The sequence below is a fragment of the Euprymna scolopes genome, chromosome 29, assembly GCF_053919585.1.
Source record: "Euprymna scolopes isolate OS-2025 chromosome 29, ASM5391958v1, whole genome shotgun sequence".
In the NCBI taxonomy this organism is placed as follows: domain Eukaryota; kingdom Metazoa; phylum Mollusca; class Cephalopoda; order Sepiida; family Sepiolidae; genus Euprymna; species Euprymna scolopes.
Window position 1 is genome coordinate 21,085,482 of NC_136510.1, and position 72,089 is coordinate 21,157,570.

The 72,089-nt window shown below is 31.6% G+C and overlaps 3 non-coding genes across 3 annotated transcripts; all 3 read left to right on the forward strand.

Annotated features, from left to right (window-relative positions):
• Positions 1-37,497: 37,497 nt before the first annotated feature.
• Positions 37,498-37,569, forward strand: Trnap-cgg (transfer RNA proline (anticodon CGG)). The gene has a single exon. It is a non-coding gene; the product is annotated as a tRNA-Pro (tRNA).
• Positions 37,570-41,193: 3,624 nt separating this feature from the next.
• Trnap-cgg (transfer RNA proline (anticodon CGG)) lies at positions 41,194-41,265 on the forward strand. Its single transcript has one exon. It is a non-coding gene; the product is annotated as a tRNA-Pro (tRNA).
• Positions 41,266-48,173: 6,908 nt separating this feature from the next.
• On the forward strand, positions 48,174-48,245 carry Trnap-cgg (transfer RNA proline (anticodon CGG)). The gene has a single exon. It is a non-coding gene; the product is annotated as a tRNA-Pro (tRNA).
• The last annotated feature ends 23,844 nt before the right edge of the window (positions 48,246-72,089 follow it).

The window sequence follows — 72,089 nt, forward strand, 5'->3', positions numbered from 1 at the left end:
TATGTTTTTAATTCTTTTTCATATATATATATATATATATATATATATATATATATATATATATATATATATATATATATATATATATAAAGTACTTAAAATGCAGAGAAAAGTTGTAGGTTAATCGCTCAATAGATTATACATTATTAGAGTTCAAAATATAATAATTTAATGAATGTTTCGGTTCTTTTAATAAAAAAGAAATTTATACAGTAACAAAGAACACAGCTGCTTCTTTATAATGAATCTAAGATGCTTTCAAAGCCACGTTTTTTTCCCAACAAATATAACCAAACAAAGCCATATATGCTAAGCTAAACTGCACAAACCGTGATGCCCTGTATCACAATCAATGTCACTGATTTCTGTCAAAAAAAAATCCCTAAACTGTAAAATGTCTGTTTCTGATATTTTTGAAGATTTATAAAGTGTATTATTAGAATTGTTTGGACTACTTTTCTAATCTTGAGTGTTTTTTTTTTTGTTTTTTTTTTTTCACTGTATTTCACCCGATGTAATCTCCGACCTTCTTCAGTGTCCTCTTGACAATGGCTCACAGTGGTGAATGATGGACCGAATATTTTTGCCCTTTTCCCCAACGAGCCATATTGATGCCTCCGTTCAGTGTCGAAAGATAAGGGATACGGGCAGTTGCGCATGTAATTGTTATGCAAGGGTTGCGCATTCTCCAGCCACACCTTTCCTGAATCGGCACTGTTTGAGTCTAGTGGCAAGGAGAAGTCCAGGACGACTGGAAACAATGCAGAGATAAGCGGAGAGCACATGCAGCACCTGGAAGTCCATAATGGGCACTCATTTAGTACTGACCTGGTTCAACGTTGCTTAACTTTGGAGATCAAGCGGGAACCGGTGTGTCAACGTGATTATTCCATAGCAAGAATTCAACATGCGTGGTGTGTTTATAAAATAAAGAAAGAGCGTCGGGTCGTTTTTTTTTTTGTTTTTTTTTTTTGTTTTTTTTTTTTTGTTTTTTTTTCGTATTAATTCAGGTCCAAACAATTCAAATAATATATACGAGGCGCCTTCAATAAGTTTCCAGACCTTTTTCGTATGCGATCTTATATTATAATACACACATGAAACTCTAGTTACTTTCGAAGTAATCTCCTCCGGCTGCAATGCAATTATTGTACCGTTTCAACAATTTCTCCAAGACACCATGGAAGTACTCTTGTGTTAGCATGTCAATGATACTCATCACAGCTTCTTTCATCTCCTCAATTGTCTCATAACGATAGCTGCTAAGGTTTTTCCTTGAGCTTAGGGAGTGGCCAAAAGTCACAGGGAGAAAGGTCTGGACTATAGGGAGGGTGAGGAACTGTTTTGATGCCTATTTTGGTCAAATAGTCTGTGACAAAGATGCGAATTGGTGCAAAATTTCCGCACTTTCAGTTCCTCGCGAGTAATGAACTAGTGCATTCGCGCAAATCTTCCACATCCTCGTGACTAATTGTGTGTACAGTTCCCACACTGACATCAAACTGCGCACTTATTGTCTCTATAGACACGCGACGGTCCTTATTCATGAAATTCTTTATTTGGCCAATCAGCTCTAGTGTTCTGACTTCCTTACTCTTTCCACACCTCTCATGATCCCTCACAGACTCCCTTCCATCCTTGACTCTCTTATGCCACTCAAAAGCCGATGCTCGATTCATGCAAGATGGTCCAAAAGCAGTCTGAAGCATTCCATACGTTTCTGTGGCATTTTTTCAAAGTTTAAAACAGAATTTTACTGCATATCGTTCTTCTAAAGTGTCCTCACGTTCAGATTTTATTAATGAAATTCACCAGTTGTAATAATAAGACTTTAGTAGGATGTATTTCAATGCTTGTTGTAACTGTTAATTTGAAGCTGAAATTATAAAAATTGGTCAGTCATCTCATAAGATGTTTAGCAGTAGTCTACCGCAATTTTAATGCCTGTACAAAAAAAAATCTGGAAACTTACTTAAGGCACCTCGTTTTAGCAATCATCATCTATTTATATGCCTTAGCATATGTCTAATAGGAGTTGTGTGCGTCCGTCGGTCGGTCACCCTAAAGGTTTAAATAGTACTTTAAGATACGTTCATGTCTATAAGAAACCACTTGTGTTTCCTTGTCCGTCACGCATTTTTTTTTTAATAGCATTCCCACCGGTTTATAATTTGATTACTAATGTTGTAAATGGAGTTGGAGGAAATAACTCTCTCCATGTTACAAGTACTCTTACTGTTACCAGTGTCACCAAATGTCATAAATTGTTATCTACACTACTTATAATAAACATAATTCAACACTCAAAAAGAAAATTCTCAAAGCTTTAAGCTGTCGTCCTTTAACATCGATCAGTAAATCTGCGGTAAAAATGGTCAAGATGATATTTTAAATCGTATTCCCAAATGGGGCCACACATCTGTATAAGCCACGAAAGTCTGCATGTTCGTCGCGCGTTTTCATCGCTAACCACGTAGATTGAATGAGCAGAATCCGCGTATTTCAGGAATTAACAATAATAACAATAATAATAAAGAATCAACTTCTGTCTATACGTAACGTCTTTCCATTTTCTATTATGACTTGTGCTTTGCGTGCAGCGCGAATTAAGCTCCTTGCGTTCGGGGTCTGGGGGATGGAGCAAGTGGAGGGGCATGTGAGAACAGAAGCCCCTTTAAGCACTTTTCCCTTATTCTGATCCCCATAATATCTTATCTTTCTAAGCCCCGCCCCTCACATTCGCTCCAAACCTTGCCGGAGCAATAAGCACCAAGGAGTCTGACAACAGGAAATCGTAAGGTTGCATCTAATTGAAAAGCCCACCGGGCCCTTGTCTGCCACATTCGGTAGAGAATTGGCTATTAGGAAAGAAATCCAACTTCCGCATCGGATAAAAATGGGAAGTCGAGTCGAGTTAGGTGTTTGCAAGGGGAGGCTGTTGGCGACTTTGAAAGCCTGGTCGATATTTCGCTTCGGAATGTAAATGAAGATAATTAAATGAACCACTGCAAGCAAATGTGGTTGGGGTTAGGGTTAGGGTTAGGGTTCTGGGGGCGGGGAGGTCGCAGGAATTTTCGGTCACGGTTACATTTTCTTCAAGGCGGATCCGGATCCGAATCTCGAGAAGTGTGGACCGGACAAAACCGATTGTCTTGCCCCTTGGCATGTTTACAAAAGAACGGCGAGCATTCCAAGACTGATAGATGAAAATCGGAAACAGAAAATAGGATATCGTCGTGAATTTGATTGAAGGTAAAATATTTCGATGTAGGAAATTGCCGGACTGTATGATAGATAAATATATATAAAAAATACAGTTATATATATGTAAATACACACACACACACACACTTATATATATACAAATTTTCATTAAAAAAATCGACCCAGTTGTTTTCGAGTCCGTAGGGAACACAACAAAGTTCCTTTTATATATATATATATATATATATATATATATATATATATATATATGTGTATATATATATATATATATATATATATATATATATATATATATATATATATAAGGAACTTTGTGTGTCTGTGTATGTGTGTTTGTTCCCTATTAGCACGAGAACGGGTGGATATATATATATTGAATGATGATTAACGAATAAGCCTAATGAATCCTAGCGTGGATGAAACGTGGAATATTCTGTGTAGCGTAATTGCCATATATATTTTATAACTTACTATATATACATACACACCCGTATAGTAAGTTATGAAAATATATATGGCAATTAAGCTACGCAAAATATTCCGCGTTTCATTCTCGTATATGTATATATATATATATATATATATATATATATATATATATATATATACTATTTATTACTATATATATATATATATATATATATATATATATATATATATATATATATATATATATATATATATATACTATTTATTAAAAGGAACTTACTGTGTGTGTTTGTTCCCTATTGGCTCGAGAAAGGCTAGGTCGATTTTTATGAAATTTCACAGGAAAATGCTTTATGTGCCTGGCAGTGTTCTTAGGAAGGCTTTGTGTCGAAATATCTTCGATAAGTATCGATAATTGATAATCGAAATATACCGATGGAAGATGGAACAGACAATTTAGACTAAAGTTAACACATTACACATCTGGATATCTTAAGTGCATTTTATTACAATACAAGCTGAAAGGCCCAGCATAGAAAATCAATAGTATTTTCTTTGATATGACAGGGGCGCGTTAGAAATGAATGTTTCTGTTAGATCACAACGTAAGCAGAATACATGTATTTTAAACTTTAATGCAAGCCATTATATATAATAAATGATTTCATAAACTCAACAGTAGGTTCTTTTCAGTGCAATGTAGATTACAATGTATTCTTAACTTTGTCACTGCAGGAGGCATGTGAAGCTTTCTCCAGGTGCATCGAGATGAGACCCCAATTAGAGAAGGTAATCGATCGATTTGATTGAAAAATGTGTTATTTTATCGATTTCGATGACAATAAAATGATGGTAGTGTGAAACATTCGTTAATCATCATTCAAATCCGAACAACGTTAGGTCATTCTGCTAGTATATATATATATATATATATATATATATATATATATATATAGAGAGAGAGAGAGAGAGAGAGAGAGAGTCATCGACATACAGTACTGTTTCGTTGTATCACAACTCATCAGTGCCGCTAGACTAGCACATCTCCCAAGCCGAGGATTGATCCTATAACCATCACGTTGACAGTCGGCAGTTCTACTCATCGACCCAGGGGAGCGGTGCCCACAAAAAAACCTCGTCAAATTTCTATTTTAAACAAACATTCGACCACCACTTTTATAGTGCTCAAACCGCTTATTAACAAGCAAACAGTAAGCCTCGCTTTTTTCAACCAATTAAGTAGAATCATTATATCGTTATTTCCTAGGTGTAAATTCACTGAAACTACTACGTTTATCAAAAGGCGATCAATGTCAAACAGACTGTAATTGTACTGTATTTATCTCTACAAATATTATTGACTACATATGTGCATGCATGTTCTCATTGCAACTCCTTTAGAGAAGCAGCGTCTTTAAGCTAGAGCCAGAAGAAATATTTTTCCCTGAAGACACCGCTTCGCTAAATGATTTACAGTAAATCATATATGCGCATATGTCGTCAATAATGTTTGTATAAATAAATGCAATATATATATCTATATCTATCTCTCTCTCTCTCTCTCTATATATATATATATATATATATATATATATATATATATATATTAATAATTATTTTCTACTTACTGACAATATGTGCAATATATATACATATATACGCTGACGAGAAGTAACGACCTCGAAACACGCGTGTACGTAGATTACTGTTTTAAAAATAAAAAATAAATAAATATATATATATATGTATATATTAATAATTATTTTTATACTTACTGACATTAGTGTTTCACGCTTTCTTTCGCAATTATCAATGTAAAAACTTATAATTACTAGTGTCTGTGAGATTTGAACCCAGCTAAAAAAGTCTCCTTTGATTCTATTTGCTTGGACCATCCCTCTAGACCAGCATCAATTTCCACGAAAGTTAAGGAAAATTAAACACTTATAAACGCCAAATGCGTATACAACAGTTAAGTAATCAAAATTGTTCTAACGAGTGCAGTGAAACTATAATTTATTGTAGTCATAAATTGCCAAGAAAAATAAGTGAAAAAAATGTTGAATATATATATATATATATATATATATATATATATATATATATATATATATATATATATATATAACAAACCGCGTATAATATTTCATCTTGCATGAAAATTCAGTCAAGATGATCTGAAAAGCGAAAATAGTCTTTTAGAGAGAATGGAGTCCAAAATTAAATCCAGTTTAATTATGCATATAGTCCGGTTGGAAAGTTTTCAAAGCAGCCGAAATAATGGAAATTGTTTTATTTTTTTGTTTTTTGTTTTTCGGACAGTGCAGTAGCCCAAAGGGAAGCCGATCTCAAGTGAAAGGGGTCGAAAAAAAATCCCTTCGGATTACCTTGAAAAATTTTATTACAAGCTGAAATATTATGCGCGGTTTGTTTATATATATATATATATATATATATATATTCATATCCAACATTTTTTTTCACTTTTTTTTTTTTGGCATTTTATGACTATAATAAATTGGAGTTTCATTTAATGCCTTAACTAGCAAATTCTAGCATTGCTACAAATATAATTTGCTGATTTCTTTCTGTCCTCTGACGAGAAGAATAGCAAAAATAGCATTCTTTGAAACTCTGCGGAATAAGAACTTTGTAAATTGTTTTTTGGAGTATTCAGTTGAACAATAAATTTTTATAGTAAAGTTCAACTTACAGTTTGACTTACCTAGTAGACACAACCCTTGTACGTCTTCGATCTCTGTACAAAGGTTTTTCAGGACAACCTGCCATGTGGACACATCACCTTACAAATAAACGCTGACAAAATCTTCATAAATGCATAGCATTTAAAGCCGAAATAAGATTCATCGACACATCTATACACTGGTTCATACTTGGATTGCTACACTTTCTTCTGAGTGATGTCACCTCAAGTAACAACACTAAGCTGGTTACTCCACCAGAGTAGATGAATTTTTGTACTGGAATCCGGTAAGATCAAGAGATCACAAGAAAGATATACAATAACACAGTCAACTGGTCAACTGGAAAGCGGAAATTTAATGTCTTTTGCTTCTTAGACCGTTATTGTTTTAGTATATCTATATATATTGTTTTAGTATATCTATATATCGTCATTGGTAGGCATACTGTTTCGTTGTATCACGGCTTTTTAATATGGTGAAACAGAGAAGTGTTTCAAGCTGAGATCAAAACCGAGCCCTTTGTTTTTTTTTATTTTCGGCAGTCGGATATTGTAATCGTTAGGCTATCAACTGGAGCCATCACTAAGAGAAATATTAACGTTTATATAAGCCGTATATACTGCCGAATAATGCTCTATTCGTGTTTGTTTTTTGTTTGTTTTTTTTCATTTTGTTTTTGTTTTTTATTTTTGTTTTGTTTTGTTTTTTTTACCAAGAGCTTTGCATTATATCTAACGCTAGCTGCAGATTTTTTTTTCTTAGTACAGAACTCAACGTATGATCCAGCGGGGATTTTTTTTCTCACGGCACCAAAATCAACAGCGTGTATTCCATTTCTGAGATGTCCTTTTTTCCTGTTGACGTCGGTATGTTGCAATTCTAGGAGGACCATCCTCCTGGATTTTATCATCTCTCTTTAAGAAGGGTTCATTTTATGCTAATCACCCGATGCGCCTCTACCGGAGAATACTGCCGAGACTAACAAAGCAATTTTTTGTGCGTTGGCTCTTGAATCCCACTTTTCAACCTTTGTGTCATACGTCACAGCTGTGGAAGGGGACAAAAATACTCTGAACTCGATGTACGAAGAGATCGGGGACATATCAGTTTTTCCTTGTTGTCTATTTCTCTGATATTAACCAACATCATTTCTATTTTCTTCGTATTATTTTATTCAGTTCGTCTTTCATTGGAAACAAGAAAATAAAAATAAAAAAATGCTTATAAAAGATGGCCAACTTCTCAGTTTTCAAACAGCACCGAGATTGGGCGTCGAAATGCGAGAAACTCAATGTAAGACGCCATCAAAGCGTAAACTAACAATGACAAATAACCTTCTTTATTTAATGTTTTTTGCCGCTCGTTTGCGGCGCAGTATTCCCTTTATCAATTCCTTCGCATGTACAATGATTTTGATGACAACAAAATAAGATAAGAGTCCGGCGGAAATAATAATTAATCAATTGGAGCTTGACTGCGTAAGTAATAAGAAGGGATTGTATTGCTGCTCCTATGTGTTGTAGGTGACAGTAACGACTTAGAAAAGTGTCAAGAAAAGCGTTAACGATTAATATACATGTACTTAAATTGGAAAATTAAAAAAATAGATAAAAACATGAATATTATAAATGGGTCACCAGTTAGTAAGTGTTCACTCCACAAGGAAAATATATATGGCAATTAAGCTACACAGAATATTCCGCGTTTCATCCACACTAGGATTCGTCTGGCTTATGCGAAAAAGTTGTTGTAGTCTCGCGTTTTTATATACGGGTATTCTATTGAATTTTTTGTTAGCCAATCAGCTTCCTAGTTTCCACCGCACCTTTCCTAATCAGCCAATGGCCAGGCACTTACAGAACAAAGGTCCAGTTGACCTTATATTGAACCCTTTCTTTGTGTGTGCTTTTTTAGGAGGGGATGTAGATATCTAGTGAGTTGATCTATTTTAAACCTATATGTAGTTAAATGTGTTAATTTTTTTTGTGATTATGTTAGTTTATATATATATATATACACATATATATATATATATATATATATATATATATATATATATATATATATGCCTGAGGATGATAGAAGTACTTCTGTCGAAAGCTCTCGCGATTATGGATCCAACTTATACAATTTCGAGAAGAACACAAAAAGGACTATTCGGAGATTGGAGAAGATAAAAAGGAAAATTGTAAAACAGAATAACTCCGTGCTATTCAATAATATTTGTCTAAATGAGAAGATGCTGCCTAAATATATATATATATATATATATATATATATATATATATATATATATATATATATATATATATATATATATATAATGCTCCTTATCTTGAGTTGAGCATATTGAGAAGTGATACACGAATTACCATTAGCGCATGAAGCGATGCTTTTTGTGTAAACAAATCGAGCTTAGGTATTTCGGACGATGTCAAAACATCGTTAATTCACGACTCACGCAGCAGCCGCCGATTAGCGTAATGGTTAGGAGCCTTGACAGGCGGTCAGGTTTCGATCCTGGTTTGAGGTAGTTGCCTGTCTAGCCGCAATGATGAGCTCTGAAACAGCGAAACAGTATTTTATGTGGATGACTATATATATGTGTGTGTGTGTGTGCGTGTGTGCGTGTGTGTGTGTGTGTGTGTGTGTACGACATAATGTGGTCAAATTAACCCTAAGGTCCACTTTCTATTCTCCATATTTTTACTTGGATCAAACCGTAGTATCTGTTTTGATGCTACACTTCATCTCTTTGCCTCCAATCAGTGAAGCAGAAATAGTTTAGAAAGCAGACTTAATAGTTTAGAAAACAGATTTAATAATTTAGAAAGCAGAAATAATAGTTCGGAAAGCAGACTTAATTGTGTAGTAAAAGACTTAATAGTTCAGAAAACAGATTTAATAGTTTAGTTAATTTTTCAGAAAGCATGCTTAATTCTGTAGAAAACAGACTTAATGTTTTAGAAAATAGACTTAATAGTTCAGAGAATACACTTAATAGTTCAGAAAACAGACTTAATAGTTTAGAAAACAGACTTAATATTTCAGAAAACAGACTTAATAGTTCAGAAAGCAGACTTAACAGTTCAGAAAATGCACTTAGTTAAGAAAATAGACTTAATATTTCAGAAAGCAGACTTAATAGTTTAGAAAATGGACGTAATAGTTCCGAAAACAAACTTAATAGTTTAGAAAACATAGTTAATATTTTAGAAAACAAACATAATAGTTTAGAAAAAAGACTTAATAGGTTAGAAAATCGACTTAATAGTTTGGAAAACAGATTAATATTTTAGAAAACAGACTTAATAGTTTAGACATTAGACTTAATAGTTTAGAAAATAGACTTAATAGTTTAGAAAATAGATTTAATAGTTTAGAAAACATATTTTTTTGTGTTAAAAATACTTTCTTTTAAATACTACTAAAGATTGTTTTACATTTCACCAGTTTTAAAATTTTAATAATTTTAAAATTTTAATAACAAAATTTTAATAATTTAAAATTTTTAATAATTACAAAATTTTAATAAATTCAAAATTTGAAAAAAAATAACTGTTAAAATGGATCTATGAAATAGTAAATTTTTTTTAAATGAGGATTGGTTATTCTTATTATTTGGATTCATCGGACTACTGTTCTCAACGTTTCTGTTAATGTAACCTCCGACCTTCTTCAGGTGTATATGTCGAACTTGAGAATGTTTCTGTCCAACTCTGGAATTTGGACAGAATTTCGAACACACCCCTTTATTTACTTCATGGTTGTAGTGTGTTCTTGTTCCGTCAGCCATGGCGGGATAAAGGTCCTAAGTAATTGACAATTCTATTTTTCAGTCGCCCACAATGAGGATTGAACCTTCAATCTTCAGGAGAATATCACTTTTCACAATTGATTTTTTTCAAGTACTCTAACCACTGTGCCACGGGTCCTTGCGAACAGAAACATTCCCGAGTTCAGCAAGACACACCTGAAAAAGGTCGAAGGTTACATCGACCGAAACGTTGTGAAAATCATACTCAAAATGAGAACAGTTGTCCGATGAATCCAAATAATACGAAATAGTAAATGTTTTGAAAGTTTTTACATGATGATTAATAAGGTCTATTGTTCAGATTATTCAAACTACTGTTTATATCTTCAGTGTTATTCATACAGTGTTTCGGCCGATTTAACTCCGACCTTCTTCAGGTGCATCTTATCGGACTCGGAAATCTGTACGGTATTTTGAACGGAACCATTTATTTAATCCACAAGGGGTAGCTTACACTTGTTCCGTCAACCATAACCTGTAAGCAATTAAAGTTACTGGAACTCGATCGATGTTGAATAAATGATTATCATTTAGCATAAAATGATCACTATTTCCGAACCATTCTAGCGTTTCATGAGAATTATTTCATCTTATTGTTTGCTAATGATAACTATAATACAGTAACTTACTTTGGGGGTTAGGTATGCATGTGATTTTGAGACCTTCCCACTCAGAATTAGGGGGCAATGATAAAATATTTAATTAACTGCTCAAAACCGTTAGAATGGTCCGAAAATTCGGGATCATTTTTTTTAAACTAGCAGGGAGACTCGACGTTGCGCGGGATTAAATATTTTATTATCATCGAAATCAGTAAAATTGATCATTTTTTAATTAAATCGATTAATTGTCTGCTCTCGTTGAGGACCCATCTCAGTGCACCGGGAGGAAGCTTCACATGCCTCCCCGCAGAGATTTAGCCCATTGTAGTTTACATTATAGTTTACATTGCACTGTAGAGAACCTCCTGTTGATTTTATAAAATTATTTTTACATAATGACTCCAATTAAGCTTTAAAATGCAAAAGACAAATATCATGGTTCAATTGTGATCTAAACAGACGCATTCATTTCGAACGCGCCCCTGTCATATCAAATAACCTACTGTTGATTTTATACGTCGGGCCTTTCTACTTGTGCGATGATAATGGCTTGATTTGTGTTTAAAATGCAAGAGTCAAGTATCATGATTGTGCGAGAAACAGAAACATTCATTTCAAACACGCCCCTACTAGAAACTACTGTTGATTTTATCTGTCACGCCTTTCTGCTTGCGTGGTAATAAAACTTCCTAAATGTGCTGAAAACAGCGAATTGATGGAAACCACTAGACCAACGAGTAAAACGAACTGGAGCAAAGGAAGTAGGGAATAGATCAGACAATTGTGAAGAACGTAGTATTTATAGAAAAGACTGTGACTAGTAACATTACGCTCCAGACAAAGCATCAAGCAACTTGATGTAAGGAGCTAGCAAGAACGAAAGATGATTATCGAAAAGACAGGAGATCGCTATTGGCCTCAGTTTTGAAAAGACCAACGCTCTATCAGGATGAAAACAATCAGTAAGAAGGGATTTCCATAAGATTACAGTTTTGGGAATTAAGCGTCTGGAACGGGAAGCTGTATTACAAATTAGTATCAAAGCAACGAATCGATGGAGACTACTAGACCAACGAGTCGAACGAGCTGGAACAAAAGCAGCTGTGAAAAAATTAGACAATTCGGAGGGAAGCAGGCAGACGGAACAGAGTTCCACAGGCGTGCAGTTCTAAGAAAGAAGCTTTGTTCATGGAATCCGCGTTTTGATTTAGGCACAGATATAGAGTGGGGGAAATTTTTCACAGTGGGTTCAGCTAGACGGGTGTTTTTCGTGAAAGATTGGCGAGGGGGGGCCAGAGATTGGAGTTCAGACGAGCATCTGCCATGGAAATAACAATAAAACAAGGACAGGCTCGCAACGTCTCTTCTGTGGGAGAGAGGTTGCAGGATAGAGAAAAGGGCATCCCCCACTAAGCCACAAAGTCTATTTTGTACTCTGTCAAGGCAGGATAGACTGTTTTTAGCAGCTCCTGCCCAGATATGGCAACAGTATTCCATCCTTGGACGTACTCGGCTTTTATATAGATAGAGAATTGCATCAGTAGTGAGATATCTTCTGGAGCGGTAGAAGGATCCCACCATCTTTCCAGCGACCTTGGCAACAGACTTGATGTACGTGTTCCATTTCAGATCAGGAGTAAAGGTCAAACCCAGAAGCTTGTCAAAACACGGGGCCTCACCCAGACGAGAGCCATCCATCACAATTGATGCCAGCTGGGGATCAGAGCGTTGATGATGTAAGGATAGGAGTTTGGTTTTGGATGCATTAAAGGTAACCAGCCACGTCTTCCCCCACTGAACCACGCGCTCAAGATCAGAGGAGAGAGAATCAGAGAGAACTTTGTCATTTACAGCCTTTTATGTGTTGCCGTAGATGGTCGTGTCATCAGCATAGATGTCAACGAATGATTTAAGTATGTGTTTAGGGAGGTCATTGATGTAGGTCAGGAAGAGAGTTGGGCCCAGGATTGACCCCTGAGGGACTCCAGCATTTATATTGCAGGCCTCCGATTTTTGTCCATCTATCACTACTCTTATGAGCCTATCGGAGAGAAATGATTTAATGATTGAGAAAACATTTCCAGTTATACCGTAGCTGGAAATCTTGTGAAGTAAACCCTTATGCCATACCTTGTCGAAGACCTTTGATATGTCAAGAGCAATTGCCCTAGAAAGGAAGTCTTTGTCAAGGGATTCACTAATCCTGTGGGATATAACCGTCAGCACATCTGCGGTAGATCTTGCAGAGCGGAAACCATATTGTGTGTCACTAAGAAGGTTATTCCTGCTGAGGTGGTTGACTATTTCTCTATTTAATATGGATTCCAACAACTTACTCATAACATACAGGAGATTTATAGGTCTGTATTGAGAGGGAGATGACTTATCACCTGAATTCTTAAGTACAGGGCAAACTGATGAGGTCTTCCAGGGAGTCGGAAAGCACTTCTCCTTAAGGCAGCGCTTAAATAGTTTCGTAAGTATGGAAGTAAGTTCTGGTTGAAGCTTTTTTAACACTATAATTGGGATGCCATCAGAGCCAGTTGCTTTACTGGAATCTAGGTTCTTGATTAGCTTGGCGACCTCATGCACGGATATTTGTATGTTACCTAACTTGTTCTGTGTTATAGGAGGAAATATGGGGAGTTAATGGCCTTCGTCGCATAGGGTAGAATTAGCTGCAAAGTTCTTTGCAAATAGTTTGGCCTTGTCTGACGCTGACGAGATGACCTCTGCTCCATTGATAATGGTTGGGATAGAACGCACACTTCTGGTCAGGATCCTATTTGTTATTTGCCAAAACTGGTGGGATCCAAGCCGCTGAACAGCTACCTTGGATTTAACAGACTGGGCATATAGCTCGTTTGCATTTCTAAAGAAAGCATGCAATAATAGTATTTATAGAAAATACTTAGGCTAGTAACATCACGCTCCAGACAAAGCGTGAAGCCACTTGATGTAAAGAGCTAATATAAACCGAAGATGATTATCGAAAAGTCGGGAAATGCTTATTGGTCTTAGTCTTAGATTGCAAAGAAGCGTGTATATGAGGATCTGTGTGTGTGCGTGTCTATGTGTATACGTGTGTATTTTGCGTGCTCGCGTGTGTGCGTGTGTGTGTGGTTTTCTGCGTATATGTGCGCGTGTGTATGTGTATGTGTCTATGTGTGTATTCCTGTGCGTGTTTGTGTGTGCGCGTGTGGATGTGCGTGTGTGCGTGTGGCTTTGTATTTGCATGTGTGTGTATGTGTGTGTGCGTGTGTGTATGTGTGGCTTTTTGTGGGCATGTGTGTATGTGTGTGTGAATGCGTGTGTGCGCGTGTGTTTGTATGCGTGTCTTTGTGTGTGTGTGTGTGTGTGCGCGTGTGTATGTGTGTATGCGTGGCTTTGTGTGTGTGTGTGTGTGTGTGTGTGTGTGTGTGTGTGTGTGTGTGTGTGTGTGTGTGTGTGTGTGTGTGTGTGTGTTTTAGGAACATGCGAGAAGTTCTGGATATGATCAACTTCCGTAGAGCAGTTATAAAACAAACATGATAAACGGCGAACACTTAGTAGAAGATGGGTGATTAAAAAAACGGGGTTAAAGTTCAGGATTTTCTCCTGTAGATATTGGGATCACCTGACACTAATAGCGTTGCACCTATGTACCCGACATATGCATTTTAGAAATCCACTTCCACCCGTCCGATGATTTATCCTCTGATGCTCCTTAATAATTCTCCTTCTCAAATGCGACATAAAATAGCACGGTTGGAGGGCGTGGCTGTTTTAGATGTGCCGGATAGGAAGGAGAGAGGTGTAACCGTTTGTGGTCTGTGAACCTTTCTGAGACGGATAACATCCGTCATATCAGCGACGCACGATCTCACATTCGGCCATTTTGTTTTGTCATCTTGATATTCGACTTTAAATTATCGCCATAAATTTACTATATTTTTTATATTATTTTTTTTTTAACTTGTACTTTTCGCGCTTCAACCCCCGACCTTTCTGCTAATGAGTCACACCTTATCAAGGTCCGAAACAACTCGAGGATAAGGGTTAATGAGTGTCATGTGTACAGTGAGATGACAGCGTAGGGATGGATAAAAGTCGTGGGAACTGTGTTTTTTAGTTAAAAGCACGGCTTAATATCCATTTTATAAGTGTTATGAAATAATTTTTAAGTTATTCTCTATAACAATTCCAATCAAATTAAATATATACAGGGTGAACCAAATATAGAAAATGTTTGTCGAAACGTAAGAGGCAGATTCAAAGCTGTATAAATCAAGAAGAAAAACAGTTTAATCACTTGCGGTGATAAATAACATTTAATTTGCATTAATATGATTGTCTTATTACATGCAGTTGTACAAACAGATACGTGACTTCTAAATAATTTTTTTTTACTGTCCATCTACTTTTGGCTCACTCTATATACATATATATATGTATATATATATATATATATATATATATATATATATTAATTATTAATTATTAATTAATAATTACTACGTGCATAAAAACAAGTTATGCACTTACTTTTTTGCACATAGTAATTATTATTTTAATATTATAAATATAATATTAATAATTAATATTTAAATAAAATAATTAAAAAAAAAAAGTAAATACGCCCTAAAATGTGGGCGGAGAAAATTGTAAACAAAGGGCAAATAACTGCTTTCTTATAATAAAAAAAAAACGCTCAGAGTGCGAAATAAAAAGAAAGAAATTAATCGCTAATAAAAAAATAAATAAAACTTCAACAATCTTATATATATATATATATATATATATATATATATATATATATATATATATATATATATATATGTATATATATATATATATATATATATATATATATATATATATATATATATATATATATATAGTAATTTATAATTTTTGTTATTGTTGTTTTTTTTAAGCGATACATACGGTTAATATTGGCTCCGCCTCCTCGGAGCTCATTTTTTTATTTAGAAAGTTGCCCTTTTTAATTTGGACGTATATAACATTTTTATTTATTTAGTATTTTTAAAACAGTAATCTACGTACACGCGTGTTTCAAGGTCATTACCTCTCGTCAGCGTAGTTAATTTATAAAATATATATGGCAATTAAGCTACACTGAATATTCGGCGTTTCATCCACTATAGGATTTGTCAGGCTTATGCGCATAAGCCTGACGAATCCTATAGTGAATGAAACGCCGAATATTCAGTGTAGCTGAATCGCCATATATATTTTGTAAATTACTAACTAGCGCTACCTACGTATTGAGCACTTTTGGAGTAAATAATTAAAGTTTACGCATAAATCTATACTTTCGTATATTAATTTTATGTGAGTAAATGAAGTAGTTATATATATATATGTATATATATATATATATATGTGTGTGTGTGTGTATGTGTGTGTGTGTGTGTGTGTGTGTGTGTGTGTGTGTGTGTGTGTGTGTGTGTGCGTGTGTGCGTGTGTTTGCAGGGGAGGTTGTACGTGTGTGATAATATTTTGCTATTATACTTTAACGATATTTTTATCTCCCCTGAGTCTTGGGGAGTTGTCTACGCATCAGTTTACATAAAACATTAGGAAATTATATATTCATAAACGATAAATTCGCACGTAATTTTATGCAGGCTCGTCCTAGTGTAATGGTTAACTGATCCTACTGCAGTATCGATGGTCGGAGGTTCGAGTCATGTCATAAAAATTATCCACGCTGATGAATATTAGTGACAGCGAAGTAAGTGTCCGTGAATAACTATATATATATATATATATATATATATATATATAACTACTTCATTTACTCACATAAAATTAATATATAAAAGTATAGATTTATGCGTAAACTTTAAGTATTTACTTCAAAAGTGCTCAATACGTAGGTAGAGCTAGTTAGTAATTTATAAAATATATATGGCGATTAAGCTACACTGAATATTCGGCGTTTCATCCACTCTAGGGTTCCTCAGGTTTATGCCTGAAGAATCCTAGAGTGGATGAAACGCCGAATATTCAGTGTAGCTTAATCGCCATATATATTTTATATATATATATATATATATATATATATATATATATATATATATTGATTATTTTTCTACTATAATAATTAAATACCTACAGACACTAGTGTTTCATCCTTTCGGGAATCTTCAGTGCAGGGTGTCACGATTAACACCAGTCGAACGATTCGAACTCGGCAACACGAGACATCTCTGACTCGATTAGCAAAGACCATATCAATTCAACTACCATTAACCGCTTGAAATAACGTTGAATTTGAACATTTTAATTTTAAATGTTCTTTACGTCAGTCACACAGTGATCTAATCGTTATACGATGATCTATGCGTTGGGCACTCACAGCTCGCACGCATTGCTGGATTAAAAAAAAAGATAACTACAAGCCATACTCGCAGTAATATGCACACGTCCTGAAGATATCTTCTTCGAAAGACAAAAAGCAACACCGCGGCCAACTGCGAACAATACATGGAATTTATATCAATTTTTGATTCACACACTGAAAAATTGAAAAAATTAAAAACGGTCGAATCGAAGAGAAGCTCTCTGTTGTCTTCAACAACGCGTATATATATATATATATATATATATATATATATATATATATATATATATATATATATAGTCATCCACATACAGTACTGTTTCGCTGTTTCACAGCTCATCAGTGCGGCTAGACAGGCAACTATCTCAAGTCATATATATATATATATATATATAGGGAATAAAACGTAGAAAATTCTATGTAGCTTACTTGCTATAATTCCGACCTTTTTACCCACTAATTTGCGGTTTATTAGCTTAAAAATCAATCGGGATTATTTCGCTGAATAATACGACATAATATCTGGAAATATCATGCTGTAATTCGTTAACACCGAAAAAAAATGTGTATGATTAATTTGCATACTTATGCCTACTATTATATGAAATGTGTGTGAGTTCCTTATAGGTTCTGAAACGGATGAGTCTATCTTTTGCAAATTTTACACAAGGGTAGTTTATATGTCTGGCAGTGTGTTTAGATATGTTTTGTACAGAAATTCATCCGATCCTAAAATAGTCTTTCTTTCTCATATTGATAAAATATAGCAATTTTTACACGGGAATATTTTACGTTACTTATATATATATATATATATATATATATATATATATATATATATATATATATATATATATATAAGTATTTCCCTGTAACAATTCTTATTTTTTTATCTATAAGCGAAAAGACTATATTTAAGATCGTCAGACCCAAATATCAGCTGGTGTGATTTTGTAAGCAAACACAGACGGAATTTTATGAACGACATTTTATTATTATTATTATTATTATTATTATTATTATTATTATTATTATTATTATTATCATTATCATTATTATTATTATTATTATTATTATTATTATTATTATTATTATTATTTGTTGCGAATTAGCCGACCGGGCAAATTATTCCTTGTAATATAAAATAATCAATAGAGGATTGATTCTATAATAATACATACGCAATCTGCATAAATTAAAATATCATGTTTAAGCGTATTGTACGACCGGGCAAGACCCGGCTGCCAGCTAGTATATATATATATATATATATATATATATATATATATATATATATATATATATATAGAGAGAGAGAGAGAGAGAGAGAGAGAGAGAGAGAGAGAGAGAGAGAGAGAATAATGGAAATAATATTCCCACGAGATAGAGAAATAAAAAGGAACAAACCGAGTTATATGTTCATCAACATGTCGAGACTTTTTCTGGATGAATAAAATTTGCAAAACAAAAAAGAAACATATATATATATATATATATATATATATATATATATATATATATATATATATATATATAGCCTTCTTTAAAAAATAATTTTTAAAAAAAGCTGAAAACCTATGAAAACAGAAATAGTATCGTTAAACCGAGCACTCCGGAATTTATATTTATATATGTATATATTTATGTATTTATATTTATGGTCTCCAGAATTTATTTTTTCTGCATAGTAACCACCCATTCTCAATGCATTTTTGTCAGGAATTCAATGATGTATGCTTGTGGCGTGCCTCCATGACATCGGTTGCTTTTTTTAAGTTTCCCACCGTCAATATCTGCTACAGAGAGATGAAACTTTCGGGTCATGACTGCATAAGTACAGTCATGATAACAATGCAATTTGAAATCCACACTGAAACGATAGGGGCAGAATAAAATATAGGAGGCATTACTTTTCGAAGACCTCTCGTATTAAGCCCATTCCAAGTATTACCTTCTCCTTCATAAGGTTAAAGGGGTGGCGGGATAATAGTAAACAAAAATGCGTCCAGGCGTTGCACCTTTAGCGGGTACATGTAAATCTTTTTCCAGATGTGATAAGATCTGAATAATTATTTCCAATCTCTAACCCCAACCCAAACACCAACCCAGTCTCAAACCGGCTATTTCGATCCATCCGATACGTAATCAATACCATGAAAAATCAGACCCTCTCATAAAAAAGACGAAGCCAAATACCTTTATTTCTTCGGAGAAATGATTGATAGCTGTTTTAAACGACCCCAATGATAACAAAAATATATCTCCGGTGTACTTTACGCTAAGCGAATTTTTATTGACTAATATATGAAGTTTACCAGACAGTATTGCAGTGTTATCGTTTACGAATGGCAGTTCGAGAGTAACGTTTCAGACGTTATATATACAGGGTGTCCAAATAAAATGTATACACTCTTTAAATGACCATACAACCAACATCTATATATATAAAGTAATAGCGTTCGTGTTCGTCTATGTGTACAATTCCCCATGATCAAATAAATATAAAGTGTCTATAGTGTGTGTACACCTCTCCTGGTCAAGAAATATTAATGCCCATTGTAGGATACTTCTGTCAAAGGAGACATTTTTATGTGTAACTTCTAGATATAGCATTCTTCACATCACATATACATCGACTGAGTTATGCTTATTAGCATATCACATTAAATCATTTTAAATAATTTCCTCGATTATATTACTTATTCGACATAATAGCCTCGTTAATACTGTACTATTTAAAAATATAATTTAAAATGTAATTTAGTTTATTTTCATTTCAATTTATATTTTATTTAACTTAAATTTACTTATTATTATCGTAAATCTGAAAACTATTAATTTTCAAACCAGAAAATCAAGGGGAATAACTGTGATAGTTTAATTCTTTGAGCACGTTATTAAATATTTTCTATAATAGATTTGTTTCCATTTCGAAATATTCTTCTAAGTTGAATTATTATTTTAATTTTTAATTCGGAGGTAATTTTTTTTCACTTGTTCTTAATTTTTAAGTAACCTTTTGGTACTCATGCAGAGAGATTCCACCCGGCTTTCTCCGGAACATGACGCCAACAGCCGGAGTAAACCGAGCGTCGCTGAGGAAATTAAGCCGAGCGTCGCCGATGAAAGCATAACAAGAAAAGAAAACGTACCTTAAATTTTAAATTTTATTAACTGTAAAGAAAAATTTTATAATAATATTTTTGTTTTGTTTTTGCTATATATATATATTTGGTACTCATGTAGAGAGTGATCCGTACTGAAATAATACTGTTATTATTTAAAAAGTAATTCTTAACATGGGGAGGGGAGGGTGTTTTGTACCTATTCTGTACTTTAACCTTACAATTTAATAAAAAAAAACATATCATAAAACTTTAATTAAACGTGGACATACGATTTTTAAAAAATAGCGCGGACCACTCTCTGCATTAGCACCATATATTTTTTAGATAAATAATGTTAAAGATTTTTTGGTCCTCCAAAAACTTTTATAGGTTTTCGGTGTGTGTGTGGTTTTTTTTTGGGGGGGGGTTACAAGGTGCTCACCACTTATCAAGGTCCGGAAGCCACTCGGGGATAAGGGTTATTGCGTAAATGTTGAGATTTTATAAAGTGTCTCCTTAGGGGGGACGGTTCATCAGGAATTTGTTTATGTTGGACTTGAAGACATCCAAGTTGTAGTCAGGTGGGAAACAGGCAGACGGAACAGAAAGAATCTTTGTTCATGGAATCTACGTTATGGTTTTGGCACAGATAAAGAGTGGGGGAAATTTTTGACAGCGGTTTCAGCTAGACGAGTGTATTTCGTGAAAGATCGGCGGGGGTTGACAAGGGATTGGAGCTCAGATGAGCACCTGCCATGGAAGTAACGATAAAACAAAGGCTCGCAACGTCTCTCCTGTGGTACTGAAAACGAATATCACATTTAAATTTGGGGCATGATATGAAGAAATTACTTTTAAAAAACTGGGGATCACTGTTCTATATAAATTTGACGTAAAATGAGCACCCATTTTCTGGCCACCTAATAATTTCTTCATATTATAAAAAAAATTAACTGTGATTTTCGTTTTTAGCACCCCCGAAAACCGGCGCTGTTTATTTTTATTTTTTTTTTTTTTTTACTAAGAGATTCGCTTCACAGACCCCTAATGTAAACAGAATTTTTGTGAAATATTTAACTGCTGAAACACCTGTCCACAACTATAAAAGTTGTATAATGAAAAAAAAAGTATGTTTTTGTAAACTTACTGACAGCATAATTAGCGTCCTAAAGTATGAGATGAAAAAATGAACAATTCTTAGTAGAAAAAAAAACAGCACCGGTTTTCGGAGATGCTGAAAACGAATATCAGTTAAATTTGATTTGATATGAATAAATTACTACGTGACCAGAAGGTGGGTGCTCATTTTACGTTAAATTTATATAGGAAAGTGATCCCCCACTTTTTGAAAAAAATTTCTTCATATCATGAAAACTACTAATCTGCCCCAAATTTAAATGTGATATTCGTTTTCAGCACCACCGAAACCCTTTAAAATGTTTTTGGGGAGTTGGAAAGAAACTTGACATTGACCGATTTTTTTGTTCGAGAAATGGTTCAAAGAAAAGTCAAATAAATACTTTTTTTTTGTAAAATTGAAAAAAAGATTATGTTTTTTTGGGTGTTATTTCTTATTTTTTCTCAAGGAAAAAACCTAAAAACTAGAAAAATTGAAACAAAACTTATTTTTTATTTTTTTTTTCATATCAAAACAGATATTGTTGTTGTTTCCTCAGACCGTTGTTTTATTAATGGTGTGTGTGCGTAAATCGTATTCCGCATTCGCGCTGGAGGTCTTTCTGTGTTGCTCGCTCAAACACCCACAACGGCAATTGTAGGCCTAGACTTGCCCCCCCCAAAAAAAGTACCTGTCCGGATGATGTATACGTTCGGCATGTGGAAGCCTGACACCTCCAGTCATAGCCACCGCTTACCTTTCCTTGTCCACATGATGCACACGTTTTCGTCCGTGAGTCGATGACTCCAGTTGGTGTTTCTAGCTGCTCACTTAAGGCTGTAAAATTCATGATTTTTGTGTGCTTTTTTCTGACGGTAAATTACGAAATGGTGTGCTTTTTTTTAATAATTTATTTTCTGTTCTTCCTCTTCCAAATTGTCGTCTGCTGCTTTGAATTTTCAACTCGCGCGAACGCGCGTCACATTAAAAACCATCGCGCTACATTGTCATTGGTTCAGCTTTATGTTTCATCAGACGGATTAATTTTCTCGGCGATGCTCGGCTTAATCCGGCTGTTGACGTCATGTTCCGGAGAAAGCCGGGCGTAGGCTGAGTTACGTCTGGATCACTCTCTGCATGAGTATAAACCTTTTTTATTTGTTATTGTTGAGTTATCTGGGGGGTTTTTTCACTGTATTTAGTAGTTTTACGCCGATATAATTCATCGTTCTGTTTATAATTGTTTATTTTTGATAAAATAATTACAACCATTGAACTATAAGTGGTTTGTTTGCCATACTTATAGGTAAATGTGCATTGAACAGATAGCATAATACTTAAAGTTAAATTAAAATTTTGATATTTCTTTAAATTTAAACGCGAAAAAAAAACAATTGGGACGCTGAAAACGTACACAGTAAACAATACATTGTAAAATGCTCTTATGGTTGTCAACGAATTAATATAGATTTATTTGCAAGAAAATTGCGTTAAAATAACTTAAACGCAATACGGAAATAAACGATGTAAAAAAATGCAGGAAGTATTAACAATTTTTTATTTGGATAATTTAAACGCGAAAAAAAATACAATTGGGACGCTGAAAACGGACACAGTAAAACAATACGTTGTCAACGGGTTAAAGTTGATTTATTTGTAAGAAAATTGTGACAGTATAGTTGTAATACAGAATAGTTGCAAAACATCTCCACCCTTCCCATGTTAAATAATAATTTCTAAATAATAGCGATAATATTTTAGTGCGCAGGTAAAATTTTGAAAATGTAGCCATTTATGCTTATTTGTTTACGCTAACTTTTTTACCATACATGATATCACGTGCATCGCTATGGTATAATTATTATCATAAATCGGTATTTTTTTTGGTTTACCGACGCGTCGGCATTCACTTTTGAATTGTCGACTTTTCTAGGTTTTTGGGGGACGCTAAGAACGAATATTGCATTTCTTTCTTGCACAAACGAGTAGTTATTCATATTTGAAGATATTTAGTATCCAACGTAATTACTACAGTTTGGCAAGCAAGATGCCCGCCTGTGCATTTACTAAAAAACACCAAAAAGAGGCAAACGAGCAAAAAAAAAAAAAGAAATTACCCCAGGCCTCCTTTCACTTTCCCATGATTGGACAAATAATTATTTTTATGATAAAAAAAAGACATTTATTTTCGTTTTTTGACACAAACCGATTTTTTTCTTCTGACACGAAATCTTATAATTAAACCCGTCGTAAATTTACCGTTTGCATGATATGAACTCCTGGACCCTGGGACTTTTTGAAGAAATGTTAGTTTCAATAAAGTGGGGGATCACTTTTCTATGATAATTTAACCTAACATGAGAACCCACACGTTGACCCCCCCCCCAAAAAAAAACATTTTGTTTATATTGGGGCGGGGGCGGTGGTATGTCGGCGGCGGCCGGAGGGATGTTGGGGCGTTGTTGTAATTGTACTATCACCCACACGTTGAACTCCCCCCCCCCCCGTTGTTGTAATTGTACTATCTAGAAATGTTTCCTGTGAAGGTGTCTTTTGCAATGAGCATAAATAAAAGACAAGGTCAGACGTTTAAAACCATTGGCGTAGACCTGACATCAGACTGCTTCAGTCACGGTATGTTCTATGTCTCCATCAGTCGGACAGGAAGTTCAGAAAAACTCTACATTCTGGCTCCAAATCAAAGAAGCAGAAATGTAGTTTACCACGAGGTTCTTCAATGAAAAGTTCTACAAAAGGATATGATGAAAAACTGATCTGATCTGATTGTGGTATGTTTTCAGTGTTCAATGTGTTAGATAAGATTTAAACATCGAGTTGAAATTTACTTCCCTCTTACAACATCCACTTACTGGAAAGGTGGCCACAAATCGCGTACCTGTGTGCAGAAAAATCCCGTGCGATGCGCGGGTATCTTTGCTAGTTTATTATAAAAAAGAAAAGTTTCATACATCAAAATACTGTGAAAAAATATAACAACCAGTTAATTATCGAAAGTGTTGAAATTGTTGGTCCTTGTGGTCCATGAACAATGCTCACCGATTGAACCGAAAACGTTCATAATCAGTCCAATTAGTATGTTGACACATCCTCTTTCAATGGTTGCTTTCAACTCATTCATTGTAGCTCGTTTTATGATGTGAATCCTGTATTTAACATGCCCCCCATCCCCTCGCCTCCCAAGAGAAAAAAAATCATAGGAAGGGGTAAAATCTTGTGAGCGTGGACAGTACTCGATACTTTCTCTTCGTCCTAACTATCTGTTTCCCAAGATATGCTCTTACGTCATGATGATAGTGGGGAAGTGCTCCATCGTGTTGGAAGTGCCATTCTTTATTCCTAAACATCTCTTGGAAACCTGGAATACTGCATTCATGTAGAAAGTGTAGATAATTTAAAGAATGTATACATTTTATTAACACACTATATATACATACATATACATACATATATATATATATATATATATATATATATATATATATATATAATTATTTATTTTTACATACAGACACATATATATATAATTATTCATTTTTACATACAGACACAAGTATTCCATGCGTACGCACTCATCAGTGTAAGGTAAAAATTCCCGTCGGTCATAAGATTTGAACCGAGCGGCGAAGCCAACTTTTGCTCGATTTGCCGATCCTCTATCTCAGGCCACCAATCAATTGCCACTGAAACAAACACACACACACATACATACATACATACACACACACACATGTATATATATATATATATAGTCATCCACATACAGTACTGTTTCGCTGTTTCACAGCTCATCAGTGCGGCTAGGCAGGCAACTACCTCAAGCCAGGATTGAAACCCGACAGTTTGTACGGCAGTCAAGGCTCCTAACCATTACGCTATTGAACGAGTAGTGAGTTTAACGATGTTTTGACATCGTCCGAAATACCTCCGCTCGATTTGTTTACACAAAGAGCGTCGCTTATATGCTAATGGTAATTCGTGTTTCACTTCTCAATATGCTCAACTCAAGGTGAGGAGCATTATAGTCATCCACATACAGTACTATTTCGCTGTTTCACAGCTAGAGAGAGAGAGAGAGAGAGAGAGTCAGATTTTGGATTTTAGACCTAAATAGCATCGCATCCGACACTTCGATATTTGATTCTGCCTAGCTACTTTATCTTTTTTCCCCTCCCAGTTTTGTTTTGACAATATCAAATGTCTTTCGCTTTTGTTTGCTTAAAAAATAAATTATTCTGCCTTAAAAATTGAACAACCTTATCGACCGTCCGCCCGCCCTTGTTTAGTTCTTGTCCAAACATTATAATATATATATTGGAGTTTGGAGGTATATGCTGAGCAAAAAAAAAAAAGGTCAATTTTTTAAACTTTGCTCCCTATTATGACCCCTTAACATTTATTATTTGGGGTTCAAATCAAGTTATTAAGTTAGATCCATGTCTAAGGAACCTATATCTAAAATTTCAAGTTTTTAGACCCAAAATTGTCGGAGGAGTTTGGTATATATAAAAGAGTTATATATATATATATATATATATATATATATATATATATATATATATATATATATATATATATATATATATTACTCTTTTATATATATTTATATTTGTATCTCTGTATTTTTTATCTGCTCTTTCCTCCATCCTCCTTATGATTTTACCTTTTTCTTTTTTTCTGTCCTCTTTTTTACGTCTTTTCTTTTCATTTTTAATGATCGCCATAATTTTTAGATCGGTTTCGATACTAGCTAATTACTCATAAATCATCTGCATTTTTTTTTAATTTTGCAATCATAATAATATATTTTATTATATTTAAATGTGTTCTCCAGTATTTTCCTTATAGCATTGTTGTTATATAGCGTTGTTACGCTTTGATAATCGGCGACGCTCGGAAAAATCCGGCGGTTGACGTCATGTTCTGAACAAAGTTACGTCCGGTTCAAATTCTGCATAAGTGCTGAATGTTTAATCAACAGTATAGGAAGTTGCAAACCATTTCCGCATTTTTCTTTCAACTTGAAAAATATTTTTTTCCAGAATTGCGTAGCTTTCAGGGCAAATAAATCATGAAGGTGCCATTTATATCAAAGAAAAAAAAATGAAGTTTTGTTTTCCTATTCTACAAAAATCTGAATAAATAGTAATCTGTAGGAGTAATAGCTGCTAAATAAGGACGTTGAGGTAAGCATTATCATGGTGACGTATAAATCATTGTTCTTGGACGTTCATTGCTTTTTCTATTTATTGTTACCTTTATTCAAACTAATTTGAAACAGTATTTTTTAGACTTAGAATTGACGAGTTAGTAGTCAAACAGACGTCCATAGTAAAGACTCCTTTTTCTGATGCCACAAAACGCAAAACTAACTTTCTTAGGTGAAGATCTCTCTGGGGGTGGCAAGGGTGGCTGATCTCACTTACATATGGTCGTTTTCTTATGACAATCAAGATTTTGATAGCATGTCTCTTCGAAATCGGAATTTTAGGCTATCCGAGGAAAGTCCTTTGTTGCCCGAAAGAGTAACCATGTAAATTGTTTATCTAATATTGAAAAATATATATTGCTCTTTTTATTGAGCACTCTCAATAACCTCGTTAAATTCATTGGCTTTCATTTTTGTTCCATTTAAGCTGGAATAATTATATATATATATATATATATATATATATATATATATATATATATATATATATACTAGCGATGGTTGACGTTATGTTGTTTTGAAAAAAGAAAAACCGAATGAAATTATGAAATAGTCAACGTTTCGTCTCTATATCAGAGGACATCTTCAGGATATTAAAAGGAAAAGTGCAAGCAAAGAAAAAGATCATAGACCATACGAAAATGAGAAGAAAACAGGGTTTGAATCCTACCTATATCGGGAAAGACAAACATATGTGTGTGTATGGGAAGATTGGGTTGTTCAATGTCTATATATACACTTTTAAAAATGCGTTAAATTAATATGCATATTCCTCTCTCTCTCTCTCTCTCTCTCTCTCTCTCTCTCTCTCTCTCTCTCTCTCTCTCTCTCTAAACTTATTCATTTTGTTGAAATATTTAAGGATTAAGGACATATATATATATATATATATATATATATACATATATATATATATATATATATATATATATATAGAGAGAGAGAGAGAGAGAGAGAGAGAGAATAAGAAAGAAGGAGAGAGAGAAAGGGAGAGAGATGGAAAGTGAAGTATGTCGAGTATGTCAACTGATGGCGAAAAACACTTTGTCTGATCAGCGAGAGGGGAGACAACTGATTGCTTCATTTTACGTTGATGTTTATGAATGTTGGGTCTGAACTTTAGGCAGATAGTGATCGGACAATTGTAATTGATATTTTGTCGTGACAAGTTGTAGTACCAGAAAATCAGCACAGCTTTTACACACACACAAACTTATATATATATATATATATATATATATATATATATATATATATATATATGTTCATATATATATATATATATATATATACATATATATATGTATGTATACGTAAGTATATATATATATATATGTATGTATACGTAAGTATATATATATATATATATATATATATATATATATATATATATATATATATATTACACACGCTAATAAAATATAAAGTAATGTAGGGTACTAGCAGAATCCGTAGAAATTCTACGAAATGAGAAATATATTTAATCATCAAGTATGTTTTGATAAAGCTGATATTTTTGTTTGTTTTGTTTTTGTTTTGTTTGTTTGTTTGTTTGTTTTTTTGTTTGTTTGTTTTTTGTTTTTGTTTTTTGTTGTTTTGTTTGTTTGTTTTTTGTTTTGTTTTGTTTTTGTTTTGTTTTGTTTTTTTTTAATAATGCAAAAAATGTTTTTTGGGAGAGCAAAACCAAAACACACTACAAATATGAATTTATAAACATTTCTCTGAAATAGTGGCGATTGTATTTCAAGCACTAATAAATACTCAGAAAGTAATAGTGTGCTACATAGTTCAATACAAATAAAATTATCACATTGTAATAGAAGCTTTTCAATTTACTTTTTTACTACAGCACTTCTTGGCAAAGAATGTTCTTTTCTTGTGTGTGTGTGTGTGTGTGTGTGTGTGTGTGTGTGTGTGTGTGTGTGTGTGTGTGTGTTCGTCAACAATCTAGATTGACAAAAGAGAAATCATGATAGAGCTTCTCTTTATAATACATCGTGTTTGAAGGTACTAGCCATTCAACTTTGCGGACGCTGAAATCTCCACCGATGTGAATTTTGGCCAAGGATTGACAGAAAGGATGGGCTCAATTTGTTCCGCGGTACTCTCAAAGATGGTGACACCATTATCGTAGAGACGGTATAGAGCAAATACGATAAGTGCTGTTCGGAAGCATGTGTGGTAGTTTTAGATGTTTATAAGAGATGTCCCTGCCGCAAGGGATGCCATCCCTAATGTAGGCACATATCCGTGGTGATCATGACGGTTAGGATCGGGGGTCGAGAAATCATCTAAGGAAGCAGCGTTGCAATAACAGACGCCTGTTCTTGTAAGTGAGTAAATATGAAATAGGATAGTCAAGGATTGGAACTTGCTAAGCTAGATTTGGAATTGAGAATTCCAATCATCAGTTAAAATAAATACAGAATGTTGTTGAAAATAAGGAATGTGGAATCGCAATTGTTTAGCTCACACAAAATAGTTAGATATCTGCTTATTGGAAAAGGAATGTAATGATGAAATTTGTTTCTGTGAAAATTAAAATAAGGAATTTAATCGTCAATTGAAATTGTAAACATATTTTGTAAAGAGGTTACTCGAAAAATAGGTTACTGAACTCGGGGTCATGTCAGTGTGGCATGTTTTGCAACGTGACGCATGACGCGTTTTGCTGATGAGAAGGAAAGTATTTCTTCGAAACTCCGCGGATTAAGGACTATCTACTTATCTAGTGTTTCCTTTTCAGATTAAATATGTTTTTAACTCATTTCAAAGTGTTTTTAACATGTTTTATTAACTGTTTGCTCATATTATAAGCTCTATCTCCTATTTGGTTTTATCGAGCTTTTACATCTGGCTGAGATAACTTTAGAAATATTAATTTTGTAATATTTATAATATACTTTAATTTTACCATCTTGATCATTTTGGTAAATTTAATTGTAATTTTTATTTTATATATATATATATATATATATATATATATATATATATATATATATATATATATAATTAGTAAATGAAGTATTTATATATATATATATATATATATATATATATATATATATATATATATATATATATATATATATATATATATTCGGTGCCTGGAAAACTCGTCCCGGGAAAACTCGTCTCGGGAAAACTCGTCTCCGGAAAACTCGTCTCGGGAAAACTCGTCCCCTTTCGTAGGAAAACTGGTCCCTTATTGAATAAATATCGATTGAAAACACATTTTATGATCGTTCTTGAAGGAGATATTGTTTTTTTTAAATAAACTATAGCCATAATATTTTTTTAAAAATATTTTTACTTGTTTAATGTTTTTTTTGTGTTTTTAATAAAAGCGTTTATTATGTTCAAATTGTTCATAAACGAGACCGCATATTTTTTTTATATTAATATAAAAATAATTTACTTATATACTGTTGTTTATAAAAGGGTAAAATCGATTTTTATACCTCGCCGACTATGTTGTTTATTTAATTTATTTGGAATCGTTTATTTGGTAAAGAAAAAAAAAACAGAAAACAAACAAAAAACATGTCGGTCGAGTGTTACGGGAGAACGAGAAATAATGCCCGGTATATCACATCTTAGGGGGTCTTGATAATCGCTAAAAAATAGAAAATTAAAGAAATTACTGAGGGAGATTTGGTTTTAAAAAGAAAATAATAAATTTTAATATTTTTTAAAATATAATTTAGAGAGAGAGAGAGGGGGGGCATAAAACCTATATCTCCCTTCGAAAAGCAACCAACAAAAAATGAAATTTAAAAGATTCTTGATAAACGATCGCGGATTTTTCAATAAAATTGATTAATAAATTTATTTAGTGATTACTTTCTCTCTTAATGATTGATTTTAGAATTTTGAAGTAAAAATTAAAAAAATTAAAAATGAGTTAACTCTCTCGCGCCAAAAAAATATTTCGCTTTTAATTTATTAGTTAATTTTTGCAAAATTTGACAGGACGACAATAAATGTTGATAATTGATAAAATCATAATTTTAAATAACGCATGAGTGCATTTGGTATGACAGAAAACAAAAACATAACAACAAAAAACTATCATAATTAAAAATCAAAACCAAAAGCGTAACGAAGAATCGAATCGCTCCCTGTTTTTTAATTTTGGGTTGTTTTTTTTTTTTTGTTTTTATGACTCCAAAAAACATCGTTAAAATAAGAACAACAAAAAAATTGTAATTAACTTTGTATGGACATAATAAACGCTTTAAAATAAGTTAAACCACTAAGAACTTAGCCAGTTAGGTAGAAAACGGACACTTAGAAAATCGATTTTATTTAAAAAAAAAAAAAAAAAAAAAACATTAAACAAGTAAAAATATTTTTTTTTTAAATATTAGGGGGGGGCTATAGTTTATTTTAAAAAACAATATCTCCTTCAAGAACGATCATAAAATGTGTTTTCAATCGATATTTATTCAATTAGGGACCAGTTTTCCTACCTAGCGAAAGGGGACGAGTTTTCCCGAGACGAGTTTTCCGGAGACGAGTTTTCCCGAGACGAGTTTTCCCGAGACGAGTTTTCCCGGGACGAGTTTTCCTAAATTCTATATATTCAATAGAGAATTGACTATGTAATGATAAATACGAAATATGTATTAATTAAATTTAATATTTAACGTATTTTACGACCGGGCAACGCCGGGCGCCCCCTCTCATCGCTATTAATTAAAACGAATTCAGCAAATGATGTTACAGAATTTTTTTTTTTTTTTTTTTTAATTGACTGCGTCAAAGAAATTCTCGGAAGTGGCCGTTGAAATTTTCCGAGCTAAACATATTTATTAAAAAGGAAAGAAAAAAATTACATGCGATACATTAATAAAAATATAAAAGTAAATAAACATATTTATAAAAACAAAATATCTACGGTTGTTCTTATTATATTTAAAGTCAATACTGAAAAGAAAAAATAATACATCATGAAATATGTGATGCTTTGGGGGGGGGGATCTTGTCAAACCATCTGATTACTATTATATATATATATATATATATATTTATATATATATTTATATATATATTTATATATATATATATATATACATATATATATATAATAGTAATCAGTAATCAGTAATAAAGAACATATATATATATATATATATATATATATATATATATATATATATATATATATATATATATATATATAAGAACAAGTAGTTAATAAAACATGTTTAAAAAAACATGTTAAAATAAAACATGTTAAAAACACTTTGGAAAAAAACATATTTAATTTTAAAAAAGAAGGACAAAAATAAGTGGATCTTCCTTAATCCGCTGAGTTTCAAAGAAATACTTTCCTTCTCATCTTCTCATTATAAGCTCTATTTCCTATTTGGTTTTATTGAGCTTTTACATCTGGTTGAGATTACTTTATAAATATTAACTCTTTAATATTTATAATATACCTTAGATTTGCTATCTTGGATTATCTTGGTAAACTTAATTTTAATTCTTATTTCATATATATATATGTGTGTGTGTGTGTGTGTGTGTGTGTGTGTGTGTGTGTGTGTGTGTGTGTGAGAGAGAGAGAGAGAGAGAGAAAAAAAATAAGATGTATACGTATATGCGCCTATGTGATAATGTACGTAACCATGTATATATATATATATATATATATATATATATATATATATATATATATATATATATATATATATATATATATATCTGTATATATTTACAGGATGGAACGATAAAAGTCTCGCCATAAAGAAAACAACACTATACATTTATTTTAAAACTTTTACTAAAAAAAAAATCAATTCATATAACTTGATTATTCAGTATAGCTGATATCTATTCAATATAGCCGCCTTCTGCCTCAATCATATTAGTAGTCAGTCTCTTCACTATAACGTGCCTCCAGAGATAGGATTGTTTCAAACTTGCATTGACAATGTTAGCCCTTGTGCCATTTTTAACCACTGGGAGGATTTGACGGAAATCACCGCAAAATAAGGTTGGAATGCCACCCATGGGATTCTTGTTTCCTGTGATGTCTTGCAGTGTTCGGTCAATTGCTTCATAAGCACTCTTGTGCGTCATTGGGGCTTCGTCTACAATGATTGCAGAGGTGTCTCTAATTACATTTGCCAAGGCTGAGTTACCAGTAGTTTTGCAAACTGGCTGATCCATTCGATGAGTATCCAAGGGTACTTTAAAAGTGCTGTGAAGAGTGCGGCCACCTTGTAGTAGAGATGCAGCAATGCCACTGAATGCTGTTGGAAGCACAATCTTTCTCATGGATCTAATCTTTGCAAGGATCAAATTGATTACAAAAGTCTTGCCCGTACCACCTGGAGCATCAAGAAACTCGGTGGATGTCGGCGATCTGGCTGGCTTTGGTGTTGTGAGATGTTGCGTTGGTGATGTTCTCGACGTATGACCAAAAGGTCGGGGGAGGAGAGGGCCAGTGAGAGAAGAGTACAAAGTCGTAGCTCCCCTTCTGAAGCCAAACTTTGGTTTCTTTGGACTTGTGGACCGGCACCGACTCCTGATACCACACCCAGGGTCTGTCAACAGCCACCTGATTGCACCAGAGGAAGTCAGCACACTCTTCAGCACATCCAGGTACAGTTTGGTATTGACTTTCAAACCGACTTCGAAGATGTGAGGTGGCATGATGTGGCCTTCACTTGAAACCGCACCAAAGACCATAACCGTGGCCGGAAACTTTGTTTTCGTCACCCTGAGCACGACCCGGTTATTCATAGCAATCTAGCGATGCATTTTGAGGGTTCTGGCAATGGTCCTGTTTTCATAACTTGAATCGGTAGAGAGCATGTGTTGTACAGCGGCGCATTTCCGATCTCGCTCGTTGAATATTGTGTCACGTTCAGACAGGATAGAAGGCTCTTGGGATTTGTACACAACTGGACAACTAGTGGATGGTCTGCAACAAAAAAAAAAGAAAACCGGTTTTCATCAAACGGAAATGGAATCATGTTTTCTTTATTAGGGCGACAATTTTATTGTTCCTCTCTGAATATGCATAAAGATGTGTCCATGCGTATAAATACGTATGTTCGTGTTTCTTGTATGTGTGTATAATGTATGTGTGCACGCATGTGTACCTGTATGTGTATACATATGTATACTTTAATATGTGATTTTATGTCTTTTTTGCGTGTACACGTGAACGTGTATATATCTATATACACGCGCGAGGTGTGGTTATGCGTACTTGTACGTTTTCTTATCTGCATATGCGTGCAGATATATGTGTATGCTTGAATGTGTGGGGCAAGGAGTTATAAAAAAAATGACACGCATTAAAAATTAACGGCTTTGCCAAGCGAATAAAACTGAGCAAAAATTAAATTAGAATTCTTTCTGGCATTGTTCAGAGATTTCTTTTTTTTCTTCTTTTTTTTTCCTTTTCTTTTTTTTTCTTTTTATTCCTTTTCTCTTTTTCTTTCTTCTTTTTTTTTCTTTTTTCTTTCAATCTGTTTCAAAGTTAGGAATTTGGTTTTAAACCCACGATTTTTTTTTCCCCCAACACGTCAACAATAATGGAAATATTTCTATTCAAGATTAACTTTTCCCTAAAATTCCAAATTCTAAACACGTGAAAATTACACCCGATCACATTTCTTTATCTTCAATTAGCCGTTCTCTCTTCGTTCCGGTGAAATTTGCCGGCCGCCATTTTTTTTTTTTTTTCTCTTTCGCTTTGTGTCAGCAATAAACAAATGCATTCAACTATATTCAAAATGTCGTTATTGTTCCATTATTTCTGTGTGTGTGTGTGTGTGTGTGTGTGTGTGTGTGTGTGTGTGTGTGTGTGTGTGTGTGTGTGTGTGTGTGTGTGTGTGTGTGTGTGTGTGTGCGTGCGTAACAGATAATATAATTGACGTTCTTTCTGTGCTTTCTACGCGAAGACGCCGCTCATAAAAAAAAGCCGAGAACGACGCACCGTCTGAGGCTTTGTTCCGCCTGAGCAAATCTGTTGTTTACGGCGCGGACCGTGGCACACTTACGTCATGACCCATGATGACTACGGTATGCCTCATGCGGAGCGTCTCGATCTATTCTATAAACTAGAAATAAGTAAGATGAAAGGAAGCAAACAGGATTACAAAACAGAGGGTTTCTGTCATGGTGGCAAGGGTGCACAACAAATAAAAAAAAATGTTTATTATGGGCGTATGTTAAGTTTTCCCAAAATATTAATGACGTTCCTTTTTATACGCAAGAATAAAGAGATTTAATAAATTTATTCCAGAAGCATACGAACACTACAATATTGTTTGCGTCGAATTTATAAAACTTGTATACTTCATGGTAAATATACAGGGTGCATTAAATAAGTTTGTAGACTTTTTTTCATATGGGCACTTTTATCTCTCTCTCTCTCTCTCTCTCTCTCTCTCTCTCTCTCTCTCTCTCTCTCTCTCTCTCTCTCTCTCTCTCTCCACTGGACATTCAAGCATGGACGATTTTCACTGAAGATAACTGCTGGTGAATCTGAGACACTCGAAAGAGCCTCTGTCTGACCAGCAACATCTAAATAACTTTCTAGTCTTGCTTTTTCGGAAACGTTCAATTTTTGACCACCAAAATATTTTTTTCAGTCGTATTACTTGAATTCATCAAACAACTATTCTCCATCTTCAGTGTCATTTGCACAACGTTTCGATCAATGTAACCTCCGACCTTCTTCAGTTGCATCTTTATTGAACTCGGGAATGTTTCTGTTGAACTCAGGAATTTTGGCAGAATTTCGAACGGAATCCTTTGTTTACTTCACGGGGTAGCATGTTCTTGTTCCTGTTAGCCATGACTGGATAGAGGTCCTAAGTAATTCGCAATTGTATTTTTCGGTCGCCTACACCGAGGATTGAACCTTCAACCTTCAGGGGAATATTACATTCACAATTGATTTTTTTTTCAAGTACTCAAACCTTGCGAAGGTTACATCGACCGAAACGTTGTGAAAATCACACTCAAGATGAGAACAGTAGTCCGATGAATCCAAATAATACGAATAACCAATCCTCATCTCAAAAATTCAGAAATAAACTTTTTGTTGTTTTGTTTTAAAATAAGTTTTGTTTATTCCGTGTTACTGGTGCTACCAGATCAGACTGTCTGAAGATATTGGCTTCTTGAAACGAAATGCACCTTACATTGATGTTTTTTTGGGGTTTTTTTTCTTCCTTTTATGTTCTGCAAAACCAAAAACAACAATCCACCTTTTCCTCCTTTTCCTTTTACCCATTTCCCGTTTCTCTTTCTATCTACCCCACTACCTGACTGGTTTCCTAACTTAAAATGTTCCCCTCTCCTATTGCAAAACTCATTCATGTTTTGCAGGGCAGGGAACAAAAACGATAAGATCCACTATAAAACAACCAAACCAAGCCAAACACTACAAACTAATGATTGAAGATACAAAGGGCTTGAAGAATAAAAACCTTCTACAAAATAACTGGATGCAATAAGAATACTATTTTCAAAATAACTAGATTCGGCATTAAATTACCCGAAAAGGGTTGATATGCCGTAAAACAACCAAACCAAACTCTACAAATAAATATTTGAAAATATAAAGAACTTGAAGCATAAAAACTGTTTCTAACATAACTGGATTCGGCATTAAATAATCCGGAAAAGGGTTGATATGCCGTAAAAATAAACAACCAAACACTCAACCTATTCCGTGTTACGTGTTCGATTATTATTTTATCGGGTGGGAGGGGGTGCACTCACGTATTCCTAAAACCATCTTCATATTGATGGTGCAAATAAATGAAACGTTTTTTAACGTAATCTCTCGCTTGAAAACGATACTATAAATCAGAAATTTAAATGCAAAATAATTAAATATCTTGGGAGTTTTAATAACTAGCTGCTTCCAATTTTTTAAAATGACATTACCTCTTTATAAATGTTCAAACCGTCCCTTAGAGACTTTGGATTATTACATACCAACCGTGGATATGTTCTCAACAATTATTCCGTCAGGATCTGTCCAGGTATCTGTCGGTGTCCATGTATCTGTCGGGCTAAGGTATCCATCCTGGTTAGTCCTAGGCGGCCCACTCTCCCAGGCCTTGCCTCCTGTCTTAGAGACGGATTAAGTTTATTGCTTACTGCCTGGGGCGCTTGACCGATGAATGCCGACGGGTCTGCTCATGCAATATCTAAAAGGTCAGACTGTTCCTTCTTTAGGAGTGCTGGTTTGACTCACCCCATCAACGGTGGGAATGAAATAAATACCAACTCTTCAACCTAATATTCACGGGCAACATGAGTTGAAATATAATGAAGTATTGGAAAAATACTGCTAAGTCTGCCGAAACAACAATGGGCTCCCTCTAGCGGGTTAGAAAACTTATCCATAAGTAAGAAACCAAAATCCGATATCTCTATAAAGCTACATGCCTGGAATATTGTTGCCACATCTGGGCCGGTGCACCAACCACCACTCTCTCCCTTTTGGATAGAGTGCGCAAAAAAAAAAAATAGTCCTACATCTATAATGGATCAGCATATTCTTTTCGTTATTTTGACTCTCGAGTATATATCCGATACAGTTAATCAACCGAGAACCACATCACTCTATATAAAAGCATATAAGATATCAACGGATACACACTCGAGAGTCAAAACAATGAAAAGAATATGCTGTTGTCATGCCTCTAATCATAAGTAACATACGTTTGATTCTGTAAATATCGGATGTGAAAAGAACAGCCATCTTTGTTCACATTAATTACAGCCTAAAAAAATGTTGTTGTTTTTTTTTCAATTTTATAAGTTAATACATTTTAATCAATCCGACAATCACCACTCCTAGAAATTTGATACGATTTAAGCACTCAATTATTCTAACTAAGATATCTATATTTAAACATAGCAGCAACATACCAATTGGCTCGTTGGTCTAGGGGTATGATTCTCGCTTCGGGTGCGAGAGGTCCCGGGTTCAATTCCCGGACGAGCCCAATGATTTTATTCTGAATTTGAGTCCAAAACTAGTATCAAAATGTTTGACACCTGTGCATTACTGCTACAGAATACTTTCTTGTTTTCATTTTGATCTCAGAACGGAAAGATTTTAATTTCAGAAGTTGTTTAATCACAGTAATGCACAAGTGCCGAATTTTCTTATTTTAACTCAATAAATGTTCAAATAATTAATGTTTTATTGCGTTTAATTAGAATTTTTTTAATTTTATTTAATTCAATAAATGTTCAAATAATTAATGTTTTATTTCGCTTTATTAGAATTTTCTTAATTTTATTTAATTCAGTAAATGTTCAAATAATTAATGTTTTATTTCGTGTTATTAGAATTTTCTTAATTTTATTTTAATTCAATAAATGTTCAAATAATTAATGTTTTATTTCGTGTTATTAGAATTTTCTTAATTTTATTTTAATTCAATAAATGTTCAAATAATTAATGTTTTATTTCGTGTTATTAGAATTTTCTTAATTTTATTTAATTCAATAAATGTTCAAATAAGTAATGTTTTATTTCGTGTTATTAGAATTGGTTTAATTTTATTTTAATTCAATACATGTTCAGAAAATTAATGTTTTATTCCTTGTTATTAGAATTTTATTGTTTTTAATTTAATTCAATAAATGTTCAAATAATTAATGTTTTAGTTTGTTATTATAATTATTATAATTTTAGTTGAATTCAATAAATGTCCAGATAATTAATGTGTTATTTTGTGTTATTAGGATTATTTTATTTTTAATTTAATTCAATAGATATTCAGATAATAATTTTTTTTATTTTGTATTAGTTTATTGTTGTTTACATTTTCGGGCGGATAATCGAAGTGTTTTATCTTTGTTCTGAAATTGAATTGTCTCCACCTGTTCTGAGATCTTCAAAATGAAAACAAAAAAAATAACAGTAATGCACGAGCACCAAAGGCTTTTATTATTGGGATTATTCGTGTGTTGTTATCATAAAAGCGGCTGTGTGTGTGATGATCGTCTAAATGTTCTGTCTATTTGTGATATGCTCATATTTAATTGTTCATATTGCTTGTGTGTGTGTGTGTGTGTGTGTGTGTGTGTGTGTGTGTGTGTGTGTGTGTGTGTGTGTGGTACATGTACTTTGGACATACCATCATGCGTCGTTGATGTTGGTCCACCTGGAATGCATCTCGTGTCTTGTAGGGAAGGCTGCTAACCTGTTTCGGACGAAGATTCAATCACCCCAAGACGATGAATTGGTTTTATAGTTTTTATTCACCTTCCAGATGTCGATCGCAGAAGGATGGAAAGTGAATCTCTGGCCTGCGTGGTTTACTTCCACACACGTCAGCATCCCCCCTCCAATGAAGGGGAAGGAACGACTGTTAAGCCGTCCGTTGTCTTCTATGTCCAAACCCAATCTCTTCGATCCAGCTAACCTGATCACGTGACTCACACGCAAATCTGATCAGCTGACCCTCATTTCCGGTAAACGTGTTTATAATATAATTTGCACACCTCCCTCTCTTTCTTGGCGAACTCGGAAATGTGCATATAATTCTGTCTGGAACTCTTTATTTAACCCATCCGTGTAGTTTGTTCTTGTCCTACCATTCTAAACCTAGAAAAAGTCTTAAGTAATTCTTCATTATCTTCTTAATATTGTACTAACAGAGGATCGAATCTTTAATTTTCAGAAGACTGCTATTTAGAACTGATCACACTAAGCACTTTTATCCTTTGAGTCACGGTAACTAGTGGAAATGACGTGCAAGCTAACTCTGTAAATTATGCTTAATTAATTAATAATTGCAATTAATTAGTAAACTAATTAATTATTACTCTTATTTCAAAATTATCTAATTTGTGTATTTTTATGTCAAAACTATTATAATTTAATTGGCATTACAATGATGGAAATTTCCTATCTGTCTATTTGGAGTCGAAACTAGGCTATTTGGGGGTGCCTGTGTAGATTGGTGATCTTCTAAATCAACGCATTTCAGGTGAAAACATTATTACACACTTGCGTGTCATGTCGAAATTAGTATAAATTCCAAACGTTACGAAAAATGATACAGTAAAAAAGAATTCTAGATCTAGTTTTTAGAAGAAAAAAAAATCGTCTGAAATAACGGTCCGACATTTTGTATTTTAAAATAGCGGATTGTCAAATTGATCAATTGCAGTTACCTCCCCTGTATTTTCATATCAAAACTCTATTAAGTAAATAAACCCGATGAATTATATTTTTATGATGTTGACCCAAGGTTGGGATCACGGAAGGAAAACACGGAACACGGTATAGGTGTAAGAAAAGATATATTAATCGAAAAGGTTACAAAGATAGGATAAAGGGTAAGCGGAGCTTACTATTCAGTGGGGTCCATTATGAGTAGTTGTATGTGGTGTGTACTACTAGTACTCCTGCTGATTCTACGGTATTAGGATACTGCTAACTGGGAGGGTTATCTAACAGCGTAATATAGTACTGGAAGAGTCCATCATGCAGGTAAGTTTCGGTCTCACAGCATTTTATTTGGAATTATTTATTTTCTATTGGATCGTTTTCGTATTTTTTTAAGTGTATACTAATTCCGACGTGACACGTAAGTGCGTAATAACATTTTCACCTGAAATGCGTTGGTTTAAAAGATTACCATTCTACAGAACGACTTATATTTTTTTAACTTACATTCACTTCAGACAAGGTGCATTGCCACTGAGGCGCAGGGTGCTATTATGGATTAGGGACAAGATTAATAGGGGCTTTCTAAAAAGGGAGTTGTGTAGCGAGATATTTGATCACATTACCTTGAATGTCTGCATGGTGGTTCAGCAAGGGAAAAAATTTAGAGGGATGAGTGCGAAGAAAGAAGGGACCTTTATGGTAAAGGGGTTCGCTTTTGCTGATTGTCGAGTTGGTCGGGGGTATTTACGTCAAAAGGGCACAAGTGAAGCAATATTGCCGTGGCACATTCCATCGAAGTACTTGTAAAACAACCGCAGGGTGCAATATTGCGGCGATGGGACAGAAGTTGGAGGGTTGTAGACAGTAACAGTATATATTAGATTATAAGCTCTTTTATTACCCAATCTAAGAGGAGGAGGAGGGCAGTTTTTGGTGCACCAGCCCGGATATAGTAACAATACTCCAAGTCCTGGTGAATAATGGCTTTGTAGAAATATAAGATACTAACAGGGGAGAGAAGTTTTCTAGCTGAGTAGAGAGAGCCCACCTTCTTTGCAGCAGACTTGACAACATCTGATATATATCTGTTCCAATTCATGCTGCCTGAGAATGCTAGGCGGAAAAGTGTGAATGTTGAAACGTCGAGTTGCGTAATATGAGAGGGAAATAGGCATTAATAAGAAAGGACCATATCTTGTTTGTTTCCTTTGTCCCGTCTGCAAAGTAGAAACACCGGAAGTCAAAAACAGCAGACAATCTTGACTTTTACAAAACTTAAATCTAATTTGATTTTATACTTTTTGGTTTAATAAACAAAACATAAACCTTTAATCAGTCTGCAGATCAGTATCTGAGCTTCCCTCGAAATTTGATAAGATTCTAATACTTTGTTATTATAATTGAAATACTTATCTTTAAATATGGATTGTGTATATCAGGTGGCTCGTTGGTCTAGGGGTATGATTCTCGCTTCGGGTGCGAGAGGTCCCGGGTTCAATTCCCGGACGAGCCCAACCGATTTATTTTTTTTTTTAATTTATACTGAAATAATGTAAGAATGGTTTAGTGGTTTTGTATATTTCGCTTAATTTAAAAATTTGGTGTAATTTATCTATTTAAAAAAAAAAAACTATTGAAGCTCACATAGGAATGAATGTTGTTTTTCTTTATTATTTTTGTTTGTTTTGTTTTGTTTATTGTTCGTTGTGGTAACAAAGCGAGTTCTTGCAGTGAGTGTTTTTAAGGATAAATCAGAGATCTCAGTTAAGCATATTCATTGAAAGTAACGAAAGGGTGATAGATATACAGATATATACAGATATATACAGATAGGGAGAGAGAGAGAGAGAGAGAGAGAGAGAGGAAGAGAGAGAGAGGGGGAGAGAGAGGGGGGGAGAGATAGTAAGCAATAGGGAATACCATTCCTCTCTAGATTAAGATGTATGTTTTGAATTCTGTCCAATCAACAAAGAGTGCCCCGAATGTTCTGTTATGTCTCATTTTTTTTTTTTCTATTATTATTTAATGAAGACCCTGTTTCAAAAATATAAGAATTATTGTAAAAGTAAAGAACCCGCTTTTTAACAGGGAAACCGAAAAGGTCCGGAAGAAAGGCACAACGCGGGACTTAGTAGAAAACAAAAGATATTGAACTAGCAGGACCCGTTAACCGGCGTTGCCCGGTGGAAGCATGACAGATCCAGAACAGAATCGTTAAAGGACCCCCTCGAAAACAAACTACGGTTGCTGTTGGTGGCCATTGCCGTCCCTGGAAAATAGCAGACGCTGGCGGCCGTGGCCCAAATGAAACAATCTTATTTCCACTGTCGGGCATTGTTTTTCAGTGGCAGCTAGTTGAAGCCACTTTCTGTGATTGTCAGCGCTGTTGGTTACTGGCAATTAGTGTTGGTTTGAGGCGACAACCTGCAAGTACTGGCTGATTCTAAAGAAAGCGTTTATTAACTCTTTAGATTGATCGAAAACAGTAGATAACTGCGTTTTATTGATGACAGTATCTTTCAAATCGACTATCGTTTTTCTTCTCGGTATATCGCACGCATTTTTTTTTTTTCTCTAAAGTAGTTCTAATACATCTTCTAAATAATAAAATATTCCACAGAACGTAAAAATATATTAAAAAGGAAAGATAAAAACAACTAAAAGGCGTAGTTACACGCCAGTCTGACTGCTTAGTGTGCAGTGTATAGAGAGGCATGTTCTTCCAGTGTTTATAGTAAGAGGAAAAGCACCACAACAAAACGGAATAACTATTGGTTTTCCGGGGAAACAATTGAATTTTTATATATTATTTTTTTTAGTATTAGAATTGGTACTTGTACAGTTTAATCAAGACATTAAAAAATGAAAATATCAAAAAAAAAAAAAGGGTTATATTGTACGTATCAGTTTTGAACTGAAGATCTCTGAAAAAAATCATTTAATTTGATCGAGTATTTTTTGTGTTTTTTTTTTTTTTACAGCGCGTTTTTATAACAGCGCGTTGAAGGTAGCCATCTTTGAAATTTTTAAACACGCCACGGAGAGTTAACTCAGTTTAAAGCACCGACACTCCCTCCCCATCTTTAATACTAGTTTCTCTTCTTAAAAATCGAAACATGACTACCTTTTGCTCGGTATCATAACAAATTGTTTTTTCATTGTAAAAAAAAAAACTACTTAATGAAATAAAGTGAATTCTTTTTCCGGAGAACTTCATTCCAAAACGGATACGTACAATATAACCTTTTTTTCGATATTTTCATTTTTTAATGTCTTGATTAAACTGTACAAGTACCTCAGAATTTAATGATTTGAGAACGTTTTGAGAACTGTGTCGAAAAAATGCGTGTTGAAAGCCATTTATAAACATTTTTTGAAATATTCTTATAAATTTTCACAGTGGTTATAATTTTTTAACAATTTAAACAATGTTATCTTTTTATATGTCGCATGCCTAAACCTGAGTAATTAGAATGCAAGGAATGCATAATTTGAATTGAAAATAGAAAGACTCTTTTATGGGATTCACAGCGAAAATCTCTTGACTCGTTTCTTATAATTATTACAAAGATTCGTTTATACATTAGATCCATTGCTCTTTCTACTTCTCGTCATGTTGGCTCTCTTGATCGCTCCAAACGCTTTCTCGTACCTAACGCTATTCTGTAACTTTACAATTTTACTGGCAGACCATGCATGGAGTATTGTTGTCACGTGATGTTGCTAGTCTCAGTCTTTTCAATAAATACTATTATGGTATATGTTCATTATTAGTATTTTCGAGATTAAGGTCAATAGGAATCTATTTTTGCGGAATCATCTTTTGTTCTTGTTAGCTCTTTACATTAAACGGCATAACGCATTGTCTGGAGCGATTTCCATTAAAAACATATATGATGTTACTCGTCGTTTTGGGTTTCGGTTGAGAAAGTCCTTTGCTTTGACAAGATCCTACGACTGACAGTCAATAGAAAAATCGTTGCATCATTCCACTGCTCCAGAAAGTAACTGGCTCTTGATACAATCATCTACTTAGATAAGAGTCAGGTACGTTCCAAGATGAACCACTTCTGCCACATCTCGGAAAAAGCGAGTCGGACCACTCTTTCTTCCCTTGACAAAGCACTAAATCTATTGTGTCTGGTTTATCAGTGTAGATGTGGAACTTTACATATCTCCAAAGAAAATAATCCAATGTGGGTTAAATCGCACGATTAAAGTGACCAGTTTACAAATCCATTTCATGAAATTATTCCTTCATCAATTGCTTCTCTCAGTAAATTGATTGTATCATTCGCAATTTGCAAACGCTGCTCGAGTGCCAGTCACTTCATGGTGAATTGCCAACCCAAGCTGAACTCAAAATAACCGATAGTTGCCAAATCTGCATGTAAAGAAAAAAGTCGTCAATTTAAAGTCCGCCGCCTCTAAAATAACACCCTATATATCCATAAAAACCGGACTTCCATTTCTCGTTGATTATAAGCGTGTCTAAGCTTAGAGGATTGGCTTCTTAATAATGACGTTTTTCATAATCTTGAATCACCAAAAGATTAAGTCGGCGCAGTTTATTTTTCAGTCGATCTTCTTGTTCTTCCGATCCAAAAAAAAAAGACGAAACGGCGTCGTTTTTTTATTCTTCGACGTCGGTCCTGCTTTATCTTCTGATAGTAAATGTTTGGCTGCCAATGACGTCGCCTCAAACCAGGTCGGTGCTACCTGGTGACATCGTTATTCAAATTTATGTTGATTCACGACTTAGACCGGCGAAGGTAAATAAAAAAAAAAGGACAAGTCTGTTTGATGATGAGCTTAAAGAATGAATTGATAAAAAGGCTGGAGCGCGTACAATATTCTGCTCAGAGGATACGCATATTAAAATAGTGTGTGTTTATTTATATATGGAGGATTGTGTTTACATATACACACACAAACCCAAACGCAAATATATACACACACATAAAATGTATATAAATATGTATATACTAGCGGGAACTGTGGAAATTCCACAGGGGACTCATTCATATGTAATATACGGATGTTGGCATTCTGTATGGAGACGCCCTCATATTATTGTAGCTCTTTTGTTAAAGCTTCAAAAGTATTTATTTAAGCTCACAGGGACGCTCTGTGTAGCCCGATCGTAAAGTATGCTTAAACATGATATTTTAATTCTTGCATATTTCGTTTATATTATTATAAAGTTGATGTCCTATCAATTTTTATATATTATAAATTTGCGATTACTAAAATTAATATATATATATATATATATATATATACATATATATATATATATATATATATATATATATATATATATATATATAGACTTGGGAGCATCAGCTTGAATCGACACCGAAACCAAAACTTATGAATACACACACACACATACACACACACACACACACATATATATATATATATATATATATATATATATATATATATATATATATATATATATATATATATATAAAATAGAAATAAAAAATACCAGCGGTGGTTGACATTATGTTTTGAGAAAAATAGAAAAACCGAATGAAATTGTTAAAATAATCAACGTTTCGTCCTTATTTCAGAGGGCATCTTCAGGATATAGAAGTAAAAATCCCAGAAAAGAAAAAGTCATAGATCATACGAAAAAGGGAACAGTTTTTGAATCCTACCCATGTCGGGATGGACAAACATATGTGTGCGTATGGGAAGGTTGGGTTGTTCAATGTCTATATATACACTTTTTAAAATGCGTTAAATAAATATGTACATTTTTTTCTCCTGTAAACTTATTCATTTTGTTGAAATATTTAAGGAAAAACGGTTAGCCAGGATCTGTTTTGATATTTTGTTCTTTGATTATTATTTTCCCTATGCTAGGGGCTAAATGGTAGAAGCCTTTTCTTTGCGTAATAGTATTAGTATTCAATATTAGTGCTGATTCTAAAAGTCTTCTTTTAGCTCTATCTATCACGTATTTAATAATTTTCACATGATCTAAATTAAATGAGTGATCGTGTTCTGCACAATGGCAAAAGAGTGCATTTAGGGGGTTACCATTCCTTATATCTCTTTTATGTTCGTAAAGTCTTCATTTCAATTTTAGCTGTGTTTCACCTATGTACGCTTGTTGACAGTTGTTACATGGGATGGAATATATACCGGCGTCGGATGTGAAGGTTTTGGGAGAGTGCTTGGTAGTTTTTAATATCTGTTTTATTGTTGTGGAAGTTATTTGTATCAAGTGAAAACCAAGTCTATTAAGAATGTCGTAGATTTTTGTATGTTTGGTGTGGGTGGGAATGAAAAGATGTCTGTTTAATAGTGAGGTATTTGTTTTATTTTAAATAATATTTTTAAATAGTACAGTATTAACGAGGCTATTATGTCGAATAAGTAATATAATCGAGCTAATTATTTAAAATGATTTAATGTGATATGCTAATAAGCATAACTCAGTCGATGTATATGTGATGTGAAGAATGCTATATCTACAAGTTACACATGAAAATAAATGTCTCCTTTGACAGAAGTATCCTACAATGGGCATTAATTTTTCTTGACCAGGAGAGGTGTACACGCACTATAGACACTATATTTCTTTGACCATAGGGAATTGTACACATAGACAAAAACGAACGCTATTACTTTATATATATATATATATATATATATATATATATATATATATATATATATATATATACATATATATATAGAGAGAGAGAGAGAGAGAGATAGATAGATAGAGAGAGAGAGAGAGAGAGAGAGAGAGATGTTGGTTGTATGGTCATTTAAAGAGTGTATACATTTTATTTGGACACCCTGTATATATAACGTTTGAAACGTTACTCTCCAACTGTCATTCGGGAGTTGTACACACTGACAAACACACACACGAACGCTATTACTTTATATATATAGATATATAGCTTGAGTTCCTTCACCTATAATCGAAACCGAAATCAAAATGTATGAAGAATTTTTGGTAAAATTATTACAAGAAATGGAAGTCCATAACAATTAAACAACAGCCACTCGGGTGCAAACGTGACACACAGAATAAATAACACGCACGCTATCATATTAATTCATAGATATGTGTGTATATATATATATATATATATATATATATATATATATATATATATATATAATTCACTTCGTGTGTGTGTGAGAGAAAGAGTTCCTTCCTCCTAGGTTGCCAAACGGCCGAGCCTATCTTTTGCAAATTTCACAAAGGTAATTTATATGTCTGGCAGTGTTCTTAGATATGTTTTATTCAGACAGCCGGTTACTTACCAAAAAAAGGTTAATTAAACTATAGAAGCACATGTTAAAAACTTAAGTTCTATAATTGAATACCAACCCCCAAAAAGAAAAAAAAGAACGAGAAACAAAAGTATATTTTGTAAACCGCTTGTGTAAGCTTACTGACAGCATAATTAGCGTCCTAAATTATGGAAGAAAAAAAAACGAGCGAATCTCTTAGTAAAAAAAAAAAAAACAGCGTCAGTTTTCGGGGGTGCGGAAAACATATATCACAGTTAAATTTGTTTTATGATATGAATAACTACGTTGTTAGAAATTGGGTTCTCATTTGGCGTTAAATTTATATAGGAAAGTGATCCCCCACTTTTTGAAAAAGTAATTTCTTCCTATCATGAAGACTACTTATCTGCCCAAAATGTAAATATGATATTCGTTTTCAGCGCCATCGAAAATCTACAAAAGTCATTTTAACGTTTTTGGGGGAGTTGGGAAGAAACTTGACATTGACCAATTAACCAAACAGAATAGTTTTCGTAAATATTTATTCACCCCTCCCCCCTGCCAGTCATAAGGAGCTACCGTAAATTAGGAACTATACTATACTATAACTATTCCTATAAGTAGGGAATTAGCCAGCGAGATGTTTTCTTACATTACGTTTATATGTATACATGCTAGTACAGTCGAGGAAGCAAGAAACAGGAATGGAATTCCAAACACTAGCAGACGGATTAATTTAGTAGAGTCCATTCCTCACACAGACAGACAGACAGACGGGCAAGGTCACACACACACACACACACACACGCACACGCACGCACACACACATTTAATTGCATCTTTTAACAATGTTAAGCTTTTCTTATCTTGATAAGTTTGCCTTGTATAAAATATATTTCTATTTGCTAGCTTCATTTTTATTTATTTAATATATAAAAAGAGATAGATAGATAGATAGATAGATAGATAGAGAGAGAGAGAGAGAGAGAGAGAGAGAGAGAGAGAGAGAGAGGGAGAGAGACCGAGATTAATACATTTTAATCAACCCGACGATCAGTACGTACCACTCCTAGAAATTTGATACAATTCAACCACTCTATTGTTATTCTAACCTAATAGTTATATTTAAATAAAGCCACCAAATCAACCGTTGGCTCGTTGGTCTAGGGGTATGATTCTCGCTTCGGGTGCGAGAGGTCCCGGGTTCAATTCCCGGACGAGCCCTATTGTTTTATTCTGAATCTGAAGCAAATAATAGTGTTAAATGTTTTTTTATTATTTGAATTACTGTATATTTTTGCGTATAAGGCGACCGTCAAATAAGACGAGGTACAAAATTGGAGCAAATTTTCATAAATTTATTATATATCGGTTGTATAAGACGACTGCTAAATCACGAAACCACGTTTGTTTAGCCTAGGCTGGAGATTGCAACACCCGGTATCTTATGAAATATTGGTTTTTTTAATATGATTTTTTTTTACTTCAAGTGTCGTCTTACGAGGGACATGCAATAAGTAATGCCCCTGACCTACTTCCCATAGCAGTAGAGCAACGAAACTTGTCTTTCTCTACATAGGAACCACCCAGAGTTATGCATTTCTCCCATCGTTTGATGCAGCTCTGGAGACCGTTTTTGTAGAACACCCGAGTTTGGTCCTCCAGCCACAACGTGACTTCAGAAATCAAGGCTGCATCATCTGGGAAACGCTTTACTTTCAAAAACAACTTCATGGCTGGGAAGAGGTGAAAGTCAGAGGGTGCAAGGTCAGCAGCGTAGGGAGGATTGGAGAGAATTTCAAAACCACACTCCCGTGCTTCTGATCTGGCGACATGCGAGTTGTGGACCGACGCGTTGTCCTGCAGGAGGAGAGTACCTTTACTGATCTTGCCCCGCCTCTTGATTTTGATAGTCTCCCTTAATTTCCTCAAAAGTGAAAATAATAGACTCCTATAATTGTGGTATCCTTTGCCAGGAAATCTGTCATCACTACTCCGTCCTGGTCCCAGAAGACTGTGAGCATGAGCTTAATTTCTTTGGAGGTGGTGAGTCACAGTGCTTCCACTGCATTGACTGGGCTTTGGTCTCTGGATCATAGTGATGGACCCAGGTTTCATCCTGTGTAATCAGTCTTTTGAACAACTTTGACTCATCTTCTTGGCACATCTCCAAATTCATCCTCGAGCACTCGACCTGTTCTTGCTTCTGGAATGGTTTGAGCAACCTGAGAATCCATCTGGCAGACACCTTATGCATATGCAAATGGTCATGAATGATAGTTTCCACACACCCTGTACTAATCCTGACAACTTAGGCTATTTGGCGAATAGTAATGTTCCAATCTTCCAAAATGGCAGCCTCAACTTGACGGACAGATGCCTCATCAATGGCAGAAGGAGGGCGACCAGGTCTGGGAGCTGTTTCCACAGACTTCTGGCCATGTTTGAATTCACGATGCCAGCGTTTTACAAGGTCATATGATGGGGCATTATCACCATAAGTCTCTTTCATTTCATCAAGTCTTCTGTGGTGTGCGTCCTTTCAAATACAAAAACCGGATCACTGCTCGACATTCAACAGGCTCCACTTCACACCTGACTCAGTTCAAACACCTGTAAAACAGAAACCACAATTAGTTCAGAGCTGTAATTTGCCACATAACCCGTAGAGATATAAATCATTGCACATGCAAAATTTCGGCTAGATCAGACAACTGAAAGTGGGTCAGGGGCATTACTTATTGCACACCCCTCGTCTATGCCGAAAAATAAGATATTCGTAATACTATTCCCGTCCATCAATGAATTTCTTCAGGTTCGTCTTTTCGCACTCAGGAATATGTACGGAATTTTAAACGAAACTATTTAATCCATGGGGATAGTAAGCTCTCGTTTTGTCAGCCATGACCGGGCAGAATTCTTAAGTAATCTACAATTATATTCTTTGCATTGCATGCATTCAGGATTGAAGTTTCAACCTCTTAACATTAATACTTTAACCACACAATAGTAAACTTTCTAGATGCAACACGAAACCTTGAAAAAGATTCATACGCACCTTACCATAAACCAACGGAACTCTATACTATATAAATCAAATCATCTAAAAGCCATGAAAAAGCCATCATTTTTAGCATTTCAAAAAGAATTTGTAAACTATGGCAAAGCAAGGAAGTCCTTAATAAAAATAAAGAATATTACAACCAATCATTAGTAAACAGGAAAATTAATTACGTGAGAGACGTTCAAAATTGAAACAAAAATGGGTGAACTTAATAGACCATCGAATGTAATATTATATAATATGAAATGGAACTAATAAAGGAAAAGTAAAAAACTACAAAAAGTAATAATGAGGGAGTGTATCTAACTCAATAGAGAAAATTAGGGGGAAAACAGACGAAGTAACTAGATCTGGTTTAATCCGCCGTACAGTGACAACATTAAAAATAACATTCAGAAAGAATTCTAGAAAATGACTGATAAAAACTTCCTCCCAGAATGTAAACTAAGCAAAAGCATTAATAAAAATACAGTTAAAGTTTTCATTCTCCATTTTATCTGACCTTCAGATAGACAGACAGGATGCTAATTAAAATATAAATTCCGTAACCACCCAATATCCTTCAAGTTAAATATAGGTAATGAAATAAACACCAATAACAATGAGAATAACAATAATAACAATAATAGCAGTAATAATGGAATGAATAATCGAATCATAAAAAGTAAAAAGATAAACAACGCATAGGTTAATGGATTAGGGAACTCTGTAGAAATAAAACTGAATAGAAATTAAAATGGTCTATAGTAGGGAGGGTTAGTAAATATAATCCAAATAACTCGAAAAGATGTAACATTTCTGTCCTTGAATCATATCACATATAACAATCTAAGGAAGATTTATTAAATAAGAATAAATTCCTGTTATTCAGCATAATACCGGACTAAATAAAAAAGAATACTAAAAAATAAGTAAATGGATATACATAAGGGTAGAGGGAGATATAAATGATTTAAAATGTTAATAAAAAAATCAACTATGAATTAAAGGGAAACCTACTGTTGAAATATCAATAAACTAAAAACCAAAGCAAATAGTGAGACATACCAAACATATAAATTTAGATCAAACAATTTTAGTAACAGCAAAGGAGGTAATGGTAAACTCATAAATAGGGACAGTAAAGCACCGGTCGCAATAGATTTCTTAAATCTATATAGCTTAGAAAATGACAATCTGGTAACTAGAAAGTAAGATAGATAACAAGGGTAGATCATATAATAAAAGGAAATTTTTTAAGTAGATACAATAAAAATGTAATAGCAAAAAAATACGTACATATAGTAAAATCAAAAAGGATCCACGGGTTTGTATTACTGTACACACAGATTCGAAAAAAGTTGTCAAAAAACAAATATATAACAAATAAATGTTATCAAAGGCAAGATAAGTTACTTTTCTACCAAACTGGATATATTTTTCGTGTTTTTATTCAATGTAACATGTTTATTCAGCTCGAAAAACATACAGAGTTTACCGATGTATTGGAAAATTCAAAATGGCGTCCACCTCTCTTTTTATCACGGTAAGTTCGGAAAAAAGTGTTATAAATAATAAACTAGACAAAATACTGTTAGAAATTCGCTCAATATATATTACGGTTGACATATATTCGGTGTTTTTTTAATAGTATTTTGTCTAGTAAATTATTTATAACACCTTTTCCCAAACTTACTGTGTTAAAGAGAGAGTCGGGCGCCATTTTGAATTGTCCAATACATCGGTAAACACTGCATGTTTTTCGAGCTGAATAAACATGTTACATTAAATAAAAACACAAAAAATATATCCAGTTTGGTAGAAAAGTAACTTGCCTTTGATAACATATATTTGTTATATATTTGCTTTTTTGACAACTTTTTCGAATCTATGTGTACAGTAATACAAACCCGGATCCACAAATTAACTAGCAAATCTTAATATATGAGAAATAAGTAAAGGGAAATAATCAAGCAAAAGATATAGGCAACGCCAAAACTGAGGAGGGGGGCAGGTAAGTACTTTTTGACGGACCGTCTTTTTAAAAATCTACCAAAAATCAGATAATTATCCGATCAATACAAAATTTTCAGCGATTATTAAGAGAAGAAGGAACTTTATAACAGTGTACTTATTTTTCATAAACGATATTTATATATATATATTTTTTGTTTACAACCACCCCTTGTTTTGAGGGGGTACAAATATGCTTAAAATAATCATCTGAAACTGAACACAACATATTGTGTTGTTGTAAGGGACAGAATTATAGATTTAAAAAAATTGTTTGCATACCTTATTTTGACATCTGAATATCAGAACTTCGATTGTGTTTAATTATCCCGCTTTTGAGTTTTGAAAGGTGAAATTCGGTGAATATGTTAAGTAAAATAATTAATTTAAGTTAAGCAAAACAAAAAAAAAAATTTTTTAATATTTATACGAAAAAAGCCATTTTAAAATCTTTGATAAATAAATTAACAATTTTTTTTTTTTTAGCGAGCCGAATAATGAATGACAATTATTAAACGGGGCATGCTTTGAAGAATCGATACAAAAAAAAATTTAATAAATATTGTGCCCTTTGTGTTAAAATAGCATCATTTTTTCGATCCCGTTTGAAAACGTTTGCCGCCTTTCGACTACGGTGGACCAAACGCGCTGAAATAATTTTTTTTATTCTGCTTTAAATCGCCCCCCCCCATTTTGGGGAGCCTGGCCCCCACACACATACACATTAAAAACCAAACTCATACAAATGGTCACCCATCTGGTACTTGCCAGCCTCAGCGTTAATAATACATTGAAATTTTCGTCACTGAAAAATAAGTTTTTTTGGGGCCTGTTTGGTCTTCCATAGTTGCTTTTTATCAACTACAAACGTAAACATTGTCGATCTAGACTCTAGATCGACGCGAAGTAACTGGTTGCCTATATGAATAAGTGGGATTATTTGAAATCTAGGTACTTGTATTATAATATTTTTGCATATTCTCATAGAAAATCATCCTAAATCTTAGTTAGACAACAAATAAATAAATGAATTATTTCAAAAACCTTTTTTTTTTTAAATATTTATGTACGTTTTCTGTGCAAGACAAAAAATGTCAATTATTAACTTTTTGGGAAAATTTAACATTTAAAATTTAACTAAAAATAGTAGAAAAAGTTTTACATTATTCTGTTTCCTATATGATAAAATTCAGGGTTTTATCTTTCTGGAAAAAAAAAGTTACTCAGAAATAATGGATTTTAATAAATGTAATTTCGTTTTAAAAAACAACAACTTGATTTTGCGGCCATTTTTGGCGGTGCCTAAATAGATATATTACGAAAAGTACACTAGAGTGATCTCCCCTAGATTAAATAACTAACCTAGATACAACAAAACTGAATATTTATCGTAAACAGATAAACAAAGATATTGTAGTTTTAATACAGAGCAATTTAAATTGAAAATATTGATCCAAAGTAATCTTCTGAGATACGAAACCATGAGCAGAATTATTCACGATTTCTTCCATATTACATCAGTCATCTGCTTTTCATGAACTCACGTTATCCAGATTGGTAGAGAGAGAGGGGGGGGGGTGAAGTGGTTCTCGACCTTGCTAAAAGGTATCTCACAGATTAGGGGAGGGAAGGAAGCGCCTTACTTTTCCTTTGACTGTAGTGTTATCCCACCAACCGAGAAATGATAATAATTTATATATGAACACAGATTTTATATTAAAGAAATCAAAGTGGTCACCCGTAGTTAACGGTGCGCCAAAATCTCTCTTTTCGTTAGCTACGACGCCGAGATATATGAGAGGGCGCCACCTCATATATTACCACCACCACGATTATTCTGGTTATCATTGGTTCCTCGACTTTATAACACTGAGTACTTGGTAAAAAGGGAGAAGGAGTATCAAATACCGATTTTTTTTTTTTTAGTCTTTGGTATAACTCCACCGAGGATTGAACCTTGTTGTATATTATGTTTCTTTAAATATGCTGAAGTGAATTCTGACGTCACGTGGTTACTCGTCATGAAGTCTGATGAGTATATCAAATTACGAATGATGATTGGCCGCCGGGAAAACCGGGAAAATGTGTAACTTCTCTGTGTTTGTGTTTGTGTGTTGTGTGTGTGTGTGTGTGTGTGTGTGTGTGTGTGTGTGTGTGTGTGTGTGTGTGTGTGTGCACGCGCGTGCGTGCGTGCGTGCGTGCGAAGAAAATGTCATTTTGATTTAAACGTCCGAGCGTCGGGTAAATGAGTGAAAGAGTCAAAGGTGCGGCGAGGAAGGGGGGGGGAGTCTTTTTAGATGCGTCCAGACATCGCTGCAAAGGGGTTGTGTATGTCGGTCGGTCAGTAACGTATCCGTTCATAAGTAGGATTTTCGACTGCCCGGAAAACTTGTCCACGGAAAACTCGTCCATGAAAAACTCGTCCACAGAAAAACTCGTCCGTTTTTGCTCGGTGACTTATGTTCAAGATCAGGATTCTGGACGCATCTCTGCAAGGACTGTGTCCATCTGATGGTCGATCCTTCCGTCTGTCATGCTTAATTTGAATCGTTTTTTTGTTTAATTGTCTTGTGATGTTTGGCGAAAATTTAATTGAACTTATTCCATCGTCAACTGGTCAGAGATGATGATGATGATGATGATGATGATGATGAACTTCAAAGACCACTCAAAATGTTAAGTTATAGAAGTGAAAAAAAAAACAGTAGACACTAGTGTTGTGACGACTAGTCGGAATGGGGAATCGGCACATTTAGGGGTATCGACCTCGCAATCGGTATCGGAATTGCAAAAATGTGTGCCTATTTTCCAATTTCAAAAGCATTTCTCTTAATTGCTTTATTTTTGCCGTTGCTTGAATTTTAATTTTCCGTTGATAAGATTTTAAACTATTAATGAAATTAAAATCTTAAGACCGCTTCTTCCGCCCCCCCCCTCAAGTGTATTTTTACATTTACGAAAAAATATAGGGACATATTACATGGGTGTCACAGTAATCACCTAACTCCCCCCCCTCCAAAAATGAATAAATAAATAAAAAGTTTACAGCTAAATATTTAGAGATTTTTTTTTATCAGAATCAAAATCGGTAATTGTATCGAACTTGAAAATTTACAATAGGACGCGATGGGAAATAAATTCTATTTATGTCAGAGTGAATTTTGTAAATAGAATTTTCGTTGATCCGTCACGCTTAGGTTTCAAGATTTCATATACTTAATTTAGAATTAACATTTTCGTTGGTCTGTCACGCTTACGGTGTGAATATAATTTTCAGTATTAACCGCGTAAATTGAACGGACGCATATTATGGGTATTCTGATGATTCTGGCTTTAATTCGTGTTTGCCCAAAAGCCTTTAAGGGTCGTCGTCTTAATTTGAGGTTTGTCTGATTCGCCGCTAGACTCCAAAAGCAGTGGCACTTGCGTGTTGTGACCTGAGGTCCTTTGGGGTTCCGCTATTGCGTTTTATACGTTTTCTTTCGACGCCGCGTCGTCTCGTGAATCTCTCGAATTTCCGGACAAATAAAAATTAATGAAATTTGTATTTCAGTCGAAGATTTATAGAATAATTGGAGAAATGAATACGAGAAAAAACATAATTCGACGTTACTCTATTTTTTTTCTTTTTTCTTTTTTTCGTTTAGAAGCAAAACGAGTCAGAGGTTTAAATTTGTTAACGTTTTCTAGTTTCATGAAAAAGGATTTATTGGGATTATCTTTTTGGCTTAGACAAATACATGCGAAGAGTTTTCTTATGTGAACTGATTTACAAACAATAATGGTGCCCGGAAAACTCGTCTCCGGAAAACTCGTCCCCGGAAACCCCGTACCTGGAAAAATCGTACCCGGAATACTCGTCCCTTTTTGCTAGGTAGGAAAACTGGTCCCTTATTTAATCAATAAGGGACCAGTTTTCCTACCTAGCAAAAAGGGACGAGTTTTCCGGGTTCGAGTTTTCCGGGTACGGGTTTTCCGGGTTCGAGTTTTCCGGGTACGGGTTTTCCGGGAACGAGTTTTCCTAAATTCAACGATAATACCTAGCTGGCTTTTCACAATTATAAAAAAGAAAAACTGTATTTTCCATAATACAAAACTATGTATATATACGGTGTCTAAAAGATCAATCTTTGCGATTTTACTATCAATGATTATTTTTTCTCTCTATTTCAGATATTTTACAAATAATGTTTTGGAAATTAATTATTGATAAGTATAGCATTGAACAACGGATGCAAGTTGTGAAATTGTTTTACCAAAATCAGGGGTCAATTGTTTTGACTCAAAAAAGCATATCGACGGCATTTTGACTTGAGTAACCCCGATTTTTTCTTGTAGAGATATCTTAAAGAAAGAGTCTATGTTAACAAACCCTGCAAGAATTGAAGTGTATGTTAACAAACAAAGAATTGAGTCTATGTTAACAAAATGAAGTCTATGTTAACAAATTGAAGTCTATGTTAACAAACTGAAGTCTATGTTAACAAAAAAGAATTGAGTCTATGTTAACAAACTGAAGTTTATGTTAATAAACTGAAGTCTATGTTAACAAACAAGAATTGAGTCTATGTAAAAAACTGAAGTCTACGTTAACAAACAAGAATTGAGTCTATGTTAACAAATTGAAGTCGATGTTAACAAACAAGAATTGAGTCTATGTTAACAAACTGAAGTCTATGTTAACAAACAAGAATTTAGTCTATGTTAACAAATCGAAGTCTATGTTAACAAACTGAAGTCGATGTTAAAAAACAAGAATTGAGTCTATGTTAACAAATCGAAGTCTATGTTAACAAACTGAAGTCTATGTTAACAAACTGAAGTCTATGTTAACAAATCGAAGTCTATGTTAACAAACTGAAGTCTATGTTAACAAACTGAAGTCTATGTTAAAAAACAAGAATGGAGTCTATGTTAACAAACTGAAGTCTATGTTAACAAACAAGAATTGAGTCTATGTTAACAAATTGAAGTCTATGTTAACAAACTGAAGTCTATGTTAACAAACTAAAGTCTATGTTCACAAACAAGAATTGAGTCTATGTTAAAAAATTGAAGTCTATGCTAACAAATTGAAGTCTATGTTAACAAACTGAGGTCTATGTTAACAAACTGAAGTCTATGTTAACAAATTGAAGTCTATGTTAACAAACTGAAGTCTATGTTAACAAACTGAAGTCTATGTGAACAAATTGAAGTCTATGTTAACAAACAAGAATTGAGTCTATGTTAAGAAATTGAAGTCTATGTTAACAAACTGAAGTTAAAAAATTGAAGTCTATGTGAATAAATTAAAGTCTATGTTAACAAACAAGAATTGAGTCTATGTTAACAAACTGAAGTCTATGTTAACAAACAAGAATTGAGTCTATGTTAACAAATTGAAGTCTATGTTAACAAACTGAAGTCTTTGTTAACAAACAAGAATTGAGTCTATGTTAACAAACCCTGCAAGAATTGGAGGAAAACACCAGAAACGAAATAAAAGAGTTAAATACCGATCTAGGGATTCTGCAATCTGTCATGAATAATGTTTTCGAAAGTGCACAAATATCCGAAGCTGAAAATGGGCAAGATTTAAAAGTGACGGAATTTTGGGGGTGTCACCAAAATCCGCTTTTTAAGGTACCAAATTAAAGGGAAAAAAGGGAAAAATTAAACAAGCAAAGAGAAATGATCAAAATAAATACAGACCCGAAATGAATTTAAAATGATCGGAATTTATTTAAAGAAAATAGTTACGGTTGCTTATATTTACCTAAGCTCAGGTTTTAAAAACCTGTAAGTAACATGAAATAAAAAGTAACATGAAATAAAAAGTAACATGAAATAAAATGTAACATGAAATAAAAGGTAACATGAAATAAAAAGTAACATGAAATAAAAAGTAACATGAAATAAAAAGTAACATGAAATAAAAAGGAACATGAAATAAGAAGTAACATGAAATAAAAAGTAACATGAAATAAAAAGTAACATGAAATAAAAAGTAACATGAAATAAAAAGGAACATGAAATAAAAAGTAACATGAAATAAAAAGTAACATGAAATAAATAGTAACATGAAATAAAAAGTAACATGAAATAAAAAATAACATGAAATAAAAAGTAACATGCAATAAAAAGTAACATTAAATAAAAAGTAACATGAAATAAAACATAACATGAAATAAAAAGGAACATGAAATTAAAAGTAACATGAAATAAAAAGTAACATGAAATAAAAAGTAACATGAAATAAAAAGTAACATGAAATAAAAAGTAACATGAAATAAAAAGGAACATGAAATAAAAAGGAACATGAAATAAAAAGTAACATGAAATAAAAAGTAACATGAAATAAAAAGTAACATGAAATAAAAAGGAACATGAAATAAAAAGGAACATGAAATAAAAAGTAACATGAAATAAAAAGGAACATGAAATAAAAAGGAACATGAAATAAAAAATAACATGAATTAAAAAGTAACATGAAATAAAAAGTAACATGAAATAAAAAGTAACATGAAATAAAAAGTAACATGAAATAAAAGATAACATGAAATAAAAAGTAACATGCAATAAAAAGTAACATGAAATAAAAAGTAACATGAAATAAAAAGTAACTTGAAATAAAAAGTAACATGAAATAAATAGTAACATGAAATAAAAAGTAACATGAAATAAAAAATAACATGAAATAAAAAGTAACATGCAATAAAAAGTAACATGAAATAAAAAGTAACATGAAATAAAAAATAACATGAAATAAAAAGGAACATGAAATTAAAAATAACATGAAATAAAAAGTAACATGAAATTAAAAGTAACATGAAATAAAAAGTAACATGAAATAAAAAGGAACATGAAATAAAAAGGAACATGAAATAAAAAGTAACATGAAATAAAAAGTAACATGAAATAAAAAGTAACATGAAATAAAAAGTAACATGAAATAAAAAGTAACATGAAATAAAAAGGAACATGAAATAAAAAAGAACATGAAATAAAAAGGAACATGAAATTAAAAGTAACATGAAATAAAAAAGAACATGAAATAAAAAGTAACATGAAATAAAAAGTAACATGAAATAAAAAGGAACATGAAATAAAAAAACATGAAATAAAAAGTAACATGGAATAAAAAAATAACATGAAATAAAAAGTAACATGGAATAAAAAGTAACATGAAATAAAAAGTAACTTGAAATAAAAAGTAACATGAAATAAAAAGTAACTTGAAATAAAAAGTAACATGAAATAAAAAGTAACATGAAATAAAAAGTAACATGGAATAAAAAGTAACATGAAATAAAAAATAACATGGAATAAAAAGTAACATGAAATAAAAAGTAACATGAAATAAAAAGTAACATGAAATAAAAAGTAACATGAAATAAAAAGTAACATGAAATAAAAAATAACATGAAATAAAAAGTAACATGCAATAAAAAGTAACATGAAATAAAAAGTAACATGAAATAAAAAATAACATGAAATAAAAAGGAACATGAAATAAATAGGAACATGAAATAAAAAGGAACATGAAATAAAAAGTAACATGAAATAAAAAGGAACATGAAATAAAAAGGAACACGAAATAAAAAGGAACACGAAATAAAAAATAACATGAAATAAAAAGTAACATGAAATAAAAAGTAACATGCAATGAAAAGTAACATGAAATAAAAAGTAACATGAAATAAAAAAATAACATGAAATAAAAAGGAACATGAAATTAAAAGTAACATGAAATAAAAAGTAACATGAAATAAAAAGGAACATGAAATAAAAAGTAACATGAAATAAAAAGTAACATGAAATAAAAAATAACATGAAATAAAAAGTAACATGAAATAAAAAGTAACTTGAAATAAAAAGTAACATGAAATAAAAAGTAACATGAAATAAAAAGTAACATGAAATAAAAAAAATAACATGAAATAAAAAGGAACATGAAATTAAAAGTAACATGAAATAAAAAGTAACATGAAATAAAAAGTAACATGAAATAAAAAGGAACATGAAATAAAAAGTAACATGAAATAAAAAGTAACATGAAATAAAAAGTAACATGAAATAAATAGTAACATGAAATAAAAAGTAACATGAAATAAAAAATAACATGAAATAAAAAGTAACATGCAATAAAAAGTAACATGAAATAAAAAGTAACATGAAATAAAACATAACATGAAATAAAAAGGAACATGAAATTAAAAGTAACATGAAATAAAAAGTAAAATGAAATAAAAAGTAACATGAAATAAAAAGTAACATGAAATAAAAAGTAACATGAAATAAAAAGTAACATGAAATAAAAAGGAACATGAAATAAAAAAAATAACATGAAATAAAAAGTAACATGAAATAAAAAGTAACATGAAATAAAAAGTAACATGAAATAAAAAGGAACATGAAATAAAAAGGAACATGAAATAAAAAGTAACATGAAATAAAAAGGAACATGAAATAAAAAGTAACATGAAATAAAAAATAACATGAATTAAAAAGTAACATGAAATAAAAAGTAACATGAAATAAAAAGTAACATGAAATAAAAAGTAACATGAAATAAAAAGTAACATGAAATAAAAGATAACATGAAATAAAAAGTAACATGCAATAAAAAGTAACATGAAATAAAAAGTAACATGAAATAAAAAGTAACTTGAAATAAAAAGTAACATGAAATAAATAGTAACATGAAATAAAAAGTAACATGAAATAAAAAGTAACATGAAATAAAAAGTAACATGAAATAAAAAATAACATGAAATAAAAAGTAACATGCAATGAAAAGTAACATGAAATAAAAAGTAACATGAAATAAAAAAATAACATGAAATAAAAAGGAACATGAAATTAAAAGTAACATGAAATAAAAAGTAACATGAAATAAAAAGGAACATGAAATAAAAAAAACATGAAATAAAAAGTAACATGGAATAAAAAAATAACATGAAATAAAAAGTAACATGGAATAAAAAGTAACATGAAATAAAAAGTAACTTGAAATAAAAAGTAACATGAAATAAAAAGTAACTTGAAATAAAAAGTAACATGAAATAAAAAGTAACATGAAATAAAAAGTAACATGGAATAAAAAGTAACATGAAATAAAAAATAACATGGAATAAAAAGTAACATGAAATAAAAAGTAACATGAAATAAAAAGTAACATGAAATAAAAAGTAACATGAAATAAAAAATAACATGAAATAAAAAATAACATGAAATAAAAAGTAACATGCAATAAAAAGTAACATGAAATAAAAAGTAACATGAAATAAAAAATAACATGAAATAAAAAGGAACATGAAATAAATAGGAACATGAAATAAAAAGGAACATGAAATAAAAAGTAACATGAAATAAAAAGGAACATGAAATAAAAAGGAACACGAAATAAAAAGGAACACGAAATAAAAAATAACATGAAATAAAAAGTAACATGAAATAAAAAGTAACATGAAATAAAAAGTAACATGAAATAAAAAATAACATGAAATAAAAAGTAACATGCAATGAAAAGTAACATGAAATAAAAAGTAACATGAAATAAAAAAATAACATGAAATAAAAAGGAACATGAAATTAAAAGTAACATGAAATAAAAAGTAACATGAAATAAAAAGGAACATGAAATAAAAAGTAACATGAAATAAAAAGTAACATGAAATAAAAAATAACATGAAATAAAAAGTAACATGAAATAAAAAGTAACTTGAAATAAAAAGTAACATGAAATAAAAAGTAACATGAAATAAAAAGTAACATGAAATAAAAAAAATAACATGAAATAAAAAGGAACATGAAATTAAAAGTAACATGAAATAAAAAGTAACATGAAATAAAAAGTAACATGAAATAAAAAGGAACATGAAATAAAAAGTAACATGAAATAAAAAGTAACATGAAATAAAAAGTAACATGAAATAAATAGTAACATGAAATAAAAAGTAACATGAAATAAAAAATAACATGAAATAAAAAGTAACATGCAATAAAAAGTAACATGAAATAAAAAGTAACATGAAATAAAACATAACATGAAATAAAAAGGAACATGAAATTAAAAGTAACATGAAATAAAAAGTAAAATGAAATAAAAAGTAACATGAAATAAAAAGTAACATGAAATAAAAAGTAACATGAAATAAAAAGTAACATGAAATAAAAAGGAACATGAAATAAAAAAAATAACATGAAATAAAAAGTAACATGAAATAAAAAGTAACATGAAATAAAAAGTAACATGAAATAAAAAGGAACATGAAATAAAAAGAAACATGAAATAAAAAGTAACATGAAATAAAAAGGAACATGAAATAAAAAGTAACATGAAATAAAAAATAACATGAATTAAAAAGTAACATGAAATAAAAAGTAACATGAAATAAAAAGTAACATGAAATAAAAAGTAACATGAAATAAAAAGTAACATGAAATAAAAGATAACATGAAATAAAAAGTAACATGCAATAAAAAGTAACATGAAATAAAAAGTAACATGAAATAAAAAGTAACTTGAAATAAAAAGTAACATGAAATAAATAGTAACATGAAATAAAAAGTAACATGAAATAAAAAGTAACATGAAATAAAAAGTAACATGAAATAAAAAATAACATGAAATAAAAAGTAACATGCAATGAAAAGTAACATGAAATAAAAAGTAACATGAAATAAAAAAATAACATGAAATAAAAAGGAACATGAAATTAAAAGTAACATGAAATAAAAAGTAACATGAAATAAAAAGGAACATGAAATAAAAAGTAACATGAAATAAAAAGTAACATGAAATAAAAAATAACATGAAATAAAAAGTAACATGAAATAAAAAGTAACTTGAAATAAAAAGTAACATGAAATAAAAAGTAACATGAAATAAAAAGTAACATGAAATAAAAAAAATAACATGAAATAAAAAGGAACATGAAATTAAAAGTAACATGAAATAAAAAGTAACATGAAATAAAAAGTAACATGAAATAAAAAGTAACATGAAATAAAAAGGAACATGAAATAAAAAGTAACATGAAATAAAAAGTAACATGAAATAAAAAGTAACATGAAATAAATAGTAACATGAAATAAAAAGTAACATGAAATAAAAAATAACATGAAATAAAAAGTAACATGCAATAAAAAGTAACATGAAATAAAAAGTAACATGAAATAAAACATAACATGAAATAAAAAGGAACATGAAATTAAAAGTAACATGAAATAAAAAGTAAAATGAAATAAAAAGTAACATGAAATAAAAAGTAACATGAAATAAAAAGTAACATGAAATAAAAAGTAACATGAAATAAAAAGTAACATGAAATAAAAAGTAACATGAAATAAAAAAAATAACATGAAATAAAAAGTAACATGAAATAAAAAGTAACATGAAATAAAAAGTAACATGAAATAAAAAGTAACATGAAATAAAAAGGAACATGAAATAAAAAGTAACATGAAATAAAAAGTAACATGAAATAAAAAGGAACATGAAATAAAAAGTAACATGAAATAAAAAGTAACATGAAATAAAAAGTAACATGAAATAAAAAGTAACATGAAATAAAAAGTAACATGAAATAAAAGATAACATGAAATAAAAAGTAACATGCAATAAAAAGTAACATGAAATAAAAAGTAACATGAAATAAAAAGTAACTTGAAATAAAAAGTAACATGAAATAAATAGTAACATGAAATAAAAAGTAACATGAAATAAAAAATAACATGAAATAAAAAGTAACATGCAATAAAAAGTAACATGAAATAAAAAGTAACATGAAATAAAAAATAACATGAAATAAAAAGGAACATGAAATTAAAAATAACATGAAATAAAAAGTAACATGAAATTAAAAGTAACATGAAATAAAAAGTAACATGAAATAAAAAGGAACATGAAATAAAAAGGAACATGAAATAAAAAGTAACATGAAATAAAAAGTAACATGAAATAAAAAGTAACATGAAATAAAAAGTAACATGAAATAAAAAGTAACATGAAATAAAAAGTAACATGAAATAAAAAGGAACATGAAATAAAAAAGAACATGAAATAAAATGTAACATGAAATTAAAAGTAACATGAAATAAAAAAGAACATGAAATAAAAAGTAACATGAAATAAAAAGGAACATGAAATAAAAAGGAACATGAAATAAAAAAAACATGAAATAAAAAGTAACATGGAATGAAAAAATAACATGAAATAAAAAGTAACATGGAATCAAAAGTAACATGAAATAAAAAGTAACTTGAAATAAAAAGTAACATGAAATAAAAAGTAACTTGAAATAAAAAGTAACATGAAATAAAAAGTAACATGAAATAAAAAGTAACATGGAATAAAAAGTAACATGAAATAAAAAATAACATGGAATAAAAAGTAACATGAAATAAAAAATAACATGAAATAAAAAGTAACATGAAATAAAAAGTAACATGAAATAAAAAGTAACATGAAATAAAAAATTACATGAAATAAAAAGTAACATGAAATAAAAAGTAACATGAAATAAAAAGGAACATGAAATAAAAAAGAACATGAAATAAAATGTAACATGAAATTAAAAGTAACATGAAATAAAAAAGAACATGAAATAAAAAGTAACATGAAATAAAAAGTAACATGAAATAAAAAGGAACATGAAATAAAAAAAACATGAAATAAAAAGTAACATGGAATGAAAAAATAACATGAAATAAAAAGTAACATGGAATCAAAAGTAACATGAAATAAAAAGTTACTTGAAATAAAAAGTAACATGAAATAAAAAGTAACTTGAAATAAAAAGTAACATGAAATAAAAAGTAACATGAAATAAAAAGTAACATGGAATAAAAAGTAACATGAAATAAAAAATAACATGGAATAAAAAGTAACATGAAATAAAAAGTAACTTGAAATAAAAAGTAACATGAAATAAAAAGTAACATGAAATAAAAACGAACATGAAATAAAAAATAACATGAAATAAAAAGTAACATGCAATAAAAAGTAACATGAAATAAAAAGTAACATGAAATAAAAAATAACATGAAATAAAAAGGAACATGAAATAAATAGGAACATGAAACAAAAAGGAACATGAAATAAAAAGTAACATGAAATAAAAAGGAACACGAAATAAAAAGGAACATGAAATAAAAAATAACATGAAATAAAAAGTAACATAAAATAAAAAGTAACATGAAATAAAAAGTAACATGAAATAAAAAGTAACATGGAATGAAAAAATAACATGAAATAAAAAGTAACATGGAATAAAAAGTAACATGAAATAAAAAGTAACTTGAAATAAAAAGTAACATGAAATAAAAAGTAACTTGAAATAAAAAGTAACATGAAATAAAAAGTAACATGAAATAAAAAGTAACATGGAATAAAAAGTAACATGAAATAAAAAATAACATGGAATAAAAAGTAACATGAAATAAAAAGTAACTTGAAATAAAAAGTAACATGAAATAAAAAGTAACATGAAATAAAAACGAACATGAAATAAAAAATAACATGAAATAAAAAGTAACATGCAATAAAAAGTAACATGAAATAAAAAGTAACATGAAATAAAAAATAACATGAAATAAATAGGAACATGAAATAAAAAGGAACATGAAATAAAAAGTAACATGAAATAAAAAGTAACATGAAATAAAAAGGAACACGAAATAAAAAGGAACATGAAATAAAAAATAACATGAAATAAAAAGTAACATGAAATAAAAAGTAACATGAAATAAAAAGTAACATGAAATAAAAAATAACATGAAATAAAAAGTAACATGCAATGAAAAGTAACATGAAATAAAAAGTAACATGAAATAAAAAAATAACATGAAATAAAAAGGAACATGAAATTAAAAGTAACATGAAATAAAAAGTAACATGAAATAAAAAGTAACATGAAATAAAAAGTAACATGAAATAAAAAGTAACATGAAATAAAAAATAACATGAAATAAAAAGTAACATGAAATAAAAAGTAACTTGAAATAAAAAGTAACATGAAATAAAAAGTAACATGAAATAAAAAGTAACATGAAATAAAAAAAATAACATGAAATAAAAAGTAACATGAAATAAAAAATAACATGAAATAAAAAGTAACATGCAATAAAAAGTAACATGAAATAAAAAGTAACATGAAATAAAACATAACATGAAATAAAAAGGAACATGAAATTAAAAGTAACATGAAATAAAAAGTAACATGAAATAAAAAGTAACATGAAATAAAAAGTAACATGAAATAAAAAGTAACATGAAATAAAAAGTAACATGAAATAAAAAGGAACATGAAATAAAAAGGAACATGAAATAAAAAGTAACATGAAATAAAAAGTAACATGAAATAAAAAGTAACATGAAATAAAAAGGAACATGAAATAAAAAGGAACATGAAATAAAAAGTAACATGAAATAAAAAGGAACATGAAATAAAAAGTAACATGAAATAAAAAATAACATGAATTAAAAAGTAACATGAAATAAAAAGTAACATGAAATAAAAAGTAACATGAAATAAAAAGTAACATGAAATAAAAGATAACATGAAATAAAAAGTAACATGCAATAAAAAGTAACATGAAATAAAAAGTAACATGAAATAAAAAGTAACTTGAAATAAAAAGTAACATGAAATAAATAGTAACATGAAATAAAAAGTAACATGAAATAAAAAATAACATGAAATAAAAAGTAACATGCAATAAAAAGTAACATGAAATAAAAAGTAACATGAAATAAAAAATAACATGAAATAAAAAGGAACATGAAATTAAAAATAACATGAAATAAAAAGTAACATGAAATTAAAAGTAACATGAAATAAAAAGTAACATGAAATAAAAAGTAACATGAAATAAAAAGGAACATGAAATAAAAAGTAACATGAAATAAAAAGTAACATGAAATAAAAAGTAACATGAAATAAAAAGTAACATGAAATAAAAAGTAACATGAAATAAAAAGTAACATGAAATAAAAAGGAACATGAAATAAAAAAGAACATGAAATAAAAAGGAACATGAAATTAAAAGTAACATGAAATAAAAAAGAACATGAAATAAAAAGTAACATGAAATAAAAAGTAACATGAAATAAAAAGGAACATGAAATAAAAAAACATGAAATAAAAAGTAACATGGAATGAAAAAATAACATGAAATAAAAAGTAACATGGAATAAAAAGTAACATGAAATAAAAAGTAACTTGAAATAAAAAGTAACATGAAATAAAAAGTAACTTGAAATAAAAAGTAACATGAAATAAAAAGTAACATGAAATAAAAAGTAACATGGAATAAAAAGTAACATGAAATAAAAAATAACATGGAATAAAAAGTAACATGAAATAAAAAGTAACTTGAAATAAAAAGTAACATGAAATAAAAAGTAACATGAAATAAAAACGAACATGAAATAAAAAATAACATGAAATAAAAAGTAACATGCAATAAAAAGTAACATGAAATAAAAAGTAACATGAAATAAAAAATAACATGAAATAAAAAGGAACATGAAATAAATAGGAACATGAAATAAATAGGAACATGAAATAAAAAGGAACATGAAATAAAAAGTAACATGAAATAAAAAGGAACACGAAATAAAAAGGAACATGAAATAAAAAATAACATGAAATAAAAAGTAACATTAAATAAAAAGTAACATGAAATAAAAAGTAACATGAAATAAAAAGTAACATGGAATGAAAAAATAACATGAAATAAAAAGTAACATGGAATAAAAAGTAACATGAAATAAAAAATAACTTGAAATAAAAAGTAACATGAAATAAAAAGTAACATGAAATAAAAAGTAATATGAAATAAAAAGTAACATGAAATAAAATGTAACATGGAATAAAAAGTAACATGAAATAAAAAATAACATGGAATAAAAAGTAACATGAAATAAAAAGTAACTTGAAATAAAAAGTAACATGAAATAAAAAGTAACATGAAATAAAAACGAACATGAAATAAAAAATAACATGAAATAAAAAGTAACATGCAATAAAAAGTAACATGAAATAAAAAGTAACATGAAATAAAAAATAACATGAAATAAAAAGGAACATGAAATAAATAGGAACATGAAATAAAAAGGAACATGAAATAAAAAGTAACATGAAATAAAAAGGAACACGAAATAAAAAGGAACATGAAATAAAAAATAACATGAAATAAAAAGTAACATGAAATAAAAAGTAACATGAAATAAAAAGTAACATGAAATAAAAAATAACATGAAATAAAAAGTAACATGCAATGAAAAGTAACATGAAATAAAAAGTAACATGAAATAAAAAAATAACATGAAATAAAAAGGAACATGAAATTAAAAGTAACATGAAATAAAAAGTAACATGGAATAAAAAGTAACATGAAATAAAAAGTAACATGAAATAAAAAGTAACATGAAATAAAAAATAACATGAAATAAAAAGTAACATGAAATAAAAAGTAACTTGAAATAAAAAGTAACATGAAATAAAAAGTAACATGAAATAAAAAGTAACATGAAATAAAAAAAATAACATGAAATAAAAAGGAACATGAAATTAAAAGTAACATGAAATAAAAAGGAACATGAAATAAAAAGTAACATGAAATAAAAAGGAACATGAAATAAAAAGGAACATGAAATAAAAAGTAACATGAAATAAAAAGTAACATGAAATAAAAAGTAACATGAAATAAAAAGGAACATGAAATAAAAAGGAACATGAAATAAAAAGGAACATGAAATAAAAAGTAACATGAAATAAAAAGTAACATGAAATAAAAAGGAACATGAAATAAAAAGTAACATGAAATAAAAAGTAACATGAAATAAAAAGTAACATGAAATAAAAAGCAACATGAAATTAAAAGGAACATGAAATAAAAAGTAACATGAAATAAAAAAAACATGAAATAAAAAGTAACATGGAATAAAAAATAACATGAAATAAAAAGTAACATGGAATAAAAAGTAACATGAAATAAAAAGTAACTTGAAATAAAAAGTAACATGAAATAAAAAGTAACTTGAAATAAAAAGTAACATTAAATAAAAAGTAACATGAAATAAAAAGTAACATGGAATAAAAAGTAAGATGGAATAAAAAGTAACATGAAATAAAAAATAACATGGAATAAAAAGTAACATGAAATAAAAAGTAACATGAAATAAAAAATAACATGAAATAAAAAGTAACATGAAATAAAAAGTAACATGAAATAAAAAGTAACATGAAATAAAAAGTAACATGAAATAAAAAGTAACATGAAATAAAAAATTAAAAAACAAATGCAAAACACAAATCTCACAAAAAGGTTGAAATAAAAGCACATGAAAAATAGAAAATATTCTTTTTTCAAGTCTCCAAATTCAGTCTTTCAACAAAAAGTTCTTTTCTCCCTTTTTTTCTGAAAAGAAAAACATGCAGGTTTCAAAGTTCTTTCTTTTTTTTAACAAACAAAACCTCCGAAAGGTTTAAAAGTAAAGCTCTCAGAAAAAGGGGTTATCTTTTCTTCAGATTCCCCCAAAATAATTTTTCCTTTCTCTGATAGGTTTCTTTTTCTTCCGAAATAATTTTCCTTTTCTCTGAAAAGTGGGGTCTTGCTATTTCTTCATCCGTTAGAAAGGGGACAAAGAAATAAACCACTGTTGATGAGTCTCTCGTCAACAGCTTGAAATAATTATAGTGACACTCTGTCACTCGTCTTACGTCGGTCTCCTTTCTTTGAATGGGTTAACGTCTTCAATAAATGGTGTTTTTTGAAACACCAATTTAAACCTCTCAATAAAGGCCTTCCACCCTTAAGGACGGTTGAGTGTTTTACGTCCTTGCTGGGCCCGACGGAATTCCAAAAAACAGGACTTCACTGTCCGATGTCTTCTTTGGAACTAATTTGAAAATGTTGGAAGAAAGTTTTCTGGAATTGTCTTCACAGACCAAACAATCAGTGTTAAGCAATGCTGATGGCTACCAAAAAGAGGAAAGGCATTAACAGAGAGAGAGAGACGTACGCACACATTCGCCAGCTGAAAGGTCCTTCAGTTCAACGACTGCTAGACGCGGTCAAGATGAGGAGGGGGGAGGGGTTAAGTAAATTTTACAAGTTGGTTAAAATGCTGATACCCCCACTCTTTCCCTTTGCACTGTTAATAGCGAGGTCCTTAACAAATAAAATAAAATTCCGACAAAAGAGATTATTTTTCATAAATAAAGATTGTCTGAATTTTGCATTGTTCTTTTTTTTTAATTTCTTAATGTCTTAAGGAGATTGTGTTAAAATTACAGAAAGATATCATCAAAAATAAAGAATCTATTTAAGTTCTAAACACATTTGGGCTGACGCATCTGCTACTTGTCTCGTACTCTTGGACAGGGTTCAAAAGAGGGTCGCCAACCTGATAGGTCCTGAACTGTCATCTAGGTTTCAGCCTCTATCCCATTGACGAAATGTTGCATCTCTCTGCCTGTTCTACGAGTATTTTAATGATGAATGCTCTGATGAACTACAAGCACTTGTACCCCCTCGACGTAAATACCCCCGATAAACCCGACAAGCAGCTAAATCCCACCCCTTCATAGTAGAGCTGTTTAGGTGTAAGAAAGCCTTCTACTCCAATAGTTTTTTTTTCCACCCCAGAACTGCTAGACTTTGGAACTCGCTTCCGGGTTCCTGCTTTCCCAACTGCACTGACATGCAGAAGTTCAAGTTCAATGTGAACAGACATCTTGCTACTCATCTCCCTTCATAATATCCCTGCAACTTATGTCCCCGATAGTAGCCCCCTACTTCAAAGTGGCATTGTACTTTGTTTGGGATGAAAATTGGAAAAAAAACTCTTTAGTGACTTTTTTGACACACTATATATATATATATATATATATATATATATATATATATATATATATATATATATATATATATATATATATATGAATCTAGGTAGAAAATGGCACGGTAAAATGGCACCGGTAAAAATGGCAAAAGTAAATGACTTGGTAAAAACGGCACTCTGAGGCATTCCGGAATAGTCTTCGAGACATTTCGATAAAAATGCAGCACCTTTCCACGTTCAAAAAATCTTTTTAAATGACCACTCATATATGTTTTCAGGGGTGCTGAAAACGAAAATAACGTTTAAAATTCCAGGAAACAAGCAGTTTCCAAGATGTAAAGAAATTATTGTTTCAACTAGTGGGGGATCACTTTTCTTTTTTTATCTTTTTTTTTTTACACAGCGATCACCACTTATCAAGGCCCGGAAGCCACTCAGAGATAAGGGTTATTGCAAGTACATTACGTTAGTGTGGAGATTTGATGAAGTGTTTACTTAAGGGGGCGGTTCATTAGGAATTTGTTAACATTGGACTTGAAGATATCCAAGTTGTAGTCCGGTGGGAAGCAGGCAGACGGAACAGAGTTCCACAGGCGTGCAGTTCTAAGAAAGAAGCTTTGTTCATGGAATCCGCGTTTTAATTTAGGCACAGATATAGAGTGGGGGAAATTTTTCACAGTGGATTCAGCTAGACGGGTGTTTTTCGTGAAAGATTGGCGAGGGGGGACCAGAGATTGGAGTTCAGACGAGCACCTGCCATGGAAATAACGATAAAACAAAGATAGGCTCGCAACGTCTCTTCTGTGGGAGAGAGGTTGCAGGGTAGAGAAAAGGGCATCCCCCACTAAGCCACGAAGTCTATTTTGTACTCTGTCAAGGCAAGATAGGCTGTTTTTAGCAGCTCCTGCCCAGATATGGCAACAGTATTCCATCCTTGGACGTACTTGGCTTTTATATAGATAGAGAATTGCATCAGTAGTGAGATATCTTCTGGAGCGGTAGAAGGATCCCACCATCTTTCCAGCGACCTTGGCAACAGACTTGATGTACGTGTTCCATTTCAGATCAGGAGTAAAGGTCAAACCCAGAAGCTTGTCAAAACACGGGGCCTCACCCAGACGAGAGCCATTCATCACAATTGATGCCAGATGGGGATCAGAGCGTTTCTATATGA